At 36.0% G+C, this 72,089-nt stretch overlaps 1 protein-coding gene and 2 non-coding genes across 3 annotated transcripts; 2 read left to right on the top strand and 1 right to left on the bottom strand.

Annotated features, from left to right (window-relative positions):
* Positions 1–6,042: 6,042 nt before the first annotated feature.
* LOC128294442 (small nucleolar RNA R71) lies at positions 6,043–6,148 on the bottom strand. The gene has a single exon (XR_008284752.1). It is a non-coding gene; the product is annotated as a small nucleolar RNA R71 (small nucleolar RNA).
* Positions 6,149–26,835: 20,687 nt separating this feature from the next.
* Positions 26,836–26,941, top strand: LOC128294527 (small nucleolar RNA R71). Its single transcript, XR_008284836.1, has one exon. It is a non-coding gene; the product is annotated as a small nucleolar RNA R71 (small nucleolar RNA).
* Positions 26,942–47,292: 20,351 nt separating this feature from the next.
* On the top strand, positions 47,293–51,003 carry LOC108452609 (indole-3-pyruvate monooxygenase YUCCA2-like). Its single transcript, XM_017750408.2, has 4 exons — positions 47,293–48,693; positions 49,427–49,675; positions 49,790–49,912; positions 50,594–51,003. The coding sequence occupies exons 1-4, from the start codon at positions 48,007–48,009 to the stop codon at positions 50,762–50,764; spliced, it is 1,230 nt and encodes a 409-aa protein (XP_017605897.1). The 5' UTR covers positions 47,293–48,006; the 3' UTR covers positions 50,765–51,003.
* Positions 51,004–72,089: the final 21,086 nt, after the last annotated feature.

Raw genomic sequence — 72,089 nt, 5'->3', positions numbered from 1 at the left:
ATTGGAATTCCAAGGTAGTTGGGAAAAATACTTACCGTTGGTTGAATTTGCCTACAACAACAGTTATCAGTTGGCACCTTATGAGGCATTGTATGGACGTAAATGTCGTACACTTTTATACTGGACTGAACTTAAGGAGAATAAGATTCATGGAGTTGGTTTGGTCAAGGAAACTTGATACGTGATATTCGTGACAGGTTTTAAAAATTTATATTTAGTCGTTCTTGAAACTAACTATCATCACGATGAAGGCAAGTGTACCTATCGAACAGTATTATAGCTTTAGCAAGATCGGATTGTCGAACCCAAAGGAACCAAGAGTACTAGTAATTACTTTCTTTCTATTATCTAGCCTAAAAATTAAGGGATTTTTTTATCTAAACTAATTAACTAAACTAAGAGTGCACAGAGAGAAAATTGGAAAAAAGCTTTTCGAAAAACTCAATTGATTAAGACAATACCCAAGGAAAAATCCACCTAGACTTCACTTGTTATTTGACTCTAAATTAGTCGATTTATTCATTAGACTTGATCCACAGAAATCCCTAAGTTATATTATTATCTCTCTCGAGACTAATAACGTCTAACCCTAGGTTGATTAATTGAAATCTCTTTCTAATTAACACCTAGTGTTGCATTAACTAGATCTATGGATCCCCTTACTAGGTTTCACCCTAATTCGGCAAAATCTTATCACCCTATCTCTAGGCGTGCAATCAACTCCGCTTAATTATGACAAATTTGCTCTTAGACAGGGTCTAATCCTCCTCTGAATAAGAGCATTAACTCGAATCAATATCCTAGAATATTAAAACAAGAATTAAGAACACATAATTAAGAACAAGTCAAATATTTATCATACAATTTAGATAATAATAACAAGATCCTTCTTAGGTTTCATTCCTATTAGGTATTTAGGGGGTTTAGTTCATAATTATAGAAGAAAACATCTCAAAATAATAATAAATACAAAACATCAAGAAAACCCAAAACCCCTGAATGGAAATTGAAGGGAGATCTTCAGTCTTGATGATGAATCCAGCTTTTGAGATGGACCAATCGACTTTCCTTGATTAATTCCTTACCTCCTACTCTGCGTCCCCCTTCCTATGTGCCTCCTCAGGTGTTTAAATAGGCTTTAGAATACCTAAGAGCCCTCAAAATTGGCCTTTTTCAAATAGGGTTATACTTGGGCTCGACAGGGACACGCCCGTGTACGATTACTCCAACTCGTGGTCAAGGCTGTTGAATAGGCACGGGCATGTAGTCTATCCATGTAAGTCGTGCTTTGATCCTGCCAAAGGGACACGCCCATCTGAGGAAGTCCAGGTAGTGTTGATTTCCCATGTGGGTCCATTTTCTCTATTTTCGGCCCGTTTCTCGCTCTTTTTACTCTCCTATGCTCATCTAAGTATAAAACATGAAATTAAAGAATTAGGAGCATTTAATTCACCAAATCTAAGGAGAAACCATCCATAAGTGTGCTAAGCATGGGATAAAACATGTATAAATTACAGTTTATCAAATACCCCCACACTTAAGCTTTTGCTTGTCCTCAAGCAAAATCCTCAACTCACAATCAAAATAAATTCTTCTCAATTTATAATCCCTATCAATAATATCTCAAAATAATCCATAAGTATTCATACATTGAAAATTCAACTGAAAGTACATAAAAGTTTCAAACATTCCAAGTTGAGTATTTTATCACGAAAAATAGGTGTCTCCCCTTATCTAAGTGATTACCTTTTATCAAAATATCACAAAGTTTAACATCCTCCTAAAGATTGACTCAAATCACTCAAGGTGTTTAAGGACATCAATTAAAGCACTCATTAGTCAATATGAAAAGCTATTGCCATAGGCTTGCTTGAAAATCAAATCTCCACCACTATAAATTGAGCTGATACATCAATCAAAAAGGTCTTTTAGAGGGTTGTAATGTGGCTTTGGTTAGGGGGTGTGGTCACAAGCTAAAAGAAAAGGTTAGAATCGAGATTGAATTGAAAAATTACCTAGCTAGAAAAATAACCAGTCATTAGTTGAATACAAGTGAGCTTTTTCTCAGAATATGGAATTAACACTCAAGCTCAAAAATGACGAATTACTACTAATATGTGTTGAAGTGTTTTTTTTTTTTTTAAGAACAAGTCAAATACATAGAAGAGCAAAACAAAGCTAAGCGATTAGTTCAAATTAAATCTCGACAAAAATAGGGATCAATTTAGGGGATTTCAACAATAATGGGTTATGGGTTAATATTGAGGGTAAATCAATTAATTTCTTGTTAGGCTCAAAGGGGTTCACTAAGGTTCAATTATGAAGGTAGGATTTTGTGGATTGAGTGGGTTAAACCTAAGCACCTTTATCATCTTGACATATCAAATCAAATGGTGTAGTCTTGACATGCATAATCAAGCAAGTTCTAGAATAACAAATCAATATGCACTCATAATAAAAGTGAGAATGAAAGAAATAAAATATGCTCTAAAGGGTCAAGATCTCACAAAAATTATGGTTTTTTAATGTATAAACTTGTGAATTTCAACTCACAATAATACCTAAACTTAGGGAAACAACCTAAAAGTTTATAATTCTTCAAAAATCAACTTTTCATGCTTGATTCCCTAATGTCTTAATGTTTAAACAATCAATGCATAAATGCCCATGTTTTAATTCAAGACATATCAATAAAAATCATAAATTAATTAAAATTCATTCTAATATTGTTATGAGTGATTCACGTGAGAATAAGACAAAATTCAGGGATTTCTAATGATGATATGAAAGACCCCCTACACTTAAGATGTACATTGCCCTCAATGTACAAAAATAAATATATTGAAAAATATAGATAAATAATCATAAGATAGGGAGAGAAGTGAAACTTCCTGAATAATGAATGAACTCCTTGATTTAGAGTTATGGAGAATAATCGGCCAAGGCAATGATGAGAGTGGAGGAGGATACTCCGGTGGTGGTATAGGTTCATTAGTCCATAAGTCCTACGCCAAAAGAATATTATATCTGGTAGTAGCTATGGTCATGGTCGAGTAGGACATGACAGTCGTGGAAAACATTTGCAGGTGGAGTTTTTAGTTCCTATGCGATGATGAGCTTTGGAGCTCTTTATAACTCTGATAGAATCAGAAACTTTTTAGGAAATATAAGGAAGCATAATTACTCGTAATAAAATAGCTGAAACTATAAATTATTCAATAAAAATTATAAAAACTAAAATTAAAATAATAATAAAGGAAAATGAAATAAAAAGTACTTAAATATGATAAATAAAGATAAAGGTGAAAATAAAAATGAAATAAATGTGGAGGGACATCATCAGTAATATCCTCTGGGACCTCCTCCTCGGTAGACTGCACGAGGCGATACTGAGGAGGGTAGGTGCGACGTCGTTTCTTGATCATCCTCATGTTTAGCATGCTCAAGATGCCCTGTGGGGACATCTAGCCAATGAGAGTGAGGGAGGATGACTGTGCCACTGTGTTGAGGAGCCCAAAGTGTCGTGCCAATTGAGTCCCATAAGGCCCGATAGAGATGACCCCTCTCCTATGTCGCTCCATCTAATGGCGGATGGCGAGGGCGATGAAGTAGGCAAGGTCGAAAACCTGCCCGTTCTCCAAGCTCCATAAGAAATAGGCGTCGTGAGTGTTGGTGACGCCAGTGCTCTCTCGTCATCCCGTCAGAATGTCTGCCAAGATGGCGTGTAGGCATCGCAGGGATGGGGCGAGGGCTGATGCCTTAGAGCAGCTAGGATCATAGGAGCCGAGGCAGGGACGAGGTCCTTCCAACACTTTGAGGGAGAGTCGTGGATGTGGCAGTAGAGGGTGTCGAGTTCATTGTCGTCCATGAACACATCCGTGTACAGCCCTAGTGCAATCCCGAACTCGAGTACGCTTAACTGGCACACTAGACCACCAAGGCAGAATTAGACCGTTCCAGGATCGTCGAAGTTTGTAATGACGACTTGGAGATGGAAGGTCGAGCATAGTTGATAAACCGTAATTTATACATATTTCTACCCCATGTTTAACGCATTTTATGGATGATTTTCCATTAAAATAGGTGAATTTGATGCTCCTAATGCTTTAATTTCATGTTTTGCACGTAGGAGAGCATAAGAGAGCGAAAGGAATGAGAAACGGGCCAAAAACAGAGAAAATGGGCCAAAGTACAAAATCAACACATCCTGGACCTCCTTACACGGGCAGACCACACGGCCGTGTCAATCTGGCATGCTCGATCACGGCCTTAAGTAATCGCACACGGGCGTGTCCCTACCGAGCCCAAGTTGAGTCCAATTCGAAAAAGGCTAATTTTGAGGGCTTTTAGGCATTCCAAAGCCTATAAATACACCCTAGAGAAGGAAGAAAGGGGAGGACAGAGTAGGGGGTAAGGAATTACTCCAAGACAGCCGATTGGTTCATCTCAGAAGCCAGATTCATCATCAAGCCTGAAGATCTCTCCTTAATTCCTCTTTAGGAGTTTTGGGTTTTCTTTATGTTTTGTATTCTTTATTATTCTGAGATGTTTTCTTATTTAGTGATGAACTAAATCCCCTAAATACCTAAGGGGAATGAAACCTAAGACGAATCTTGTTATTATTTCCTAAGTTTTATCATAAATATTTGACTTGTTCTTAATTATGTGTTCATAATTCTTGTTTTGATATCCCAGGATACCGATTCAAGATAAGCTCTTATTCAGAGGAGGAATAGACCCTGTTTAAGAGTACATTTGTCATAATTAAGCGGAGTTGATTGTGCGCCTAGACATAGGGTGACAAGATTTTGCCTGATTAGGGTGAAACCTAATAAGGGGATCCATAGATCGAGTTAATGCAACCCTAGAGTGTCAATTAGATAAAAGTCTCGATTATTCAATCTAGGGATTAGACGTTATTAGTCTTGAATAGGGATAATAACATAACATAGGGATTTCTACGGAGCAGGTTAAATGAATAAATCGTGTGATTCCGAGCCAGAATAACAAGTACAGTCTAGGTGGATTTTTCCTTAGGGATTGTCTTCATTCAATCAATTTTTCCAAAAGAAATTCCCCAATTCCATTCTCTGTGCGTTCTTAGTTTAGATAATTAGTTAGTTAAAACAAAAACCTATTTATTCTTAGGCTAGATAATAAAAAGACAGGCATTACTAGTACTTTTAGTTCCTTTGGGTTCGACAATCCGGTCTTGCTAAAACTATACTACTGTTCGATAGGTACACTTGCCTACATCGCGATAATAGTTAGTTCAAGAACTAGTAATTATAAATATTGAAAACCTATCACGAAATCACGCGATCAATTTTTTGGCGCCATTGCCGGGGAACTGAAATATTAGGAACACTCAATTTTTATTACTTTAGCCATTTATTTTATTATGCACTTTAATTTATGATTATTATTTATTAATTTACATTTTTCTTCTCTTGGTAGGTTTTTATAGTTTATGACTAGAAGAAATCCGTCAGGACCATTACTTTTTGACGAAGAAATCGGTCGTACAATTCACAGAAATCAAAGAGAAATAAGGTGAAGCTTAAGATACACAGAGAACGAGCAAGAAGACGATACTCAACCCCCAACTGAAGATATGGCTGAAAACCAAGGCAATCAGCTACCTCCTGTAACTGCGGTTAATCAAAATCCTGCTCCACGCACTATGTATAATTATGCTAAACCTTTTCTAACAGGAACTGAATCAAGCATAGTTAGACCTACTGTAGCTACAAATACTTTTGAATTAAAACCTAACACTATTCAAATGATACAGCAATTGTTCAGTTTGATGGTTTGCAGGATGAGGATACCAACACTCATTTAGACAACTTCTTAGAATTATGCGATACATTTAAAATTAATGGTGTCTTTGATGATGCAATTCGTCTTCGGTTATTCCCTTTTTCATTGAGGAACAAAGCTAAATAGTGGTTGAACTCATTACCATGAGGGTCAATTACTACTTGGGAACAAATGACCGAAAAATTTTTACTAAAATTTTTTCCGTCGGTTAAAACGGCTAAATTATGTAATGATATCTCTTCTTTTGTGTAGATGGATTTAGAAACACTCTATGATGCATGGAGAGATACAAGGACCTTTTGAGAATGTGCCCTCATCATGGGTTACCGCTTTGGCTATAGGTTCAAACGTTCCATAATGGCCTGGATCTTTCGACTCGACAAATGGTTGACGCAGCTGCTGGCGGAACCATCAATAATAAAACACCTAAAGATGCCTATGAGTTTATAGAAGAGATGTCACTGAATAACTATCGGTGGCAAGTCATGAGGACAAAGCCAACGAAAACAACCGGCATTTATAGCGTCGATTCGGTCACCATGCTCTCTAATTAGGTAGAACTCTTAAATAAAAAGATTGATGGTTTTCTTAGTACTTCACAGGTTCACCTAATAATGCAGTGCGAAGCAAGTGGAGGTGGAACAAACCATTCGAAATACCAACCTTATGGCCACAGCATGGATAACGAGCAATTAAACTACATGGGTAATAATCCTCAACCTCAAAAAAATCCATATAGTAACACTTAGAATGCAGGTTGGAGGAACCAGCCCAATTTCTCGTGGAGCGGTCAAGGAAATCAAAGACCACAACCACCTCTAGGCTACCAACAACCACCCTACCAACAGGAAAAGAAATCGAACCTTGAAGAGATGCTCTCAAAGTTTATTTCAATGTCAGTAACTCGTTTCCAGAACACCGAGACAGCACTTAAAAATCAACAAGCGTCGATCCAAGGGCTTGAAACTAAGATAGGTCAGCTTTCCAAACTAATTTCTGAACGACCACAAGGTAGCTTGCCAAGTAATACTGAACCCAACCCAGGGGAACAGCTCAATGCAATTAATATTCAAGTTGAAGAAAGAGTTGTTGAGCCTAAACTAGAATCGAGGCAAGAAACTGTGGTAAGCAAAGGTCAAGGTGATGTAGATAACAATAAAAACAAAACGGTGAATGTAAAATATAAACCTCGCGTGCCATACCCCAACGCGACAAGGAAAGACCTCTCAGATGAACAATTTGGTAAATTCTTTAAACTCTTAAAAAAATTACATATTAATTTACCGTTTATTGAAGCCCTATCACAGATGCCAAACGCAATGAAATTTTTAAAGGAACTTTTAGCAAATAAGCGGAAGTTGGACGAGGCGTCGCACATGGAGCTAAACGCAGTTTGCTCAGCTATTCTCCAAAATAGACTACCGAACAAACTAAAAATCTAGGGAGTTTTACAATTCCTTGCTTAATTGGTAGTTTAGATGTTAACAATGCATTAGCTGATTTAGGGGCTAGTATTAACGTCATACCCTACAAAATGTTTAAGCAATTAGGTCTCAAGAAACCCAAACAAACTAGGATGAGCATTCAATCAACAAATAAAACTATAAGGTTCCCTAGGGGTATTATTGAAGATGTACTAGTTAAAATCGATAAATTTATATTTCCCATTGACTTTATTGTTCTAGATATAGAAGATGGTAGCAACACTCCTTTAATTCTGGGACGGTCCTTTTTAGCAACTGCTAAAACAATTATTAATGTTGGAATAGGTGAACTCACACTCCGTGTAGGAGACGAAACAATCACCCTTCAAGCTTGTATTTCTGGCAACACATCGGGAATTGAAGGTGACCATTTAACCCATTCTCCTAGAACTGACAATATGGTACAACCTACTTTATAGGAAATGATTTTGAAAGAAGCACACGAGTCATTCTCAAGCAATAGTAGAGGACCTATTCATGAAGATCGAAGATTACAAATCAAGGAACTCGATGAATGGCGGAGGAATAAACTAAGAACACCTGACAAACCGAATCTATGACAGAACAAGCTCAATACCTTTCCAAATCAACTTAAGATTGGAGATAGAGTCTTATTAGATGCTGCAGATCCCCACATTGTCGCTACCACCCGAATGAAGAAATCCCTCTTACGGGTCGAGGTAAGGCACCCTAATTTCGGTACTTTTAAAGTAAACAACACCCGTTTAAAACCTTATTTTGATGAGATTGATGACAGGAATGAGGAATATAAACTCCTCAAACCACCATGATTATTCAACGGAGACGTAATCAAGCTTAGACTATAAATAAGCGCGTCTTGGGAGACAACCACAGCACTAACTGTATTAACTTCTTTAAAAATTTAGTCTTCAACATCTAACTTACTAACGGAGCTCTCGAATACAGGTTTTTCACAGAGACACGACCAAGCACACGGGCGTGCTTATGGCCGTGTGAATACAAAGCAAGGATGTCCCCAAACATGGGCTACGATAAAATGCCATGGCCGTGCGACATGGCCGTGGTCGAGCCTGCCAAAACAGCACGGGTGTGCGACACGCCCGTGTGGAAGACCCATGGTTGAAACTGAGAAACTAGTACGAGAATGTGACACGCCCGTGTCTAACACCTGTGGTTGAACCTATTAGATTGACACGGGCGTGGGGATTTCTCACACAGGCGTAGGAGAAGCGAACAACGTCAGACATAGCCGTGTGCACCCACACGCCCAAGGAACACGGGCGTGTACTAAATGTCAGACGAGCCCAAATTCGAAATTCGCGAATCACACGGGCTGAAGTTGGGGAACACGGGCGTGTGCCCTGGCCGTGTGGCCCAAAATCTATAAATACCCTACACTATTCACTTTCTTCCTTATTCAAAGCCCCTAACCCTAGCCACTGCAACTCCACACGGCCTCTCTGCCACGCCCGTGCGCCACTTCCCACTTCATTTTTGACACTCAATCTCTTTCCCCTAGCGTTTGTTTACTCCTTTCACTTCTATTTTACTTATTTCTAATGCTTATTATCAACATAATCTTCATATCTTTTGAACTATTTTTCAATTTTCTATCATTTAATTTGCATTCTTAGGTTAGTTATCTTACATTTCGTGTTAAATCAAGTTATTAGGAACACCTCATACCCATGACATTACTATGCTTATTCTCATGCTATTACCATGCCAATGTCTATTATTTAATTTGCATTCCTAGGTTAGTTATCATACATTTTGTGTTAAATTGAGATTAGGAAAACCTCATACCCATTACATTTCTATTCTCATTCTCATTGTTATTGTGGTTGAAGTTTGCTTCATATTAATAGTCTTGGCTGAAATAGTTAGTTCAAATCCATGCCTTTTACTTCTTCGAATTCGTATACCTATTATTATTATTCTTTATATTACAGGATTTTAATGTCGTCTTCATGAGCAAAGAAAACCGTCGTACCTGCCTCGAAGAAGAGGAAGGGAGTGTCATTTTTCGCGGGTCCAACTACAGAAATTCATCACCCTCTTCTACAGTTCCCCCGAGGGCCTCAAGAAGAGCTTTTCCAAATACTTCAGGCCCGACCCTTAATTGTGGGCCGCTGTATCGACTTGGCTGTCGTTGAACAAATTCAAATGGCTGATGCGATTCAGGCCCTCCTAACCACTGACCCTTGGGAGCTATTCTTTGGGATCATCGAACCAACATACCTCGAGCTCACGATGGAACTATGCTCAACGTTCCATCTTCAGACCGTAATGGCAAATTACGATGATTCCGACACGGTCTAGTTTTGCCTATGTGGGTTAGTTCGCCAACTAAGCATCCCAGAATTCGGTGCTGCACTAGGCTTATATACGGAGGAGTTCAAGGAGGAAAATGAACTACATGCTCTCACTCGCCACATACATTTTTTTCCTTCGAAGTGCTGGCACACTTTGGACCCTGGCATAGCCTCCTACAATCCTAGCTGCTCTAAGGCATCAGTTCTCCCACCATCCCTGAGGTACCTACATGCCATTTTAGCTCACACGATTACAGGGAGGCGAGAGAGCACTGGCGTCGTCAACACTCACGATGCCTACTTCTTATGGTGTATGTCGCACAGGCACGTCATCGACCTTGCCTATTTGATCGCCCTCATGATTCAGCACCAGACGGAGCGGCATAGGAAGGGGATCATCTCCATTGGCGCATATGTGACTCGACTAGCTCGAAACTTCGAGCTCCTCAACACTGCAGCCCAAGAATCATCCCTCACCCTCATCGGCCAGATGTCTTCACAAGGCATCTCGGTCAGATGTCTTCACCCAATATCGTCTCGCCCAATATACCGATGAGGAGGCCTACGAGGACATTCCTGATGATGTTCCCTCACAGCACGAGGACCCACCGACTCAGCCACCACCACCCTCTTGTCCAGTTCATGTAGTGGCTTCATATGCTGACATCTCTGAGCGCCTCACTCAATTCGAGCAGTAGTGTTTTCAATGATTTGACAACATTGATGCTACTCTATAGCAGATTTTTCAGCACCTCCACATCTCATCGCCAGTCCCACCTCGCGAACCATCCAGTGATGAAGATGTTTAAAAACATTTATTTATTATTTTATGTTTTTAATTTTTATTAAAACTACTTTTTATTTTTATTAGATTTTAGAAATTTCATTTTTAATTATTAATTTCGGTTATTTCTTTTTGAGTAATTATTCTTCCTAATATCCCCTAAAAAGTTCCTGATTTTATCACAGTTATATAGAGCTCTTAAGCTCATCATCACATAGGAACTAAAACTCCACTGGGAAAGGTTCTACACGACTGCAATATCCTACTCACACACGACCATAGCTACCACTAGAGATAATATTCTTTTGGCACAGGACTTATGGCCTAATGAACCTCTACGATCACCAGAGTATCCTTCTCCACTCTCGAACCGATTACTCTCCAGAACTCCAGTTCGAGGAATTCATCATACAAGAAGTTTCACTTCTCTCCCTATCTTATTTTTATATTCTAATATCTATCTTTGTACATTTAGGGCAATGTACATCTTAAGTGTGGGGGGTATTTATTTCATTATCAGAAAAATCCCTGAATGACTACCTTGTTTTCTTGAAAAGCTCTCATATCATATTTAGGATAAATTTTTATTGATTTATGATTTTGATTGATATATCTTAAATTAAAACATAGGCGTTTATAGATTGATTGTTTAAACTTTAAGACATTAGAGAATCAAGCATGATAAGTTGATTTTTAAGAATTTAAAATTTTAGGTTGTTTCCCAAAAATTTAGGTATTACTTTGAGTTGGGATTCACAAGTTTTAAACATCAAAAGCCATAATTTTTGTGAGATTTTTGAGCCTTTTGAGGATCTATTAATTCTTTCATGCTCACTTTTATTATTGCGTTGAGTGCGTTAGTAGTGAACTGTTATTCTAGAACTTGCTTGATTATTCATGTTGAGACCGTACCATTTGATTTGATATGTCAAAATGATTAAGGCACTTAGGATTAACCCACTCATGCCATGAAAAGCCTACCACTACAATTAACCCCTAGTGAACCCACTTGAGCCTAACAAGCCATTTCTTATATTACCCTTAATATTAACCTTTAACCCATTATTGTTGAAATCCCCTAAATTAATTTAAGCCCCATTTTTGTCGAGATTTGAATTGAAATAGTTGCTTAGCTATGTTGTATTCTACTCTGTAATTTAATGTGTTCTTAAAAAAAAAACATGTATACATATTAGTAGTGATCTTCTATTTGTAAGCTTCAAAAGTTAAATTCCTTAGTCTGAGAAGAAGCTCTGTTGTATGCAAGTGATGATTAACTCTTTTTCTAGTTAGGTAATTTTTCAATTCAATCTCGATTCTAACCCTTTCTTTCAGCTTGTGACCACACCCCCTAACCAAACCTCATTACAACCCTCTAAAGACCTTTTTGATTGATGTATCATCTTAAATTATAGTGGTGGAGATTTGATTTTCATGCAAGCCTATGGTAATGACTTTTCATTATTGACTATTGAGTGCTTCATTTATTGTCCTTAAACACCTCGAGTGATTTGAGTGAATCTGTAGTGAGGATGTGAAACTCTGTGATGTTCTGAATCAAAGGTAATTACTTAAATGAGGACAGACACCTATGTTTGCATGATTAAATACTCAACTTGGAATGTTTGAAACTTTTTTGTTCTTTTAGTTGAATTCTCAATGTATGATTACCTATGGATTATTCTGAGATATTATCAATAGAATTATAAGTTGAGAAGAATTTATTTTGATTATGAGTTGAGAATTTTGCTTTAGGACAAGCAAATGCTTAAGTGTGTGCGTATTTGATAAACCGTAATTTATACATATTTTTACCCCATGTTTAACGCATTTTATGGATGATATTCCATTAGAATTGGTGAATTCGATGCTCCTAATGCTTTAATTTCATGTTTTACACTTAGGAGAGCATAGGAGAGCGAAAGGAACGAGAAAAGGGCCAAAAACAGAGAAAATGGGCCAAAGTACGAAATCAACACGGCCTGGACCTCCTCATACGGGCAGACCACACAGCCGTGTCAATTTGACAGGCTCAATCACGGCCTTAAGTAATCACACACGGGCATGTCCCTGCCAAGCCGAAGTTGAGTCCAATTCGAAAAAGGCTAATTTTGAGGGCATTTAGGCATTCCAAAGCCTATAAATACACCCTAGAGAAGGAAGAAAGGGGAGGACAGAGTAGGGGATAAGGAATTACTCCCAGAAAGTCGATTGATTCATCTCAAAAGTCGAATTCATCATCAAGACTGAAGATCTCTCCTCAATTCCCTTTCAGGAGTTTTGGGTTTTCTTTATGTTTTGTATTCTTTATTATTTTGAGATGTTTTCTTATTTAGTTATGAACTAAGTCCCCTAAGTACCTAAGGGGAATGAAACCTAAGATGAATCTTGTTATTATTTTCTGAGTTTTATGATAAATATTTAACTTGTTCTTAATTATGTGTTCTTAATTCTTATTTTGATATCCCAGGATACCAATTCAAGATAAGTTCTTATTCAAAGGAGGAGTAGACCCTATTTATGAGTACATTTTTCATAATTAAGCGGATTTGATTACGCGCCTAGACATAGGGTGACAAGATTTTTTCGGATTAGGGTGAAACCTAATAAGGGGATCCATGGATCGAGTTAATGCAGGCCTAGAGTGTTAATTAGAGAAAAGTCTCATTTATTCAAACTAGGTATTAGACATTATTAGTCTTGAATAGGGATAATAACATAACTTAGGGATCTCTACAAAACAAGTTAAATGAATAAATCGTCCGATTCAGAACGAGAATAACAAGTATAGTCTAGGTGGATTTTTCCTTAGGTATTGTGTTCATTCAATCGATTTTTCCAAAAGCAATTCCCCAATTCCATTCTCTGTGCGTTCTTAGTTTAGATAATTAGTTAGTTAAAATAGAAACCTCTTTATTCTTAGGCTAGATAATAAAAAGACATTCATTACTAGTACTTTTAGTTCCTTTGGGTTCGACAATCCAGTCTTGCTAAAACTATACTACTGTTCGATAGGTACACTTGCCTACATCGCGATAATAGTTAGTTCAAGAATGAGTAATTATAAATATTTAAAACCTATCACGAAATCACGCGATCAATAGTTCCATCATGAGCTCGAGGTATGTCACCTCGATGATCTCAAAGAAGAGCCCCCACGGTCCAGTCATCAGGAGGGCTCGGACCGCGTCAGCCATCTGAATTTTTTCAAGTGTGGCCTAGTCAATGCAGCAGCCCACACCTAGGGTTCGGGCCCATAATATCTGAAATAGCTCCTCTTGGGGTCCCAAGGGGAACTCGAGGAAAGGGTGCCTAATCTCCGCGGTAAGACCTGAGGATGGCGTTGCTCCTTTTCTTTTCTTTGAGACGGGGACAACGGTTTTCTTAGTACGTAAGGATGACATTGTATACTTGCATTGAAAAGCCGAAGTTCAACCAATACACCCCAAAAATAGCATGGAAACACAAAACTAAATAGGAATATTTTATGAGACTCGCGTACAAGATCAAGTTAACAAAACTAAAACAACTAAAGCAAATATATTAAGTTATTAAAATAGGACAATGAGAATAATACGACTGGAATATCTAATGTATGAATGCATGTGGGTAAGCATAAAATCCATGGAAACGAGAAAAATAGATGAATGTAGTATGAAAAATGGCAATATTCTTTAATGACAAGCATGAGTATTATTATTCTACTATGAATATTCACTTGAAATAGTCAAATGGATCAAAGAAATCATGAAATAAGAAAAATATTTAAAGAAAATAGAGAGAAAAGAGTAAACAAACGCAAAAAGAAGAAGCTTGGGTCGTCGGAAACAGTGTTATAGGCGGTGCACGGGCGTGGCAGGTAGGGCACGTGGAGTTGCAACGACTAGGGTTAGGGATTTTTGGGGAGGGGGATGATGAATAGTGAGGGGTTTATATAGATTTTAGGGCACACGGGCGTGCCCCTGTGTTTCACGATTTTTTAAATTTAGGCGTGTCTAACATTCGCCCCACGCCCATGTTTCCTTGGGTGTGTGGGTGCACATGGCTGTGTCGCACGGCCGTGTCTTGCTTCATTCGCTTCTCCCACGCCCGTGTATGATATCCCATGCCTGTGTTAGTTTGATAGTGTCGACCACGGGGGCTGGGCACAGGCGTGTCGAACGCCCGTGCTAAATTGACAGGTTCGCCCAAGGTTTCAAAACACGGGCATGTAACACGCCCGTGTTGGTTTGGCAGTTTCACCCACGGCCTTATCACACGGCCGTGGCGACTTATTGCATCCCGTGTTGGGGAAAATTTTTTTCCCAGTTTTCACACAGCAATATTGCACGGCCTAAGGCACGCCCGTGTGCCTGGCTGTGTGGATGGGAAAATCCTATGTTTTCAAGACTTGGTTAGTAGGTTAGATGTGAAAAACTAGAATTTAAATAAATCATTACTATTAGTGCTCTGGTTGCCTCTCGAGAAGTGCTTATTTATAGTCTAAGCTTGACTTACCTCTCTGGTGTTTGATTATAGTGGCTCGAGGAGTTTACACTCCTCATCCCTGCTATCAACATTATCAATATAAGGTTTACGATGAGTATTTCTTACTTTAAAAGTTCCAAATTCGGGGTGAATTACCTCGACTATACCATATGGGAAAATACTGAGTACCGTGAGAGGAATTTCTTCATTAGGTTCAAAAGTGGTAATGCGAGGATCTGTTGCATCTAGTAGTACTTTGTCTCCAACCTTAAGTTGATTTGGTGATGTATTGAGATCGTCTTGGCTCGGTTTTGGTTTATCGGGTGTTCTCAGTTTCTGTATCCGCCATTCATCTAGTTCCTCGATTTGTAGCCTTCGTTCTTCATAGATAGGTCCTTTGTTGTTGCTTGAACATGGCTCGTGTAGGTTCTCCGAACTTATTTCCTGCAAAGTAGGTTGCCCCACATGGTCAGTTTTAGTAGAATGATTTATACAACCACCTTTAATTTTTAATGTGTTACTCGAATTACAAGCTTGAGTAGAATAATTATTTTGTCTCCCACACGAAGTGTGAGTTCACCTGTACCAACATCAATTATTGTTCTAGCAGATGCTAAAAAGGGCCTCCTTAAAATTAAAGGAACGTTACTATCCTCTTCTATGTCTAAAACAACGAAATTAATTGGGAATATAAATTTGTCAATTTTAACGAGTACATCTTCAATAATACCCCTAGGAAATCTGATTATTTTATCGGCTAATTGAATACTCATCCTAGTTTGTTTGGGTTTCCCAAGACCTAGTTGCTTAAACATTTTGTAAGGCATGACATTTATACTAGCCCCTAAATCAGCCAAAGCATTATTTACATCTAGGCTACCAATTAAACAGGGAATCGTAAAACTCCCTGGATCTTTTAATTTGTTGGCCAACTTATTCTGTAGTATGGCTGAGCAAACTGCATTTAGTTCCACATGCGACTCCTCATCCAACTTCAGCTGATTTGTTAAAAGCTCCTTTAAGAATTTGACTGCATTTTGTATCTGCGAATGAGCTTTAATAAACGGTAAGTTAATGTGTAACTTCTTTAATAATTTAAGGAATTTACCAAATTGTTCTTCTGTGCGGTCTTTCCTTGTTGTGTTTGGGTATGGCATACGAGGTTTGTATTCTTTACTTACTGGTTTTAGGTCATTGTGGTCCACCTCACCCTTACCTTTACTTACCAATGTTTCTTGCCTCGGTTCTGGTTCAGGTGCAACTAACCCTTCCCCATCTTGAATTGTAATTGCATTGATTTGCTCCCTTGGATTAGATTCAGTGTTACTCGGTAGGCTACCTTGTGGTTATTCAGATATCAATTTAGCGAGTTAACCTATCTGAGTTTCGAGCCCTTAGATCGATTGTAACACCCCATACCCGAGACCGTTGCCGGAGTCGAATACGAGGTATTTACAGATTTATTTCATTGATTCTCACAGTCCATTTTTTAAAAAAATTTCCAGACAAACTGGCTAACTGCGTCACTGTTACCATAAAAATCATATCTTGAGTTCCAAAACTAGAAAACCAGTTTTGTAAATTTTACCTAAAACTAGACTCATATATACATCTACAAATTTTTTCTAGAATTTTTGGTCGAGCCAATTAGTACAGTTTATTAGTTAAAGTCTCCCCTATTTTAGGGTTTGACTGCTCTGACCTTCATGCGTTACGTCTTATATATCTTCCAGTACAGGGCTTTATTGCTTATGTCGTTTGTTTCTAACGAAACTAGACTCAAAAAGGAATCTATACATATATGGCATGACCTCTAATTATCTTTGGTTAATTTATAGTGAATTTCCAAAGTCGATCGGGGATCCAAATCGCTCTGCCCTGCTCCACGAAAACTTAAATATCTCTTAAAATACGACTCATATGTTCGTTTCGTTTCTTCCATATGAAAGTAGATTCATCAAGGTTCAATTACGTAATTTATTCACTATTTTTAGTGATTTTTCAAATCCACACCACTGCTGCTGTCAGCATCCGTTTTTTTTTTAGGTAAACTTTACCTATTTCATGGTTTTCCATGAATCCACTAGAATTTGTCATACAAAGCACCAAAATGATCATGATTAACCATTCCAATGGCTAATCGTTACTAAACATTTCCATATCTCTCAATGAACAACATACAAAACGATTATAATGCTATGCTCAAAGAGTATATAAGCCATTTTAGCATGGCTATCCAAATTTATACAAAACCAAGGGTATGTGACCAACAACAAAAAGGGTAGTCCTATACATGCCATTTTCAGAGTTCAACTGAAAGTGTACCAAAAGGGCTTTGATAGTGTGGACGACTTCGACTTCGACAATCTCGAGCCCAATAGCTGACGAACCAAAATCTACTTCACATTTCCAACCCTTATATTCATACATAAGGAATCAACTTTGACTAAAAGCCGGAAGCTTGTTAATCGATTGAGCAAATACTATTTAGAAGGAATCAATTATCTCAATGCACATATGAAACATACCTCATTGTTGGGATTTTACGAGCGTATTAATTGAAATTATTACAGCAAGATCGCTCATTCCCAAACCCAAGTATCTTCGGGATTTAGCCAGATATAACCACTCGCACAAGGCCGTCGGGTCTTAGCCTGGATATGGTCACTAGCACAAATGCCTTCGGGACTTAGCCCGGATATAGTAACTCGCACAAATGCCTTCGGGACTTAGCCCGGAATTAGTAACTCGCACAAATGCCTTCGGGACTTAGCCCGGAATTAGTAACTCGCACAAATGCCTTCGGGACTTAGCCCGGAATTAATCACTGGCACAAATGTCTTCGGGACTTAACCCCGTTAGCATCCGAATATTCATGCACATATCAGTAAATCATTGTAACACCCCGAACCCGAGACCGTCGCCGGGGTCGAACACGAGGTGTTAACAGACTTCAAACCACTTATTAGAAATTTCCCAGCAAGCTGCCAATCTGCGTACGAGTCGCATTAAAAATCATATCTTGAGTTCTGAAACTCGAAATCCAGTTCTGTAAATTTTCCCCAGAACTAAACTCATATATCTATATGGTAGAATTTTTGTAGAATTTTTGGCCAGGCCAATTGGTACAGTTTACTAGTTGAAGTCGTCCCTATTCCTGGGTTCGACTACTCTGACCCTTGTGCATTACGACTTAGATATCTCCCTTTACAGAGCTCCAATACTTATGCTGTTGGTTTCTAATGAAACTAGACTCAAAAGGGAATCTATATATATAAAGCATGACTTCTAATTGTCTCTGATTAATTTAGAGTGAATTTCTAAAGTCGGGACAGGGGATCCAGAAATCGCTCTGGCCCTGTTTCACAAGAGTTTAATTATCTCCTAACATACAGCTCATATGATCGTTTCGTTTCTTCTATATGAAAATAGACTCATCAAGCTTCAATTACATAATTTATTCATTATTTAATTCCATTCCTACTATTTTTAGTGATTTTTCAATCTCACGTCACTGCTGCTGCCAGCATCTGTTACTAAAGCAACTATGCCTATTTCGTGATTTCTCCTTGATCTAACTAGTAATTCATCATACTTATCACAAATTATGATCATGACTAGCCATGCCAAAGGCTAATCATTGTCAAACATCTCCCTACTACACTATTGCCATATCATGAATTTTAACACCAAAAATAATCAACCATGACATATGGCATAAAAATCGAATTACCAAGACTTGCGACCTAACATTATAGAACCAAATCCAACCGAACATTTATGCCATTTTCGCATGGCTAAAAGTTTACATACCAAATTTCAACAAAACATATTAGCCTATACATGCCGAAATGTTCTCCTAGACTGACTAAAAAGAAGATACCAAAAGTTGCTAGCCGGTGTGATGACTTCGATGACAGTCCCGAGCACGCAAAAAGACGAGTCCAAGAAACCTAAAGTAGGTGACAAGCAAATACCGAGTGAGTATATAACTCAGTAAGTCATAAGCATTACATTGCCGTTCAGTAATAATATATCATAAGAGAAAATAAATAATGTGGGATTAAAATCCTCCATCCATACCCAAACTGTGCTATAATTCCTTAGGCAGTTCGGTTCGATCTCATACCAAGCCCTACTTTGATATTTCATACATTACATCATATGACATTGGATGCATTTATCTTCAAGTATAATCACCACATAGGTTCAAGACTGCATTTATCTTCAAGTATAATCACCACATAGGTTCAAGACTTACCAAGCTCAATCCCAAATATAAATAAAATGTCTATTCCTCATGAGCTCAAGGTGTTTACTCGTACCGCTGTCCATGATTGACTCGATAAGGCTGCACACTTAGAGCATGTATATTTATTAGAGAATGTATAATAAGCCGCACACTTAGTGCTTAATAGTCGAACTCGCACACTTAGTGCTATATAATCAAACTCGCACACTTAGTGCTATACAATTTGAACCCGCACACTTAGTGCCAATCTCATGATCATGAATGTTTACACCCGCACTCTTAGTGCCGAAACCAACAACTCAATACATCTCACCTCTTTTCTTTTTCATTCAATACTTTCATCACCCCATGCATACATGTATATATATATATTTATCATTCCATTCAGCATCATTACATAGACGTTATGATCATTTAAATTAATACAAAATATATGCTTAATGACTTACCTTGTGTTGGGTAAGACGGTTCCAACTCGGTTACTCGATGATCTTTTCTTTGCCTTTGCTTGATTCTCCTCCTTTAACTCCTTGAGCTTGATCTAAAGGACCACCTTGGCCGAATCTTGCTTCCTCTTCTTCCTCTAGTTACGACAATTGCAAAAGAAAGAAAACATGAACACTCCTTCTTCCCTCCTTATTAAGCATTCAAACTCCCTCATTTTCATGCCACAACATCAAACACTCCTCCTAGATACAAGAAATGGCGAACTTCTTCAAAAATTTTCTCCCTTTCTTTTCTTGGTTTTTCGCTAGAGATGGCAAGTATGAACACCCTTTTTTTTGTTCACTTTCCTATTATTATTCCCATCATTTGTTAACTAAAAAATATATTAAATTAGAATGAGTGGAGCATCATCACTCCTTGGCACGCCACCATGTATTTTATGGGTAATTTGACATGCAAAGCCATGCTTCCTCTCCTATTATTAATTACTCCTTATAATTCATCTATCATCTTTTCTAACTTCGTCAACTAGGTCCTTTTCAATTAATTCACATTCCTAAAGCTAATATTAAGCATTTAATTTCTCATATATTCACCGTCACACAAAATTTATGTAATTAAAACACAAAAATAAATTTTTGGCTCGGTAATGTGGTCTCGAAACCACATTCCGACCAGGGTCTAATTAGGGTTGTCACAATCATGACACATCTTTATTTCATTTTCATAACTAGAATTCAAACACAAATTAATTATTAAGCATTCCCATTTTCGGCTCAATATCCATGTACGAACAGCATGATTCGGTTTGCTTCATGACATGATTTCTATGCACATACGGCTACTCATCATACGTATAGACTAATTAACTCAACACATAATTCAAGTAGAATCATTATATCACCGTATATTTGTTATGATTATACGTCATGACTTAATCAAATCGTAAACTAAGTTTCATTACTCGAAAACTTACCTCGGATGTTGCCGAACGATTTCGACGGCTATTCGATCACCTTTTCCTTTCCCTTGTCCAACTTTGGTCCTCTAAGCTCTTGAGCTAATTCAAGCAAATTTAGCTTATTAAAGTCTCATTATGCTAGCTTATGGCCGAATATGACAAGGAGTTGATAGGTCATATGGCCACCTTTTGCTCAAATACAAAGTGGTCATACGCATTTTTAATCACATTGAGCAATTTAATACAATTAATCTAACATTTCCTCATGTGCACCTTCATGACCGAATACACACATCATTAACCTAATATCAATTTACTAAGCACTTTAACAATTTCTCCGTGAGCCGATTATCTAAGTCAAGATAAAAGCATCAATATGCTTGCCCCTAACCGAATACATGCAACACTAATCTATCTCATGTGGCCGAATATGCATGTCTATGTTGAGGCCAATTATATGCTTAATACTCCTACAAATATGGTTACTTGTATTAACTACATACCATTTTGTTTCAAGTTCAAAACTCACTAATACACATATATTCACTAGTAATCAAATACTAATATTTGCACTTCACCTTACTACCATTTCTCATGCAAATAACATGAACAACAACCATATTTCCTACTATGGCCGAATTCATCAAGACACCATACCATTTCAATTTTGGTCATGGGTCAAACAAAGAACCTAATGCCTAACTAAAAAAAATGCTAAAAAAGAAAATCCAAGAGGCATCAATCCACCATCACATGTATCATTACAAAGCTTCACATTTAGCATGCACATGACATCAACACAAATCCACCTTAGCCGAAACTTAACTCATCTTCAAGCATCATCACCACAACATCAAACACCAACCAAGAAGACAACACCCATGGCCGAATATCATCTCCATCACATAGCAAAGATTTAAACCATGGGCTAGGTAGAACTCGAGCTAACAACTAAAACATGCATGCATCTCATGGAACATCATCAACATACCTTAGCCTAGTGAGCCACCATAGCCGATTTTCTCCAAGCTCTTTTTCCTCTCTTTCTTTCTTCTATTCGGCCAAGTTCACAACATGAGAACTTTTTTTTCTTTTCTTTTTTCCTTCATCATTTTCCTTTTCATTATTTTATTACCATGCTCCTTATTTTATCATTTCTCCATAAACCATTAACACAACATGTTTATGACATGTTTTACCCATCACACTTTGTCCACCCTTATTGTCATGGCCGGCCACTACTAATTAAATGGGGGAAATTGACATGCAAGTCCACCCCTTTGATTACATGCACTAGTAGATCCTTATAGATTAACCTATCACATTTCAAAAGTGTCACACATAAGTCCTATTAACTAAATTCACATGCAATTAAAAAAATCAAAGCTTAAAACTTTCACACATTCATATTCACATATTTTAGACAATAATTATCATATTCAAATAATTTGGTGACTCGGTTTAGCGGTCCCGAAACCGCTTTCCGACTAGGGTCACTTTAGGGCTGTCACATCAATGCTTGTTGATTTTTAAGTGCTGTCTCGGTATTCTAAAAATGGGTTTCTAACACTAAGATGAATTTTGTTAGCATCTCCTCAAGGTTCAGCTTTTTCTCTTGTTGGTAGGGTGGTTGTTGGAAGCCTGAAGGTGGTGGTGGTCGTTGGTTCCCTTAGCTTCCCCATGAGAAATTTGGGTGGTTCCTCCAACCTATATTGTAAGTACTACTATAAGGATTATTTTGAGATTGAGGATTATTACTGTAACACCCCAATCCCGTATCCGTCGCCGGAATAGGTAAAGGGGCATTACTAGACTTGAAACTCATATCAGAACAGTAAATTTTTTTTTTTTTTGAAATAAGGAGCATTCCTTTGGGTAAATACTAAAGACAGTCAGGGATACAATTTAAACTTCTATAAGTACACATTCAAAAGATGCCATTTTTGCATGGCTTATATACATTAACCAAAATATCCTCCCACTACTAGTCTATTCTATACATGCCATAAGATAATCCAAAACATAGCAGTACCAAATAGTGGATAGTGATAGTGTGACTAGTTGCTGACGATCCCCGAGCCTGTAGCTTCGAAATGAGATCTATAAAACAGAGGAAACAAAGTAAACGGAGTAAGCATTACAATGCTTAGTAAGTTTTAAGCAGTGTCAACAGATAACAATCAAATTATAACATAGTTGTTCGTATTTTTATTTCACTCTTCCTTCGGCCATACCATCCCTTTTTCCAAATATGCACATCTCATCATATACAATAGGCAGATAAACTTTCACATAAAAGTGAGCTCATGTGACGTAGATATATTGTATAATTTCACATAACCTCTCACACTGATCCGATGCCACATAAACATAGGAATAGTCTCATAGATTGCTCACGTATGCATCACATGACTACCTTATGATTTAGTTCAAATCAAGCTCACATATAAACTTGGAGTACATACCTGTTTAACCTTTCGCATTGAATATATTTATAAGCAATTCTTATTACGAAGTCTTATAGCTTTAACCTCTACTCGGATTATCGGCGAAACCTTTAGCTCAGATGAAATCTCCACACGATGTTATCGGGTCTTACACAGACAAAATCTCCACACGTAGTCATCGGGTCTTACCCGGACAAAATCTCCACACGAAGTTATCGGGTCTTAACCCAGACATAGTCACCACATATGGTCATCTGGTCTTTAATCCTAGGTTTACATCATAGAGTTTCATGCATATTTATTCACATGCTACAACATTCACATCGACTATCATATTTGTAATTCATTTACCTTATCAAATATCTAATAAAACACACCCTCCACCGTTTGTCATTTGTCCATAATATATATATATATATATATACACATCTCATACATATCTCACATTAGCCATTTGGCTTTACCACATATCCATCTCATACACGTTTCGCATTAGCCATTCGGCTTTACCTCATATCTATCTCATACACATTTCGCATTAGCCATTCGGCCTTACCACATATATACATGTTCACATTCATCACATTGGCCATTCGGCCTTATCTCATATATGCATGTTCACATTCATCACATTGGCCATTCGGCCTTATCACACATACGCATGTTCACATTCATCACATTGGCCATTCAGCCTTATCACACATACGCATGTTCACATTCATCACATTGGCCATTCGGCCTTATCACACATACGCATGTTCACATTCATCACATAAAATCCTAAATCAAAATATAAATTTTCATGTATTCACATCGCAATTATCCAAATATACTTCACATACCACATATACTTTCATGTATACACTTTGTCTTGGCTGAATCTACATCTATCATTTTCCGATGAGTAATTCAATTTCAAGCCATACTATCATTTCATATTTGAATACTTATAAACTTACAATTTCACAAATTTTAATATCAAAGATCCATCTAACACTCATATATCATTTTATAACATCACAATTTAGAATTCACGTATGAGTTTAATCAATAGCTTATGAGCAACTAAAACAAGTTTTATCCATGTTTACAACATGACCATAATTTCTCTACAAGCTGTTTTCTTGAGCAACAGTCGTTAAATTATTTGTAACTAGGGCTACGAAATTCCAAATTATGTGCCGTTAATTTTCCCTGAAAATAGACCCGTATATCCTCTATCCAAAAAAATTTCAGAATTTTTGGTTTGGCCAATCAATATCAGATTTTTCTTAAAATTTCCCCTATTTTATTGCTTGACTACTCTGACTACTCTTCACTAAGAATTTAATTTCTCATTGTACAGAATTTAAAATATGTTTTCATTTATTTTGTTTGAAACTAGACTCATTAAGGAGTCTAAACATAAAATTTTATCTTATAATCATTTTTGTACGATTTATAATGATTTTCAAAATACTGAACAGAGGATTTCGGAGCCATTCTGACTCTGTCTCACCCAACTTTGAAAATCTCATTATCGGCAACCCCTTTACTTACACGATTTCTTTTATACGAAACTAGACGCGTCAAGATTTAATTACATAATTTATCCAGCTTTTAACTCAACTCCCACAATTTATGGTAATTTTTCCAAAACACGCCATCATTGTTGCCCCTTAGCAGATTTATACAATTTACTCGTAAAGTTCTCATTCACATATTTAAAACATAATATCATATATGCCGTCATTTAGAAAGGTCATTGACCTTAACGTATATACATAATTCATATTCATCCCATTTTAAAACTTAAACTTACAAAGGAATCAAACTCAATTACTTAAGAACTTACCTCGGAAGTTGTCGAATGATTACAGATCGACTATTCGGTTAGGTAGCTTTCTCTCTTATCCGAATTAGACTCCCTCAGCTCTTGAGCTTGAATAAACAAATTTAATCTATTACAAACCAATTATACAAACTCATGGCCGAATACAACAAGAGGACTAACTAGATTCTACTAGCCACTCATTGCTCTATTATTAACCTTACTTAATTTTAAACACATTCGGCAACTACCTCAACCTCATTTAATACAATTAACACCGAATTTCTCATGTAAAAGTACCATTGCCGAATATCATTTAGTTCACCTTAATCCATCTCATGATCGAATGCCTTTAAGCTTAATATCATGGTATCGTAACTCAACATTTATCAATATGTCATTAACAAAATATGCTCATATCAAATTTACTCCCAATTACATCTCAAAATTCAACAAGCTTATAACTCATTAATAATTAAATTCCATTTCAAAGTATCAAAACATTATCAAATGTATACTCATCCTAAATGACCGAATGCACATTAATTAAGCACTTAACAATTTTCTTTAGCCATTGAACTCATTCAGCAATGATAAGGATAAATTTAACAAACCTTAAATTTAACTTATAATTGTACATATCTCATTTCAAAACACCCACACCAATTTATTATCCAATCAACCATATCTGAAAACCTATCATACAATTAAAACCCTTGTTCAAATTATTACTCACTATAATACCATGGCCGAATCCCTCAATTAGCTAACATAGCCTCTTGTTTTCAATCTAAACACGTATATACAACCTAATCCCTCTTTTAACACATAATTCACTATCTTGGAACTCATTTCTTAACTAATTTAACTTAGTCCAATAGCCGAATGCTATTTGAGCATTAAGCTCATGTTCTTTTCATTATTAAGCAAGTATTATAACTCAACTAACTTCATTAGCCGACTACTCAAGCTCATTTGAGCCACATATAGTAATTTAGTTTGTTTATACTCAATTAGAAACATTTCTCCTCACAAATTATCAAAACATACACAATGTAACCCATTGAGCTCATGACCGAATGCTTCATGCATCCCAAACACAAAATCACATACATGGGTCATTTTAGGAGCTTTAAAACCAATTTAAATTTCTCAAAATCCAAAGAAAAACATATGAAATCATACCTTAATTCCCAATACAAGATGGCTGAATGCCTTAGGTGTTCTTCCTTCCATTTTTCTTTTTCCTTTCCTTATGGTTTCGGCAAGATGAAAAAAGATGATGGGACTTTGTTTTTTTTTTATCACCACCACTACTATAAATTTATTATTATACATAATTCCCACCAATTAAAAATGGAGACAAGAGAACACATTGTTACATGCATGTGTTGGCCGGCCATTTACATTCAAAAATGGTCTAATTGACATGCAAAACCACTCTTTTCAATGCATGTACTATTAGACCATTGTAAGATTAACCTCTCACTTTCCAACAATGTTTCATATAAGTCCATTTTAATAAATTCACATAAAAATGATCAAATTAATGCATGAAACTTTCACACATGCATTTACTCACATCATAAACACAGAATATAACTTTTAGTTATTTATAAGACTCGGTTTCGTGGTCCCGAAACCACTTTCTGACTAGGGTCAATTTAGGGCTGTCACAATTACCCATGTAATTTAACTGCTCGCTCTCCATGTTGTGGCCATAGGGTGGGTATTCTGGATTGTTCGATCCACCTCCACTTGTTTCGCACTGCATTACTGGGTGAACCTGTGAAGAACTAAGAAAACCATCAATTTTCTTTTTCAAAAGTTCCACCTGATTAGAGAGCATAGTGACTGAATCAACGTTAAAAACACCAGATGCTTTCGTTGGCTTTGTCCTCATGACTTGCCACTAATAATTATTCAGTGACATCTCTTCTATAAATTCATAAGCATCCTCAGGTGTCTTATTATTGATAGTTCCGTCAGCGGCTGCGTCGATCTTATGCCAAGTTGAAGGATTCAGGCCATTGTGGAACGTTTGAACCTATAGCCAGAGTGGTAACCCATGGTGAAGACACCTTCTTAATAGATCCTTGTATCTCTCCCTGCATCGTAGAGTGTTTCTAGATCCATCTGCACAAAAGAAGAGATATCATTACTTAATTTGGCTATTTTAGCCGGCGGAAAATATTTTAATAAAAACTTTTCGATCATTTGTTCCCAACTAGTGATTGACCCTCGTGGTAACAAGTTCAACCATTGTTTAGCCTTATTCCTTAATGAAAAGGGAATAACCGAAGGCGAATGGCGTCATTAGAAACGCCATTAATTTTAAATGTATCACATAGTTCCAAAAAGTTTTCCAAGTGAGCGTTGGGATCTTCGTCCTACAAACCATCAAACTGAACAAGTTGTTGTATCATTTGAATTGTGTTAAGTTTCAGTTCAAAAGTATTTGCAGCAATAGTAGGTCTAACTATGCTCGATTCTGTTCCTGTTAAAGAAGGTTTAGCGTAATCATACAAAGTACGCAAAGCAGGATTCTGATTAGCAGCAATCGCAGGAGGTAGTAAATTTTCTTGGTTTTCAGCCATCTCATCGGTTGTGGTTGAAATATTGTCCTCTTGCTCTTCCTCTGTGTATCTTAAGCTTTGCCTTATTTCTCTTCGGTTTCTGCAAACTGTGCGATCAGTCTCACTATCAAACAGTAATGGTCCTGACGGGTTTCTTCTAGTCATAAACTAGAAAAACCTGTCAGAAGAAAATAAATGAAGAATTAGAAAATAAAATAAAAATTTCAATTGCAATAAAAATGAAATGGCTAAAGTAATAAAAATCGAGTGCTCCTAATATCCTAGTTCCCCGGCAACGGCACCAAAAACTTGATACGTGATATTTGTACAGGTTTGAAAATTTTATAATTAATCGTTCTTGAAACTAACTATTATCATGATGAAGGCAAGTGTACCTATCGAATAGTAGTATAGCTTTAGCAAGATCGGATTGTCGAACCCAAAAGAACCAAGAGTACTATTAATTACTTTCTTTTTATTATCTAGCCTAAAAATTAAGGGATTTGTTTATTTAAACTAATTAACTAAACTAAGAGTGCACAGAGAGAAAATTGGAAAAAAGCTTTTGGGAAAACTTGTTTGATTAAGACAATACCCAAGGAAAAATCCACCTAGACTTCACCTGTTATTTGACTCTGAATCAGACGGTTTATTCATTTGACTTGATCCATAAAAATCCATAATTTATATTATTATCTCTCTCGAGACTAATAACGTCTAACCCTAGGTTGATTAATTGAAATCTCTTTCTAATTAACACCTAGTGTTGTATTAACTCGATCTATAGATCTCCTTATTAGGTTTCACCCTAATCTGACAAAATCTTATCACCCTATCTCTAAGCGTGCAATCAAATCTGCTTAATTATGACAAATTTAATCTTAAACAGGGTATATTCCTCCTCTAAATAAGAGCATTAACTCAAATCAATATCCTGGAATATTAAAACAAGAATTAAGAACACATAATTAAGAACAAGTAAAATATTTATGATACAATTCAGATGATAATAACAAGATCTGTCTCAGGTTTCATTCCTCTTAGGTATTTATGGGGTTTAGTTCATAATTATAGAAGAAAACATCTCAGAAGAATAATAAATACAAAACATAAAGAAAACCCAAAACCCCTGAATGGAAATTGAAGGGAGATCTTTAGTCTTGATGATGAATCCAGCTTCTGAGATGGACCCATTGGCTTTCCTTGAGTAATTCCTTGCATCATACTCTACGTCCCCCTTTCTAAGTGTCTTCTCAAGTGTTTAAATATGCTTTAGAATGCCTAAGAGCCCTCAAAATTGGCCTTTTTCGAATAGGGTTATACTTAGGCTCGGTAGGGACACGCCCATGTGTGATTACTCTAGCCCGTGGTCAAGGCTGTTGAATAGGCACGGGCGTGTAGTCTACCAGTGTAAGTCATGCTTCGATCTTTCCAAAGGGACACGACCGTGTGACACGCCTGTATGAGGAAGTCCAGGCTGTGTTGACTTCCCTTATGGGTCTATTTTCTCCATTTTCAGCCCTTTTCTCGCTCTTTTTAGTCTCCTATGCTCACCTAAGTATAAAACATGAAATTAAGGAGCATCGAATTCACCAAATCTACGGAGAAACCATTCATAAATGTGCTAAGCATGGGATAAACACATGTATAAATTACGATTTATCAAAACTGAAGAAAAGGTGAAGGTAATTCATGATTGTTTGAAAGTGGCATCGGATAGACAAACGTCGTATGCGGATTTGAAAAGAGAGGAAATTGAGTACCAAGTCAGAGATAAGGTAATCTTGAAAGTGTCTCCATGGAAAAAAGTTTTGAGATTCAATAGAAAAGGCAAGTTGAGTCCTCGTTTTATAGGACTGTGTAAGATTACCAAAAGGATAGGTCCGGTATCATATTGATTGGCTTTGCCGTTTGAGTTAGAAAAGATTCACGATGTATTTCATGTGTCCATGTTACGCTGATATAGATTTGATCCCTCACATGTGATTGCTCCGACAGAGGTTGAAATTCGACCGGATATGACTAATGGTGAGGTACGGTTAAGATCTTAGCTCGAGAAGTCAAACAATTGAGAAACAAAAGTATTGCTCTTGTGAAGGTCTTATAGCAAAGACATGGGGTTGAAGAAGCTACATGGGAGCCAGAGGAGGCAATAAGGAAACAATACCCAAACTTTTTTACCAGTAAGATTTTCGAAGACGAAAATCCCTAAAAGAAGGAGAGTTGTAACATTCTGAAATAGGGCTTAGGTAGAATAGTAGTTTTGAGACCATAAATCCAAGATAGAAATGATTATTTTATGACTTTTATGTAGTCTATGATGTGTATGCATGCTTATGTCAAAGTTTCATGAAGAAATTCTATGCATAAAATGTCTAATTCAACTTTAGGGACCAAATTGAATAAGATGCAAATCTTGTGTTCTATAAGATTTTAGCATGAATTTGGTTTAGATTATAAATTAGAAGGTCCTAATTAGCAATTTTACCAATTTCTATAAGTTTGGACAAAAATGGACATGTGTAGGAAAAATTTGAAAGAAAGGCCTTAAGGGCATTTTGGTCATTTGGTAAACAAAAGAATAAAAAGTTAAAAAGAAAGCAAAAATTTGTACATCTTCTCTGAGAGCTAGCTAAAATTTCAAGAGTCACCATAGCTAGGGTTTGTTCATCTTTTCAAGCTCAATAATAAGTGTTCTCTAGCTCATTTTTAATGTTCTTTACATTTTTGAAGTCCTCATAGCTTGATTTACCTATTTCAACCCTTATTTTGAAGTAGGGTTTATGTATGAAAATTTAGCAATGTGTGACATGCATGTATTTTGATGATTTGTGGAAGAATATGAGAGTTTAGTGTGTGATAAACATCTTTCACAAGATGATTTTTCATGAAAATCACTGAAAAGGACTAAATTGAAAAAAGGTGTAAAATAAGTGATAAAATTCTGATTTTTATGAAAATGTAGGCTATTATGAGTACAAGGAAGATTCGTTTAGGCTTAGGTAACAAAGAAAATGCATGCATTTCATTTTACGAGCCTAGGGACTAAATTGTAAATAAGTGAAAAGTTAGGGGTAAAAAGGTAATTTCATCAAAGTATGAATTATGGACTGATTCGGACAATGTGATTATTAAACAAGTTAAATTTGGCATTATAGATCAAGAAAAATGTGATACGAGTCTTGATCGAGTTAAGAATAAAGTTTTTGACAAATAGGCTCGTTTATCATCATTTTGTACCAAGGTAAGTTAATGTGTAAATAATGTGATGTATTACAAATTTTAATGCTTTAATGTTATATGAATTTAAATGTTTATTTGTTATCATGAATTATATGCCTTGAAATTTCATGAGTACATGGTTGGTATTATGGATATTGTAAACGACATTACAAGCAAGTTCGACAGTGATGCGACAAGCATGGAAACCCCGTTTGAACCTTAGAAATAGTCTAGGATACAAGTGACATGTCACTAGGAATTAAGAAATTTGAACTCATTGAGCAGTCTGGGTTCGTGATATATATGTGACATCTGAGCTCATTGAGTGGTCTGAGTTCATGATGTATGAGATACATGTAATTTGGTTCCCGATACTAGTCTTGTGTGTCCTACCGATGGCTAGGTAGTCCTAAGTGGTACCCGTGTATTTACACCCTGACCGATATCTTATGTAAACCGGCCCCTAAGTAGCTCCATTTCAAGCGTTACATGTTATGAGGTAGCTTTAGCTACGTACGTATATGTGGCACTTATGTGTAAGTTTTCCGTGTATCCAATAGTATTCCGAGTGTTCAACGGGCAATGAAATGGATGATGTAATGAAAGTTCCAAGGAGGGCATGTTAAAAAAGGTATGATCATATGATAAACTACAAGTAAGTACAGGTATGTACAGTAAACTCTTGAGAAATGCCTCGGTAAAGGATGAATTGTGATGAGAAAGTACACTTGATAAATGAGTCAAAATTCTTGAATGATGAATAATCTCTATGGTTATGTTACTATGTCTTTGCATGATAATTGCTTACTATCATTGCATTTTATTTGTATGTGGACTTACTAAGCTTTAATGCTTACCTCCTTTCTTTTCCATCCTTTGTAGTTCCCCCAAGCTAGCTCGGGGATCAGAAGCTCTCGGAATATTCGATCACACTATCAAAAGAATATTGGGTATAATGAATTTGATAACCTGAGTATGGCATGTATAGGGATGTGATATGTGTCATGCAAATTTGGCCAAGTTGTAAAGGCCTCTAATATTGATGATTCATTTTATAAATGGCCATGTGACATGGCTTATATTTGATTATTGGGTTGTAATCTAATTACCCATGCATGCATATACTAATGCCTTGATGATGTGATATGTTATTGCTTGGTGAATGAATGATGAGGTGTGGAATAGAGGCTAGGAGATAAGAAATGACTTAATGGCTTAAGATGATCATGGTCATAAATATGTATTATGGAAATTGGATAACAAATTTGGATATGCATGAGATTGGTGTGGAATGCCTCTAAATGGTGTGACTAATTGAATGTGCTTTAGGATGATATTTTGAAGGCATGAAAATGCCATGGAATTGGATATTGAGTGTTTAAATATGCTATGTTGCATGCTATGAAACATGTTTGAAAATGTGGATGTGTGAGGGTGGCAATTGGCTTAGAAAATAGCCCCTAAATTGTCCACATGGGTAGACACACGAGCATGTGTCTAGGCTGAGTGTGACACACGGTCTGCCCCCATGGGTGTGTTGCATAGCCGTGTGTCCCCTGCACCCTAGTTTTACAAGTCAGTATGCCCAGTAGTAAACACACGGGCTAAGACACGATTGTGTTTCTTGACCGTGTGAGAGACACGGCCTATCCATACGGGCGTGTGCTCTGGCTGTGTGAAGTCTACACCATTTTATGAAAAATTCATTTATTTTTAATGTACCACACGGTCTGGACACACGGGCGTGTGATATGGCCGTGTAACCTTATTTTGATGATGACGTCATAGTTAGAGAGCACGAGTTGAGGACACGAACGTGTCCCAAGCCATACTGGCGTGTGTGACCACACGGCCTTCGCTCATGATCGTGTGACTCTCCAAAACAAGAAAATTGTTAAGTTGCCCAAAGTTTTTCGAAAGTTCTCGGTTTAGTCCTGAACCACCCCCGATGTATGTTTTGGGCCTCGTAGACCCATATAAGGGACGAATTGCATATGTATGAATGAAATTGATTTGAAGAAAAATTTTATAGTCCAATTTTGCATGAATGTCTGAGTACAAGTCTGGTAATGCCTCGTTCCCTAGTCCGGTGTCGGATACAGGTAAGGGTGTTACAGTAATAGGGCTCAGTGGTACATTTATAAATCAAAATGCATATAACATAAACTTAACAATATGTATGAAGACAAGTCGTGTATATACATATTCCATATCTAACAAATTCATGTTCCAAAGTGTCAACCATTTTTCCATCATCAACCTATATATGCAAGTATACTAAAACCTTATAAATCAGTCAATTCCTCAATACACATATATAGCCCATTTCAACTTATTCCCAATTACCAATCATTTAATTCATATTAAGAATTCATATTAAGAATCCAGCATACATTTTTGCACATTTACCTTATGCATTCATGCACTATGGCAAATCATTATTTTTACATTGAATTCATATCAATCAACTCATTTTTGGAGTCTATCGACTCATTTGTATTTGTTTTGGCCCCCAGGCTTCGTTTTCATTTGATTTGCATACTCACATGTATGGTTTCAGCATTTCATTTGTATTTAAACACAATTCGTTCCAATGGCATCAAATTGTAACATATTCATATCATTCACCATTTTTATATTTTGCAACCCCTATTAACTTGACATTGACTCAGATGGAAACTCGGATCGCCTAACCAACACACCAAACTGGCACCGAAGTGCATCATCAGATAATCTGAAATAGGATAACTGGCACGTAATGTGCATACTAACGCACTAAGCGCATATTGGCACACGAGGTACATCTTGGCCCATAAGCACATAACTTGTACACAAATCAATCCTATGACATGCTAACTATATCTGACTCAGCTTGACTAGTTAATAGGGTATCAACATTCAATTCCATTTACAATTTAGTACACATAACATTTCTTAATTGTAACCATTAACATAATCCAATTTTCTAATATATAAATATATCATATACATTTCATATCATCCTTACATTTTAACACAATTCCATTACACATATCATTTTCAAAACAATTCATGCTATTTTATATTTTATTCAGCTTAATCCTCTATTTCAAAAATTCACATTCAATCTCAATCCAATAACTTATATCATTTCTTTTTACTCACCTTGACACTTTTATATGCAGATAACATGCAAATGTAATAAATTAATACGACCTTAAATTATAAATGTACAAACCAAAATTTTTGACGTCGACATTAGCTATGAATAGCCATAAAACATAAAATATTATCACATTCCATCCAATTCATAACCAAATATCAATTTTCACATATTTTACAAATATTTCAATATCAAGCTTTGAATTAAAATTCGATTTCACATTTATTCATTAGGAACTTTATACTTTCTATTCCTAACAACATTTCATAACAATTTTAAATTTTATTCAATTTAGTCCCTAATGTATGAAACTCACATTAAGCTTTATAATTTAGTCTTTTTCTTAAATTAAGCTTAATTTCTATCAATTTAACACCTAAATCATTCAATTCTCAACACTGACATCTTATCAAAACTTCACCAATTGATCAAATTGGTCATTAGGCTAGCATAATTAAGCTCCCATGATAAAAAAATCTATAAAAATCAAAGAAAAATTACTAGGGACTTACTTGAGTTTTTTATCCAAAGTTTAAGTTTCTTCAATTGTGGCCAGTGAAGCCTTTGGAAAGATGATGATTTTTGTCATCTTTTCCCACTAAGTTTTTTATGTATTAATATTAACTTTTTAAATATTAATTAATTAGTTTAATCACACTTATTTATACCTTAATTACCCAATTAACTAACCATAATGTCATTTAACATCAAATCATACTAACATCCATTTATAATAGGTTTATTTTTATTTTATTCCTTTAGATAATTGTTATCTAAGTCTCCAAGCAATGTTCAAATAAAAAATATAAAGTGATTAAACTTTTAGAATTTAGTCGCTAACCTTAATCAATCATAATTTTGGTTAAATTACTTTGCCAAATTTTAATTTATCTATATACTAACTCTGTAAATATTCCTATTTAATATTTACAGACTCGATTTATGAAAATAAGGTACCGAAATTGAACTTTCCAACACCAATGTAAGTTTGATCGTTCTAGGCCCTTGTAATAGAAGTCGAATTGCATTTTCCCCCCTCTGCTAAAAAATGGGTAAATTAGTCCGTCTACATTAGATCAAAGAGAAAATTGATCATTCTATTAAAAATTACTCATTTCTATTGTTAAAAACTGGTCCCTATATGTCACCATAAGGTACACGTGACACGCCATATGTCACACTCAGGTTATTCCATCAACTACTCTAGTTTTTAATAGTAAAATGGATGAAAATTTTAACATGAAATACCAATTTGCTTTTTGATCTAACACTTAGGGACTAATCTGCTCATTTTTTGAGTAGAGATGGCAAAATGCAATCTAACTTCTAATATAGGGACCTCTAGAGTACTTTTACCTATGCATTTCAAAATGGTCACATAACCATCAATTCTTGGTTTATGAAGTTTACAAGTTTTTAGCCAACAGGTAGATGGGATTCGAAAAATATGATCTATTTTTTTATATGGAGTTACCAAGGATCACAACGTGCGAAGTGGTTTTATGGCTCTTTGTAAAAGAGGGGTTATTGTTTAATTACAAGAAACACCAAAGGTGACTAACTTGGGATGCTTCTTGCTACAGTATTATAACACCCCGAACCCGAGACCGTCGCCGGAGTCGAACACGAGGTGTTAACAGACTTCAAACCACTTATTGAGAATTTTCCAGACAAGCTGCCAATCTGTGTACTAGTTGCTTCAAAAATCATAACTTGAGTTTTACAACTCAAAAATCAGTTTCGTAATTTTTCCCTGAAACTAGACTTATATGTTCATCTACAGATTTTTTTCTAGAATTTTTGGTCAAGCCAATTAGTACAGTTTATTAGTTAAAGTCTCCCATGTTACAGGGGTTGACTACACTGACCTTCGTGCGTTACAACTGGAATAACTCCCTGTGTAGGGATTCAATACTGATACCGTTTGTTTCTATAGAAACTAGACTCAAAGATGAATTTATAAATATATGGTATGACTCCTAATTATCTCTGGTTAACTTATAATGAATTTTCAAAGTCGGAACAGGGAATCCAGAAACCGTTCTGGCCCTGTCTCACAAAATCTTGGATATCTCTTAAAATACAGCTCATATGGTCGTTTCATTTCATCCATATGAAAATAGACCCATCAAGCTTCGAGTACGTAATTTTTTTAGCTATTAATTCCACTTCTACTATTTTTAGTGATTTTTCGATCTCATATCACTGCTGCCGTCCGCAACAGTTACTGCAGTAGACTATGCCAATTTCATGAATCCTTCCTTAGCCTTACTAATCATCCATCATACGTGACACAAATTATGGCCACCTTATCAAAATTAAGGTTTCTAAGACTCGTGGCTATAGATTCTAGCATCCCACTCAAACGACCACATAGGCCATTTTCACATGGCTTAAAGTTTACAACCCAAAATTTAACAAAACAAAATAGCCCATACATGCCAAATGTTCTCCTAAGTTGACTAAGAAGACAATACCAAAATTGCTCGCGGTGTGATGACTTCGTTGATTGTTCTTAACACCCAAAAGGAGACGAGTCCAAGAAACCTAAAATGGGTGACAAGAAAACACCGAGTGAGTTTATAACTCAAGAAGTCATAAGCATTCCTCAACCATCCATTAATACAATTATCATAAAATGAAATAATGAAACAAGGCCAAGTGTTCCGCCATACCGAACTATACCATAGTTCCTTAGATCTTCGGATCAATCTCATACCAAGTCATACATTTACATTTCATATACTGTTCAATAGGATATTTGAAGCAATTTCCATACATCATTTCATTTCCGCAACAATCATGCAATCAAATGAACTTTCATCTATTCCACGATACCTTATTTACGGAATGCAATTGAAATCATCACATAGATTTAAATCTTACCAACTCCACCCGAGCATGAACATAGCATCTATTATCCATGAACTCAAGGTACTTACTCTTCCCGCTGTCCATACTCATCTTGATGAAGTCACGCCTCCATATAAATGTTCAATCGGAGATATGTGTAGAGTTCGCACACATAGTGCTTAATACTCAATCACGCACACTTAGTGCCATGTGATTCAAGCCCGCACACATAGTGCCATATAGTCCAAACTCGCACACTTAGTGCCATACATTACAAGCTCGCACACTCAAGTGCCAATCTCGTCCCCTGCACACATCTATTTCTTGCACACTTAGTGCCAAGCAAACTTCCTACACATTTCACTATCTCTTTTACGCTCAACAATATCATCTTTTCATACACATACATTTGTATATATTTCATCTCATTAAACACAATTGCATAGATATTACAATCATTTAAGCAATATCAAATATATGCTTAATGACTTACCTTGTGTTGGGTAAAATAGTCCAAGTCGGCTACTCGATGACCTTCGTCTTTCCCTTGCTTGATTCTCCTTCTTTAACTCTTTGAGCTTAATCAATAAATCAACTAGTTTAACCCTCTTGCTAAACATTCATAATTCAATTACACATGCATATGTATGTTTGTATATTCGCAACCATCCTCACTTATTACCCATTTGGTCAACAATCTAAGCCAAGATAAGGCTTCAATATGGTTGCCTCTAACCGAATACATGCACACCAATCTACTTCCTTTGGCCGAATATGCATGTCTATGTTGAGGCCAATTTTACACTTAATACTACACAAAAAACAGCATACATTTTCCTAATTAACGATTACATATTGTAGCTCTATACACATCTCTCATTTATTTCATAACCGAAACAACATCACAAGCAAATATACACCTTGAGATAGTATATATGTCATACCAATACATCATGTGCAACATATATGCATGTAGGTGCAAGGGCGAATCTCAAATTGATTATAACTATCCCATATATTTTCATCATGGCGAATGTTCCTTCCACACCATTTACCATCACAAAGCATGGATTTCATCATCCAACTTACAAGCTTACAATGTCATGAAGTTTAATCTCATAGTATCTATCAAACTCTCACTCAAAAGTGTTAAAAGAATATTCAAAATCATCAATCCACCATCACATGCACCATTACAAAGTTTCACTTTTAGCATGCAAATGATGTCAACACAATCTCACCTTAGCCGAATATCATCTCCATGACATAGTGAGGATTTGAACCATGGCTAGTTAGAACTCAAGCTAACTACTAAAATATACATGAATCTCATGGCAAAACATCAAACTTACCTTAATCTCAACACAAGTATGGCCAAACCTCCTCCTAATCCCCCTCCAAACCAAGCATGAAGCAAGACCCTTCCTTCTTCCTTAGAATTTCAGCTCAAAGAAAGTGAAAAAAGATGAACAAAAATTTTTCTTCTCTTTTCCTCTACTCACGGCAATGGGGGAGAAGCCTTCACACACATTTTTTTTCTTTCTTTATCACCCATACTTATTTGTTTATTGTTTCTCCCTAATGCACCAACAAAACATGTTTCATGACATGTTTAGCCCATACACCCTTGTCATGGCCGGCCATTAGCTAATAAATGGGGAAGTTGACATGCAAACCCCTCATTTTTGCATGCATGATCAACTAGTCATTACACATTTCCCCCTCATACTTTTAAAGTTTACTACTAGGTCCTTTCTAGTGAAATTCACATTTATAACTCTAAATTAAAGCATCAAAAATGTCACACATGTGTTAACACATATTATAGGCATCAAATTAAATATCAAATTATTTTTATGCCTCGGTTTTGTGGTCCCGAAACCACATTCCGACTAGGGTCGTTTTAAGGCTGTCACAAGTATGGTGTGGTACCTAAGACTGTAACACCCCTATCCCTAACCGTTGCCGGAATAGGTAAGGAGCATCATCGGATGGACAGAACATTTCAGAACAATATAGAATCACAGATATTATATAACAATGATACTTAGGTATTCATTAACAATTCATCCAATAAGAAGGTCTACGAAACCTAAAACATACATTTAAGAAAGGTCTGGACTAAACCGAATACATTCAGAATTTTCAGAACTTCACCAAATCTTTTAAAACTGTTAAAGTCACATGCCCGTGTGACTAAGCCGTGTGACACACACGGCACCAGACCCGCCCATGTGATCCAACCGTCCCAAAAAGATGTCCTATACTAACTTTTTCACACGGCCATGTGCCATGGTCATGTGGTACTTAGCTAGATATTGACTTAAGCCCACGACCATATGACATGCCCGTGTCCCCTGACCGTGTGGCACAATGGAGGCTTGGTTTAAGCCAATTTTTCCACCCCTTTTGGGTTCAATCCTACAAGCAATAATATACAACAATCATACCAAAATTTTCAACCAATTCTATACTCAAAATGGCCAAATCACATTAGAACATAGAACATTACAAACATACACCAAAACTACACATAAACTTATCATTTGTTAGCCAACTCTTATTGCCTAACATATATACAATTCAAAACTTACATACTTAGACATTCTAGCCTATTCATGCCATACTTTAAAATTTACACTTTCAAAAGTACCAAAATGAGATCGATAGTGTGGTGACGACCCTCGATTATCCCCGAGCCTTTAGTAGCTATGATAACTGTAAAATAGACAGAAATCACATAGAGTAAGCTACAAAGAGCTTAGTAAGCCAAAAACAATTGGTCTAACTACTAAAGCATATAAATACAATTTAACAGTAAAGATTCATAGCCGTTTCATAAATAATTTATAAGCTTAACCATGCTCCTTTGTTTGCATATATGTCATGCTTCATTTACAAATTCCATGCATATTTCACAGAGACAGAGTATTTCATATTCAGAAATTTAGTATGATACAAACGTACCTGTATAGGTTATACATTTCATATACTCATTCTCATATTTCATACTCTATCATCAGACGATTCAGAAACGATACAAATACTCATACACAAGTACAATGCCGACGTCCCGGACATGGTCTTACATTTAATTCAATATCGATGCCTCTGTCCTAGACAGGGTCTTACACGAAATCAAATATGATGCCAATGTCCTAAACATGGTCTTATACATAAATATCAATCGAGGCTTGTGTCCTAGACACGGTCTTACATGATATCTCAGATAGATATCAATGTTCCTTTAGAAGCATACAGAGCTTTTCGGATACTAACATATTATTAGACTTTACTCAAAAGTTATTCATCAGGCTCTCAAGGCCATCAAAAACAAATTATAGTTTATATATGTAGAAATTAGTCAATTTAACACATAATTGTAATTTGACTTACCTTGGACGAATTACGGATGAAACGAGTCGACTATTCAATTATTTTGGGCTTCCTTCGATCTAAGTTTGATTTTCTTTGTTCTTGATCTAATACAATTCAAATTCATCTTTTAATCATTCATTTCATTCAAAATAATCCATGAACACATATTTAAGGCATTTTGCATTTTAGCCCTTACATTTTCACACTTTGACAATTTAGTCTATTTTTCACAAAATCACAAATATGCAAATTTGACCAAGACTATAATTTGGCCGAATATACATGGCTTCCATACCAGCCCAAATAACATATTTAATTCACAATTTAGTCCTTCAAAACCTCATTTTCACAAATTAGCCCAAATAGTTCTATTTCATCAAAATTCAAAGACAAAACTTATAAATCATCTACCAAGCCTTTATAATTCATCCAAAAACATCATAAAACTCATGATATCAACAATGGCATTTCATGAATACTTTAATAGAAACTAAAATTTAGACATGGGTTTTGAAGAACATGAAGCATCGATCACAGAAACGTAGAAATTATCAAAAATGGACCAAAGTACATACCTTAATCAACCAAAACAAGTGTCGAACTTAAAGCTCTATTCTTTCTTCTTTTTCTTTAATTTTTGGCAAGAACTATATGATATTGGCCATTTTTTTATGATATGTTTTATTATATTAAACATTACATGACATTACCAACTTTACCCTTATTAATAGATGTGAAATTTTACCTACTAATGTCCATAATTGTCTACCATTTAAACAAATGGTTCATTTGACATGCAAGGACCTTTATTTTAAAAGCCAAGTCAAATAAGTGCTTTAACATCTAGCACATAACTTTTGCACTTTAAACAATTAAATCATTTTCATAATTAAGCACAGAAACAGACAAATTAAATCACAGAAATTTCACAGATATAAATTCACATATCACAAACACAGAAAATAATATTAAAATATTTTTCAGACTCGAATTTGTGGTCCCGAAACCACTATTCCAACTAGGGTCAAAACTGGACTATTACAATTCTCCCTCTTAGGATTCAGAGACATTTCATCAAACACTCTTATCGTATTCTTTAACCAGAATTTGGCTCTTTCAGCATCATCATTCGTTGTAGCTCGGAACTCTTCAGCTCCATACTTTCTAATCTTATCAACTGGTGGTCTACTTAACTGTACCGGACTCACTCGTGGCATATCAGGAGTTTGAAGAGGAGTAATCAGGGGTGGACGTTATTGTACAGTCGGATTGGTTCTAATGTATTAGGTGAACCATTCATTCATCATCTGATAGAAGGCTTGCTTAGCCTCACCATCACGGCTACTCGTAGCCGGTCTAGAATCAACTTGCACCGTCTCTTGCACAGGAGCAGGCGCATTACTTTCTACATCGTCAGCTACAGCTCTATCGGGATCCATTTGCTATATAAAAACACATTTCAATGTCAGGGGTCAACACGCTATCACAGATTTAGATATATGACATGTATAGCTAGACTCACATAGGCTATGGTAGTCCTAGAACCGACTTAACCATAGCTCTGATACTAATAAAATGTAACACCCCTATCCCTAATCGTTGCCGGAATAGGTAAGGAGCATCACCGGATGGACAGAACATTTCAGAATGATATTGAATCACAGATATTATATAACAATGATACTTAGGTATTCATCAACAATTCATCCAATAAGAAGGTCTACAAAACCTAAAACATACATTTAAGAAAAGTCTGGACTAAACCAAATACATTCAGAATTTTCAGAACTTAACCAAATCTTTCAAAACTGTTAAAGTCACACGCCCGTGTGACACACACGGGCACTAGACCCGCTAATGTGATCCAACTGTACCAAAAAGATGTCTTATACTGACTTTTTCACACGGCTAACAGACACGGCCATGTGCCATGGCTATGTGGTACTTCGCTAGATACTGACTTAAGCCCACGGCCATATGACACGCCCGTGTCCCCTAACCGTGTGGCACAATGCAGGCTTGGTTTAAGCCAATTTTGCCAACCCCTTTTGGGTTCAATCCTACAAGCAATAATATACAACAATCATACCAAAATTTTCAACCAATTCTATGCTCAAAATGGCCAAATCACATTAGAACAAAAGCACATTACAAACATACACCAAAACTATGCACGAACTTATCATTTGTTAGCCAACTCTCATTGCCTAACATATATATAATTCAAAACTTACATACTTAGACATTCTAGCCTATACATGCCATACTTTAAAATTTACACTTTCAAAATTACCAAAATGAGATCGATAGTTTGGTAACGACCCTCGATTATCCCCGAGCCTTCAGTAGCTACGATAACTGTAAAACAGACAAAAATCACATAGAGTAAGCTACAAAGAGCTTAGTAAGCCAAATACAATTGGTCTAACTACTAAAGCATATAAGTACAATTTAACAGTAAAGATTCATTTTAACAGTAAAGATTCATAGCCATTTCATAAATAATTCATAAGCTTAACCATGCCTCTTTGTTTGCATATATTTTATCCTTCATTTACAAATTCCACACATATTTCACAGAGACAGAGTCTTTCATATTCAGAAATTTAGTCCGATACAAATGTACCTGTATAGGTTATACATTTCATATACCCATTCTCATATTTCGTACTCTAACATCAGGCGATTCAGAAACGATACAAATACTCATACACAAGTACAATGCCGACGTCCCGAACATGGTCTTACATTTAATTCAATATCGATGCCTCTGTCCCAGACAGGGTCTTACACGAAATCAAATACGATGCCAATGTCCCAGACATGGTCTTATACATAAATCTCAATCGAGGCCTGTGTCCCAGACACGGTCTTACACGATATCTCAGATAGATGTCAATGTTCCTTTAGAAGCATACAGAGCTTTTTGGATACTAACATATTATCAGACTGTACTCAGAAGTTATTCATCAGGCTCTCAAGGCCATCTAATACAAATTACAGTTTATATATCTGGAAATTAGTCAATTTAACACATAATTGTAATTCGACTTACCTTGGACAGATTTCGGATAAAACAAGTCGACTATTCAATTATTTTGGACTTCTCGATCTAAGTCTGATTTTCTTTGTTCTTTATCTAATACAATTCAAATTCAACCTTTCAATCATTCATGTCATTCATTTCATTCAAAATAATCCATGAACACATATTTAAGGCACTTTGCATTTTAGCCCTTATATTTTCACACTTTGACAATTTAGTCCATTTTTCACAAAATCACAAATATGCAAATTTGACCAAGACTATAATTTGGCCGAATATACATGGCTTCCATACCAGCCCAAATAACATATTTAATTCACAATTTAGTCCTTCAAAACCTCATTTTCACAAATTAGCCCAAATACTCTATTTCATCAAAATTCAAAGACAACTTATAAATCATCTACCAAGCCTTTATAATTCATCCAAAAACATCATAAAACTCATGATATCAACAATGGCATTTCATGAAATCTTTAACAGAAACAGAAATTCAGACATGGGTTTTGAAGAACACGAAGTAACGATCACAAAAACGTAGAAATTATCAAAAACAGACCAAAGTACATACCTTAATCAACCAAAACAAGTGCCGAACTTAAAGCTCTATTCTTTCTTCTTTTTCTTTAATTTTCGGCAAGAACCATATGATAATAGCCATTTTTTTTTATGATATGTTTTATTATATTAAACATTACATGTCATTACCAACTTTGCCCTTATTAATATATGTGAAATTTCACCTACTAATGTCCATAATTTCCCACCATTTAAACAAATGGTTCATTTGACATGCAAGGACCTTTATTTTAAAAGCCAAGCCAAATAGGTGCTTTAACATCTAGCACATAACTTTTGCACTTTAAACAATTAAATCCTTTTTCATAATTAAGCACAGGAACAGACAAATTAAATCACAGAAATTTCGCCGATATAAATTCACATATCACAAACACAGAAAATAATATTAAAATATATTTCAGACTCGAATTTTTAGTCCTAAAACTACTATTCCGACTAGGGTCAAAACTGGACTGTTACAGAGACCATACTACATGTGGTCTGTGATTGCCCAACAACTAATCATTAAAAGAACCTTGCTATAACAATGATCAATCCACACCAACCTACATTCAAGTAAGCAAGAAAAGAGGACCATTGAAGATGTCTCCTGTCATCGTAGGTATGTATGGGTTGAGTTGGGAGAGAAAAAACTTTATCCTAAGTTGTTTCGATTAAGTTTGAATTATTATTTATTTAATTAAAATTAAATTAAATATATATAAATATTAATAATTCTTAATTTTAATATTAAATGATTAATTAATTTGAAAAGACAAATTAGATCAAATGAAAAAAAGTGTTTAGATTAAAAAAAAAATCATTACAACTATGATTCTGTTCAACCCATGAACAAGTGTCAGGTGATTGGCTAGAACAGATCATCATCAATCCATCTTGAATTAGCCAAATCAACTCCAACCATTTAGGATCGGCCATTGATAGACTAATCATTTCCTAACTATCAATTCTCCTTCTCTATCTCTCGATTCTTTATACTCTTTATTTTTGAAGAATTTTTCATATCTTGAAATTTTAAGAAGAAATTGAAGTACATTTAAAAAAATCATTTATTTTTTATTTTTAAAAATTTTAAATACATAATTTCATATTTAAATATTAATTTTTTGAATTATTCATTTTATTTATTGTGTTCTTTTAAAATTTTGTTTTCCATGCTTAATTGCAGTGTGATGGATCTTGACGTGAGGAGAACCAAGTGAAAGTTGGAGTATTTTTGTTCCAATCATGACGGACTAAGATCTTAGCGTCAAAGAGTTGATGAGATAAAATTCTGGATATTCTTTTTTACCAAATAATAAATGGATAATTTAAAATCCTAATTACCTAACCAATAACAGTGAGATAAAATAAACTAGATAATAGCACAAATATCCGCTTATACTAAACAAATAAATATGGCTTAAGGTATAAAACGCCCTTCTAAATATTCTAAAAAAAATGAAGTAAGCTTTTTTAATTTCTTTAACTAATTAACCCCCTAACCTTATAAAATTAATTAACTTTATAAAATTGACTAAATTAGTCTTTTAATTAAGGTTGAAGATAAATTTTTAATGGATTTATTGATGTGCTTGTGTTGATGTGGAGATTCAACCGTCACTAGAGCTGATCATGGTCGGGCGGCCTGCCTGCTCAAGGTCCGCCCAAAAAATGGGAGGGTTTGGGTAAAAATATAGGCTCGAAAAATGGGCTTGGGCAAAAAAACGAGGCCCGTTTAGAAAACGGGCCGGGCCTCGGGTAAGAGTTTTTGGCCCTGCCCTACCCTACCGAATTATATATTAATATATATTTTTATTTTATTTTTAATTATTTTAAAATTTTAATATAACCATTTTTATTATATTATTAATTTGTGTATTGTTTTAAGAATTGTTTTAGTATTATTTTTATTTGTTTTAATATTTGTTTTATGTTTTAAATATATTTGATTTATTATATTTTTAAATTTTTTATTTAATGAAATAAAAAAATTAATATGGGCGGGCCAAGCCTGGCTCGGGCTTGTAATTTTATTTTGGGCGGGCTTGGGCAAAATTTTAGGCCCACATTTCGGCCGGGCCGGGCCCGGCCTAGTAAATGGGCCTAAAATTTGTATGGGCCCGCCCGAACCCGCCCGACCCGCCCATGATCACCTCTAACCGGCAGCAATTGTTGATATGATAGTGCCACGTCATCATAATTAAAATTTTAAAATAAAAATTATTTTAAAAATTCAAGTATAAAACGAAAAATAATTATAAAATGCATTTAAATATAAACATTTATTTGTTCAAAATCATTCTATAATTATAAAAAATTATAAAAATTATAAAAATCATTCTCATTGATTTAAGAGCAGCTTGTGTCAAAAAACACTGCGCTTTAGTAGCAGATGAACGAAAATTTGAATATAAATTTTAAATTATTTATTTGTTAACAGGATCATATCTTTTATGATTCACTTACGATCTACCAGATTTATCTATCAAATACAAATCTATAAAATCATTTGAGTTATTTATAAAAATATATTAATTAAGACGGTTTATATATAAAATAAATTTGTCTATCTTTTCAAAATAAATTTAGATTTTAATGTATTCAAATGTTAACAGACTAACCGTAAAAGAAAACAAAAAATTTAGCATGTTACATAAATAATTATATAGGTGATCTAATTTTACAAAAGAACAGTTATTTTAATATTTTATTTATTTATTCACATTTTTATAAAAGTTTCAATCCATTATCATTTAAGAAGTAAAAATGAAAAATTAAATGAAAGATTAAATTTTTTTTTGTAAAGTTGATAATTGGAATAAATATACAACGTTAGTTTTAAGTAAGAATTCTTGAAATAAAGGAATCTATTCTATGTTGCTAAATGTTGTATTAACTTTTCCTATAAGAATAAGGATTATGAATGGATTCTTGGAATTATGAGTTTAGAAATTTAAATACAAATCTTTAATCTGTTGGGTTGAAATTAAACTAGGAGAATTGAATATTTATTAAATAGAAAATATTTGTTATCAAATTTGCGGCTCAAATTTCTTTTATTGGAGGTTCTTCTATTTATCTTGTTCTATCTTGATGTTTTATCAGTTGAAAAATGAGGCTTTCTTTTTTTTTTTTTTGGACCATTTGGGCAGTTTGGCGCAGTCAGTTTGATAATATTGCTGCATGCTAAAATCTTTTTGTAATAAGGATAAACATGAAACGATCAAAATCATCAAGTTGAAGAAGGAAAGCTGAAATTAATATCTTTAATGGCTATAACTAAAAATACAAAATGAAGAAAAATAAATAATAATAAGAATCCCATCTCAGTTTTGACATTAATTAAATTCAAAACCCTGCTGATCAGGTTGATTGCTTTTCAACATCCATCACTAACCATAAATTAGTACAATTATAGATGAATCAGAGAGATCAGAGTCTGACAAAAAAGATCGAATGATTTGGAAGTTCTTTCAGTTGCGTTTCCCTTCTTTCTGTTATGTTTTAGGCTCTCTACAGATTCTCATCAAAAGGAACCAAAGGTTGTAGCTTGTAGGACCATCTTAGAGCAATCTTCAAATTAAAGCACTCCTCAACACATTGTCTTTCCCCGAAAGTACTCGAAAATATCAGGCATTCTAGACACTGGTTGACCTTCCTACATTGAGTAGTTCCATCAATACGGATTTTCCTATTCTATTAGCTAATGTTTATATCTGGTTTTTTTTTTCTTCTTTCTATGCTGGGACTTGGGAGTGGGTGAGTAAGCTTCTTTGTTGTTTGATGTCAGTTTTTATTATAATATCGAAAACTTTCATTTCTTTATTTACATTTCGTATCTCACTCACCAACTCATATGTATATACAAGGATTGAGCCCTGTTTTAATTCCATCGTCAACTGGATTTTTGTAGCTGGCTAGCTATATATATATATATATGTATGCATGCATGTATGTATGTATGTATCATATATATACCCTTTGGCTGGCAGTGGCAATGGCAGTACCATATTTAAGGTTATAGTTGTTGGGTTTTGCCTATATTTCTAATCTCCCCCTCGATCTCACCAGAATTCTACCGAGAGAAGCCTTAATTCCATAACGTGGATAAGACCCTTTCAATTCATACCTTCGAAAATCCAGGATCGGAGAATTCGCTGAATATTTTCTCTCTCTAATATATCTCGTTGTAGATAAGATAAAACCATGTCATCTTTTCTCTCATCAGCCTAATCCTTAGTCCTAGATTCAATCTGGGAAGGGGAGAGACGAAGCCTATGTGGAAGTATGTGAAGTTATAAGTACTGGTATTAAGAGCCGATAATCACTCATCTCTTATCCTTAGTTTTTCCTTTAAATTCGAAATTTAGAGCATTAATCGAATATCCCATCCCAAACAGAAAATAGCCTTTGATTCTTTCAAACTGTTGCTTTATCGTTCCTTCTGCTGTTCATGGACTACTGCAAGGAAGTTGAAGGGAAGGGAGTCCATGACCCTTTTAACAAGAATATGACTACGTTATCGAGGTGTGTATGGGTGCCATATCCTGTTATAATTGGTGCTGGCCCTTCGGGCCTAGCCACAGCTGCTTGTCTCAAACAAAGAGGCATCTCTAGCTTGATCCTCGAAAGGGAAAACTGTATAGCTTCGTTGTGGAAGCTTAAAACCTATGATCGTCTTCGCCTTCATCTTCCAAAGCATTTCTGTCAGCTACCCTTCATGCCATTTCCGGAAAGTTTCCCAACTTATCCAACGAAAAAACAGTTTTTATCGTATTTAGAGTCCTACAAAAAACATTTTGGTTTAGACCCAGTTTTCAACAAAACCGTTGTGAGTGCAGAATTCGATCATCGATGTGGGTTTTGGCGAATTAAGACATTGGGGCTGAAACATGAAGAAACCGAGTATGTGTCTCGATGGCTGATTGTTGCTACCGGGGAAAATGCTGAGGAAGTGGTGCCCAAAATTGAAGGAATGGATGATTTTGGTGGCCCTATACTTCACACAAGCTCATACAAAAGTGGCCGGTTGTTCCGAGGGAAAGATGTTTTGGTGGTTGGATGTGGCAATTCAGGCATGGAGGTCTGTTTGGATCTCTGCAACTGTGAAGCTCGTCCATCCCTGGTCGTTAGAGCTTCGGTGAGCATGCTTCTATCCTTTTTGTAATTCCTACATCGTATTATAACCTGGAAATCAATCTTTCAATTTCTTCATTAAAAAAATAGAGCCTATATTCTGGTCTCTTCTTAGGTTTCATTTTTAGTAATCGACGATTCACTTTACTGCTACGTCCTATAATTAGCAGATCCATCGACTTCGATCATTTCCTTGAGAAAACGTTTCCAAGCCAGGAAAAAAAAGAAAAAAAAATAAAGGAAATACTGCTATATATATATATATTCATGATCACCATGTTTAACATGCAGAAATATTATTATTTGTCTTCAGATTTAGGAAGTATGCGACCTTGTTTGTTTGATACTACTCTTAACAGCGGGTATTAAACCATACTAGATCAGTTACAAGAGTGAGTTTTTCTCTTTTATTCTCCTCACTTTCTTGGAAATTGTTTGCATGCGCAACATTAGTCGGTAGCCAAAAATTTTATGTCGTACAGTTCTTTTACTTTCTTTCTTTCTTTCGTCCTGTATGAACTCTTGTGTGAAAGCATAATTAAAAGACCACCCAGATTCCAAAAGGAATATATAGGTTACATATATGGGATAAGTGACATGAGAGAAATGCCCTTAGAAGAGGCGAATTCAAATGTGAGAGCGTGGGGGCTAATTTTATCGTCTCATCTTTACTTCTTTAGCACCACTTTTTATTTTTTATTTTTTGAAAAGGCCTTTTAAGCAACCTTTCGCTGCAGGTGCACGTTTTGCCTCAAGAGATGCTAGGCAGATCAACTTTTGGATTGTCCATGTGGTTGCTCAAGTGGTTTCCGGTGCGCATCGTGGATCGCTTATTACTTCTGCTGTCGCGTTTTACGATTGGAGACACTGGAAAATTCGGCCTCCATCGGCCCCAGCTCGGTCCTCTTGAGCTCAAGAGCAGATCTGGCAAGACACCTGTTTTGGATGTTGGGACATTAGACAAGATCAAGAGTGGAAACATTAAGGTTTAATGCATCAATTTTCCCTTCAACACAAGCTACACAATCGTGCATTTTAATCATATTAGATTCATTGTCCAGAATTATAATTAAAGCTAAACTTCTTTTTGCAATGTATAGGTCTACCCAGGAATAAAGCGAATAACATACAATGCCGCGGAATTTGTAGATGGGACAAAGGAGAATTTTGATGCCGTTATCCTCGCCACTGGTTACAAAAGCAATGTACCACAGTGGTTAAAAGTATATTAAACTTATTTCCCTTTAAAGATTTTGTGTCTGTGTGTGTGGGTTATTGAAGATGTGTTAACTTTGACTAGGGTGATCATGGGCCAGGCCGGGCTGGGTTTAGGCTGGGCCCAAATAAAATTTTAGGCCCGTTTACTAGGTCCGGGCCCCGCCCGGCCCGAAATATGGGCCTAAAATTTTGCCCAAACCCGGCCCGAAATAAAATTACTAAGCCCGAGCCCGGCCCGGCCCGGCCTCGCCCATATTAATTTTTTTTCTTATTTCATTAAATAAAAAAATTTAAAAATATAATAAATCAAATATATTTAAAAACATAAAAATAAATATTAAAACAAATAAAAATAATACTAAAACAATTCTTAAAATAATACACAAATTAACAATATAATAAAAACTAGTTATATTAAAATTTAAAATAATTAAAAATAAAATAAAAAATATATATTAATATATAATTCGGGGCGGGCCGGGCTGGGCCCGGGTCAAAAAACTCTTACCCGAGGCCCGGCCCGTTTTTTAAACGGGCCTCGTTTTTTTACCCAAGCCCATTTTTCGGGCCTATATTTTTACCTAAACCCTCCTATTTTTCGGACGGGTCTTCGGGCCGGGCCAGGCCGCCCAGCCCATGATCAGCTCTAACTTTGACTCTCTTTTTTTTTTTTTTCCACTGGATAGGATAGAGATTTGTTTTCAGAGAAAGATGGTTTGCCTCGGGAGCCTTTCCCTAACGGTTGGAAAGGTGAATGTGGACTGTATGCCGTAGGGTTTACAAAGCGTGGCTTGCTTGGTTCTTCACTCGATGCAACAAGGATTGCTGAAGATATTGCCCTTCAGTGGAAAGCTTAGTTGATGACGCCAGAAATTTTCATGATATTCGGGGACTGATTCTCTGATCTTAGTTTGATATATAATCAAAGACTAATGAACTACTTAGCTAGCTAGGCTTTTGCTTTTGTTTTCGCTTTCGCTTTCGCTTTTGCTTTTCCAAGGTCTTCTTTTAGAAGGAAAAATGTTAATTCTCAACTTTGTGAATATCTTGTAAATGTCCATTTTTCCATAGCCAAGTAAATTCCTAGTTCTTTATATTTTTATTTTTTGTGAGTAGGGGTTGTTGGTGGTCTATCATTGTTTTATATGTTTGCAAAGTTATATTTTCAGTAATATATATTTTTATGTATTATGAAACAATAACGTGTTATCTAATTTCTTGAATATGAACTTTGTTGTGTAAGAATTTTCCTTCAATAAAAAGTTCTATGCGTCGAGAGAAAAATTGTAATCTGATCATAATTTTGGGTACCACATAAATGATTTCTACTAAATGAATAACGAATAGTTATCCTTCAATGATTATTGGAACTTTCATCTCAAAAGGGACCACGATATATTTATATAATATAATTTTGCTGCAAAGGTTAAAATTTAAAGTGATTCAGAATAACCATAGGGAAAAGTGATGAGCAAATAGAATACTACCTTTTAAGATGATAAAAAGTTCCAATGTTGTATTTGAATCTGATTATAAACCCTCTTTCATTAGTTTTACAACTAATTATTTAAATTGAATTATAATATAATTTCATAATGAACAGCTTATATATATATATATATATATATATATATATATATATATAAAAGCTGGACCAATACCTTTATCTATGCACAGTCCATGCAATCTTCACCGCTGTTTGTTCCATGTCAACGCTGAGCCTGGGGTCTTTGCTGTATTTATAACAATGATTTGTCAAGAAAAAAAGGGGATGGAGGAAAGTTCACTTGCATGAACTTTTTAGTTATGATAGTTGTTTTATATGATTTTTATCGATAGAAATTCATGTGATCTGTAATTATAAATGTTTATTATTTATGCGGATTAGGTAATATATTTGTTGATATAAAGAAGCGAATTTGACGTTGAAAATTCATTTGATGAGCCAAGAGCCGTTAGGTTATTTTGAGACGGGTGAAAGATATTGAATTAAGGTTCTCATGTTTTCTAAATAGGATTGATGGTGGAATCAGTTAGATTATCAGTTTGTCGGTTTGATTGTAGCACTCTATACTCAATCTGATTGTTGGGTCTAAGCTACAGTATGTCACATTCGTTGCTGGAGCAACTACGATCAAAATAAATACATTCTCATACCATTAGATATACAAATATGCTTATCATCAGCATATAATGTGGTAAATAATCATTTCCATGTCTTATACGAGCCTACAAAAGCTCTAAAGATAACCCAAGATAGAAATATGGTCAAATTGTAAATAATTCAAAATACAGAGTCGACGTCGAAACATGAGAGAGCTCTTCGTCGGGACGTGACTGTAACACCTCAAAATAGGACTTATGAGTTTTAGGGGTATTTTAAGAATTTTAGCCTTAAAGTTTTGAGATTTTCGTGACATGGTATATCGGTAATGTTTTCGACTATGGTTTTTAGAAAAATCAAGTCAATTTTTAAAAAATGTGTTTAAGAGATTATCAATTTTGAAATGAGGACTGTTTTGGAAAAGAGTTCAAATTAGGAGTAGTTATAAAGGAATAATACCAAAGTTTTAATATTAACCTATTTTCCCCCTTCATTTTTATAAATTCCACATTAGATTTCTCCCATCCTTTGTAGTTGCCGTCCCTTGTTTCCTCTTGCTCTTGCAATCGATTTTTTATTTCTACATTATGATATATTGGTTTCCATCAACACTCAAGCCTTAAACCTACATTAAATACCAAGAAAAACTCCCAAAAATATCATTGATTCCTTTATTGTCAAGCTTGTGAGTTTTTTGGGTTTTCGATCAAACTCTTGGTTTTTCATCGTCTAATGTAACGATTCAACTCCTAAATAGTTTTAAATGTCATTTAGTCTTTAAAACAAAGTTTTTAGCCATTAAATCACATGTTTTGAATAAAAGCCAAAAATTGGCTCATTAATGGTGAATTTTGGGATTTTGAGTAAAAACGTGATTTCAAAGTGTTTTTCAATTAGTTTTAAAATGATTAGAAGGTTTCTAAACTTACTTTGAAGGATTGTTTAAAATTTCTTGAGTTTGAATGAATTTTCGGAAAATAGCCAAAAACATGTTGAAAAAGTCGATACCATGAATTGAGTAGTTTTATGTAGTTTAAAGGTTGTGAATTAGTCGTAGGTGAATTTTAAGATGAACGAAATTGAGTTTAGGTGAAAAGACTGAGTATAGACCGAGATATTCGAATTTAAATTTTGCTATGTTAAAGGTTTCGATCAAAAGAGAACCTAGCTTATGCTTGTGTTTTTGGATTGTTTGATATGAGTTTTTAGCTGAATGTTGATTGTGTTGTTGTGTGATTTAATTTGTTGAAGCGTTGGAATTGATAGGACCTTCTACGAGTAGAGATAAAGGTAAGGAAAAGCTAGTTTAAGCTTTCGACTTTTCGATGAAAGTGCAATCGGTGAGTGTTTGGAATCGCTGCTAGTAGACAGGATTCATAGTGTTAATTGGGAGCTCACTATCCTAAGTTCCAAGTGTAAGCTTTTTATTTCCCTTATTTTATTTTTGGTAAATTATGTGATTATGATAATATTTATAGATTGATTATTATGATGTGATATTGTGATATGAGACATGTGTGATGACTATTGTGAATTGTATTGTGTTGTAGGCATATTAAATATGCCGAACAATAGTGATGATATTGTGTTAGCAATATAAATGTGAAGTGAAAGTGTGCAAAAACTGGTAAGTACGTCTGTGTTGAATTATGGAATGTAATGCTAATGTAACAGGTTATGTATGTGATAAACTAATTTTAATGCACTCATATATGGTTGGATACATGATGGCTCAATGAGCATTATTGTGGCACTTTAAATGCAATTAAATATGAATTTGATAAGCATGCATTGTGCACAAGTTTGTGATGTGAATTCATGAATATGAATAGAGATGATATGCATTAAATCAGTAATTAAAATTGTGTAATAGTGGATATTTTGGCCTTGTGACCTTATGAGACCATTGGATATAGTTGACATGCCATAAGATTGTGAGTACTCACCTATATGTGTTTTGTGACTTAAGCGTTGAGGCCCTGGGACATGTTGGAGAGATAAGGGAATGTAAGCTAAGCTTCATTCAACGGGACATGTTTGGTGCGTTCGAGAGTGTTAGCTTTATGCTTCACTTTTGGGATATGTTCGACTCTATGAGTCATTTGGTGTGTTGGAGATCCGTATATACGATGTATGGTGATAGAGGCCACTTTTATGTTTCATAGCCTCAAGTGCCAAATTATCTTCAAATATATATATGTGTAATGTGACATATTCCTAAATGAGTATGTGGTTGCTATGAAAACTATCATTTAAATTTGATCTTATTTTTTGTGGTAATACGACGTGAGATAGAGGCTTAAACATGTAAATAATGCTAAATGAGTTTATTTAAGTTTTATGAAAATGTTAGTATGTTCTCATAGTAAATTGCATATGTAATTGTGGTTTGGATCGTTTTCATTTAACTTATGAAAGCATGTGAATATATCAGCTAGACTTGTCGGTTATTGAAACATGTATACGTCATTTAGTCTTGATGAATTATTGTTAAATGGATTATATATAAGTGAGTTGAGTGTAATTGAATGTAGGAGTATATGTTAGTTTTATTTCTTAATGAAACATGAATATGTTATTTTGACTTGATTAGAATATGGTTGTGAACGTGTTGTATTATGTTATTGTTTAACCTTTGATATTGTGTGTACATTTTGGTTATTCTGATCATTCACTGAGCTTTTTAAGCTCACCTACTCCTTTCTTAAAACCCTTGTAGATTAGTTGTGTGCCGGTGTGAGCGGTGTAGTTCCAAGGGGTGATCCAAGCAAGTTCTTTTCTGTTATTTCATAGGTGTTATTGTTAATTGTTTACGTTTTGGGAATAAGGCAATGTGGTAGACTTTTACTAATATTTGCCATGATGTTTTGGATGCTTCCGTAGACTACATGCTCCCAAGTTTATGATATTCATTTTGTATTATGTTTATTATAGGTCGGACTTACTTTTGATTGTTGAGACTAGTAGTACGGCCGTTTTAATGTTTATTTGATGACGATATGTTACCATGATGGATTGCAACATGTTGGAATGATAATGCTCAAGTATGTTGTATTTTTTAGTCTGGAGCTGAGGTATTGATATTTGTACTGTAAAAACAATACCTCTGTGATTTTGAAATGTGCAGGGAGACAGTAATGTAATCTGGTATCGATACTCTATCATGAGTAACAATACTTGGGGTAGAAATATTGATACTTTGGCAGAGGTACTGGAAACACAAAAATATACTCACTTTTTCATGCCCTTTTTAACTCAAATTCATACAGTTTCGGTAAAATTATTGTCGAAAAATATATAAATATTATAAAATAATTATTTTGTACCTAAATTATTAACATAATGAAATTTAATTAATTTTATAATTAATTTTGATTAATTTTGACAAATTTGCACAAATGGCGAAAATTGGCTCGGTAAACACTACTAGAAGTTTAAAACCGAGAAGCAATTTGAAGTACCAAGGCGAATTAATTTTCAGCCTAAGTCGGTCCAATTATGTGTATTAATTCATGATATAATTAATTTTAATTCATATCCAATTTAATTTGGATTAAATAAATTATTATTAATTAATTATGAAAAAGTGGTCCAGTTGAGCTGAACCGAGTGAACTGAACCGACCAAGAAGTGGACAGCCCAAAACCATCCATATGCTGACCCAAATTAGCTTATTGGCTGATTATTTAGCTTGCAAAGAGGCCCTTGAAGACTTGTTCAAGTTGCAAACAAACCCCTCCACAATTGGTGGCTTTATAGATTTGCCTCAAGCCTAAATTAGTAAAGTTGAAACTATCAACCTTGCAACATGTGTGGCCGGCCAAGGGAAGGCTCTTTGGCTGATAATTTTGGCTATTTATAGCATTCCTCTTCAGCTATAAAAACCCCCTTAGGTCAAGCATTCATATCTTTTCTCTCTTCTCTCCACTTTCTCTCTTCTTTTCCATTTTAAATTCTCTTGCTCTCTTGCCGATTTCTCCTCTTGGAAAAGGGGCATTCATCAGCCATTTGGAGCAAAAATTAAGTGTTCATAGCAGCCTTGGTCTACGAGGAAAACGGAGAAAGAAGAATGGCGCAAACTAGTCAAGCCACAGAAAAATACCGGATATGATTCTTGTTCCCTATCTCTTTAATTTTTGTTGCTATTATGATAAACATATCTATGAATATTTATGTTGTTGGAATGGTTAATTTAATCAATTTAGCTTGAATTTAATTCGTGTTAGGTTGATTGCATTTCATTTTCTAGAATTGTTAAAATTGTGTTTATGTTGTTATAGGCCTCAATAAGATGCTTGATTAAGTAAAATCATGACTAAGTTATTCTTGCATTACAATTGTAAGGTAGCTAATGAATTAATTATTTAAACCGATTGAAATTGTAATTAATGGACACAGTACTTAATCAGTACATGTTTAATCATCTAAGGTAGATGAGGGTTAAATTAGCAACGGTATCTGACGATACAATTGTCTTGCATAACTTGCAAGATTATTGTGATTAAACTGTTTCAAGGTAGGGATACTTTGTTACGTCACGTAGTCTTTTTTGTGCTTATTAGATTTAATTAATCGTTCGAATTGACATAGGGATACGTATAAGAGATTATTTCAATTTAATAAGTATGTATGTGTAATAACATATTTGCCTATTAAAGATTTGTTTAATCGGTTGAATTGACATAGGGATATAGTCAAAATATGAATGGATTTTGGTAAGTGGGTATGTTCATAAGCTAGCAAATTACCGAGTTACCGTGAATTTATTCGTAACAATATAAACATGAGTTTTAATAATTCTAAGTTAAGAAATGTAATTAATCTAACACAATTATGTCATCTTGATTAAAATCGTATTTTGAAATCGTGCATTTGAGATTTATTTATTTAGTTTACTTAGTTTAAAATCTTAGTTTTTAATCACCCTCTTAAAACAAAATATTTTTCTTCACCAAAGTGTTTTAAATAGCATTCATAAATAATTCTTTTCATAGTCCCTGTGGGTACGATAACTCGACATTTACTTGTCACTTTATTACTTGTTGTGATTGCGTACACTTGCTCATTTTCGTCGTTCTAGTACTAATAATTTTCGACAGTATGGTTTTTGTGCTAGAAAGAGAATGCAAGTTTGATATCAATTTCCTAGTTGGTATCAATACTTTAGCGTCACTATCGATACCTACGTGATTGTCTTGAAAATTTTGTTAAGTGCTCCTTTAACACCCCTAACCCGTATCCGTCGTCGAAATAGGATTACGGAGCATTACTAGATTATTTCTTAAATAATTATACATTTCATATACATTTATCAAATCCAAACAGAAGTCATTCAAATACAATTATATAGTCCGTAACACGAGCCCTCGAGGCCCGAAACAGCATTAGAAGTGGTTCGGGAGTAATTTGAATACATAATAAATTTTTAGAAAACATAGAAAATTTTCAAAGTGCAAGGGACATGCCCGTGTGGACAGGTCGTGTGTCTTACACGGCCAAGAGACATGCTCGTGTCACAGGCTGTGTGGACATTTGAAATGGGATCACATGGTCGTGTTCCAGCCTGTGTCTGACCCCATGTAACTCTCTGAATTGGGTCACACGGCCAACCACATGCCTATGTACCCTTCGAAATGGCCTCACACGCCCGTATGCCAGACTGTGTCTAGGCCGTGCCAAAATTGTAAGGCATACTGACTTATGCCACATGACCAAGTCACACGCTCGTATGCTGGGCCGTGTAGAGCATACTGACTTGGTTTCTAATAAACATCGGGAACACACGGCCATGTCACCTAACTGTGTGTCACACAAGGCTAAGACGCACGCCCGTGTCTTTACCCGTGTGGACAAAAATAGGCCATTTTCCATGCCATCTTTCTTACCCAAACTATGCAACAACCTAAACACATCAAATGGCATATAACCTTATCTTCAATAGGTATTCAAAACATCCACAACCAAGTCCGATTCATGCATTATCAATACCAACAACCACAAGGATTATAAGTATCGCAATTAACCATTCACTTTCATACCAATTTTACATCTAAAAATCACCTAAATGGTAACTTTCAACTATGCATTATTTAGCCTAAAACCACATGCATACCATATCTCAAAATTCAACCATTTGGTGCTCAAAATACCAATTCACAACAAGCATTCACATAGCAATTTATACGCTAGATAACAAAAGGCTATTTGCTCATATATATACATCACCAAGTATACCAAAATAAGCCAAATCACATGGCTATACACATAACCAAAACATACTTCATTTATAATCCAAATCAATTGGCTAAATACATTACCAATATATAGACCATATTAACCAAAACACCTATACATGCCATATAACCAAATAAACAAGTTCAAAAGTACCAAAATGGCAACTTGATAGTGTGATGAGATCTCCAACTCCCAATCCGAGCAAGCTTTGAAATCACTATAAAACACGGAAAAGTAACAAAGTAAGCTATAAAGCTTAGTAAGCTCGTATGATTAATAAATATAACTTACCAATCTTTAACAAATTAAGTTATCTATCATAATACACTACAATTCAATTTAACCATAAGGCTAACATATGTTCATCCACATAGTAAATCATATAACTCACAAATTTCATAGATTTGATGCTTATACGATTTATGTACATACCTGTACTAATACGTATCAATCTCTTACCCTTTCATATCTTCAATATACCCATTGAACCATTTGGAATAATATCAGATATTTGGGAATCTCACACCCAAAGTGCCAATACATGGTCAAAACCATCTCAATCTCATATCTCATATGATACTCACTCTCGAGCTATCATAGGGTCTACTTACACAAGCTGAAGGTCAAGACGTAACTACACGGTGCTGCTCACACAAGTTGACTAGAATCCGCAACAAATGCTGGAAAACTTAGCCACCAGTAGAATGTACGGACCAGCGCCCAAACACAATAACCCTTAATGACATGTCATTTGTATCCTAAACTATTCCTAAGGTTCAACCGGGATTTCACACGTAGCAATTTCTTCGTTAAGAATTTCCGTAAGGTTGTATTCATCAATAATACAATTATAAAGCATTTAAAACACAATTATATTAATGCTTATTAATATACGAACTTACCTCGACCACAAAAACGTCGGAACATAATCGACTAGTCCAATACTTTATTTTTCCTCCAATCTAGATCTGTACGTTTCTTTTATTGATCTATATAATCAAATTTAACTCATTTAATTATCATTCTATTCAATTTAATCCAAATTTCATATTATGGCAATTTTACACTTTTGCTTCTAATATTTCAACTTCTTTACGATTTAGTCCCTAACTCATAAAAATGCAAATTCATGCAATTTAGTCCACACCCATGCTAGGTGAATTTCACCTATACTCATAATAGCCCATATTTTTCATTATTTCACACATTTACCATACAATTTATCACATTTCACAATTTAATCCCTAACTGACAATTTTATCAAAAATCACTTAACAAATGTTATTTATCTAACAACAACCATCCATTTTCTATCATCAAACACCAAAACACATACATATTCATCAATTTTAAAACCCTAAACCTTTAAAATTTTTTCAAATTAGTCCCTAGTCTAGTTAGATTAAGCTACAATAACTCCAAAAACATAGAAATCTTTAAAAATGGGACGAAAAATACTCACATGCAAGCAAGGATAGATGGCCGAATGCTTTAAGCTATTCCCATGGTGTTTTAGGTTGAATTTTTGGTAGTGAATGCACTTAGGAAGATGACCATTTGTTTTTCTATATTTTTACTTAGTTTAATTTACTAAATTACAATTTTAACCTTAATTAATAACCTTTCGAATACTTAATAATATGTCCATATATGTCCACTCACATTATGGATGGTTGAATTACAACATAAGGACCTCCAATTAAAGTTTCATAGCTATTAAACACCTTTAACTTATAGAACTCAAGATTTACACTTTACGCGATTTAGTCCTTTTTATCGAATTGAGCACCCAAACGATAAAATTTCTTAATGAAAGTTTTACACAATCATACTATCATGCTGTAGACATAAATTTAATAATAAAATAAATATTTTGACCTCAGATTTGTGATTTCAAAATCACTATTCTGATTTGACTAGAAACGAGCTGTTACAGGTCTAAATGCTTGAATTCTTAACACGGTAAGTTACACTGATGTATTTCCAGCATGATTTGATGATGATTAATGTATGTATGTCTTAAAACTTGTGCAAATGTGAAGAATAACGTGTGTTGACTTTAATAATAAAATGAATATTGTAATGTACAAGTAGTGAAATGGTCGTGTGAGATATTTATATTCAGGCTCAGTAACCAGGCCGTGTATAGGGTGTTAAGTGACATACTATTTGGCCTCATCGAGATGACAGAGTTCCTTGTAACGCTGTGACCTGGAATTCATATCTCGTCGCGATGACATACATTTGAGTCACAGCGTGACAATCTGTTATGCAATTTTCTAATGGCTGTCAACCTGCAATTTTCCAACCATGGTTCTAGACACATTCAAACATTAACTAGCCAATATTTGTAACTATATAGCATAAATTCTTGCAACTCAATACCTTATACAATACTAGGCCAATACCTTAACACCTACGAGTCATTTACCTAACGCAAGCCATTTAAATCATTTATACACTTACCTATTCCACAAGTTAATATATATTTTCAACATTTCCAACCACTTCAAAGCTACCTTTAACTTCATTACAAGCAATATACATATAAACAAATTCTAACATTAACCATTAAACCATAAGTGTATAACTTTATATACCAAATCTAACTCAACCTAGGTAAATTCCATATAACTAACAAAAGAGATTTATAAAAACATTGTCGAGTCTAGGATATTGATTGGATGCTAAAATCAATGCTCGGGATCTCGTTTGGAACCTAACTTATGCTGGAAAAAATAAACCGTACGTTAAGAGATAAAACTCAATGGTATTTCTAAAATTCAAATAAATATAACACAAATAATCAATTCATGCCTATTGTTTAACTAATTCGTATACCAAATTATAATATAAACTTAGTGATCAAATCATTTGGTTATTTCAAATCTTACTTTCTAGCAACTATCTAACCATTTCCCATATATTTCACTTCATCCATATTTGATCATTTCGTATCACCATTTATAAACATATACTCATAAATATACTGTTAGAGTTGGGTGACCTGAATTCCTGTTAAAAATAAAATACAAGTGGCAAGATAGGGGGATCTACGAGGGTGAAGGCTGAGGGCTAAATAGAAGTTTACTTCCTCTATCTGATGTTGTGTAATGCCCCGAATTTTGGGCTTAGAAGTTTTAAGTCTTGAGTGGGTGCAACTAGGAGACTACACATAGATATTTAGTTGTGCAAGAAAGTGACACAATTGTGTGTCTGCTTTAGTGGTTGAGTGGGAAGTGTCTGAGAAGTCTTGGGTTCAAGGCTTAGCTTTAACAAAATTTTGTTTTAAATGGAAAAAACCCTGTCTCTAATCAGTAGGCTTCTTAAAAAAATGTGGCTAATTCTTGTCATAAAAAGCCTGCTAGTCTAGTGGTAAGTGTTGTGTAGAGGGTGCAAGGGGTCTGAGGTTCGAATCCTTGCTTGTGCAAATGGAGCTTATTTTTGCTGGTGGTCATGGGAGGAGGTTGTGTTTGACCAAAACACCAAAAGTATGGGGGATTTTGATTATTTGAATTGGTGGATAGGAAGGAATTAAGGAGAAAATCGAGCAAGTTCGAATTTGAAGAAGAGTTGTGCCAGGTTTGAACTCTGGCACTCAGTGTGTTAGTTGTGTAGGAATGTTGGGGAGGTGTTTAGTGTGTAGAAGGTCGATCGAATTGGATGAGTTCATTTGGTCAAAAATTTGGCTGTGGTAATTGGTGCCAAAAATGGTTCTACTTTGGGTGTCATTTTGTGGATTAGCTAACTGAGTGTCGACTTTGTTCTCAATACCTCGGGTTGGCAGCTTCCTTTCTTTTGTTTTGTTTGCTTTAGCCGAATACGACTTTTCACATCTCCTTCATTCTTCTCTTTTCTCCATTAAGCCGAACGCCATGATCAAGTGGCCAACCCCTTTTCTTTTTCTTTCGGCTCTTATCAGTTTTTTCTCTCTTAGGCTGAGTCCTGTGTTGGCCGAATACCCATACTCTCCCTCTCTCAAAATCCTATTGTTCTTCTTGCTTTGCTGAATCTCCTTGTTTGATTGTTACCAAAATTTATTTGATTTATTGGTAAGTGTGTGTTACAATCGCCTTATTATTTCTTTTCCTAGCCGAATATCCTTTTCTCTTTTCTCTTGATTCTTTCGGCTTTTATCGAGTTTTCCCTTACATCGATTAAAGCCGAATATTTTCTTCTCTTTCCCTCTTCTGATTTCAGTTTCTCTTAAAAGGGGAGGGGAATTGGCTTTGGTGTTATTCTGTTTCATTGGCTGAATATTTGGTGTTCCCATTCTTTCTCTCTCTCGTCGATTTTCTTCTTCTAAGCAATGGGTTCTATCTAGCACAGGTTGCTGTCGGTTGATAAGTATTTTGGGTAAGGGCAAAAATTTTTCTCAAGCGTTGTAAGTATGTTTTTTAATATGTTAAGGTGCTAATCCTTTGTATGTCAAATGTTATTGTGGCAGTGCCAAATCATGTTGGACTTGGTTTACTTGTGGAGTTATAAGACTTAATTGGTTGAGGCAGTGGAAGTAAGTGTCTATAACGAGTTCGTTTGGTGACTGTTGTGGTATTAAGCATGACTAACGCTGGTCATGAATTTGTCAATTGTTGTAGGTGCAATTCATCTCAAGAGGGGTTGCGTACCTAGAATTCTAACAGGTGTGCAATCACACTGTTATAAGTGTAGATCGGCAAAAGCCGAAAAAGTATGACTGTTGACTCTACACGAGCTTACGCCCGCTCGTGTGGTAATTTGAACGCATAAAATGTAGGTGTTCAATCGTAGAGGCCACCATGAGCGATTTCATGGGCTTAGGCCCCACTGATATTGTAACACCCCGAACCCGAGACCGTTGCCGGTGTCGGACACGAGGGGTTAACAAGCCAAAACCACTTATGGCACCGACCAATTTGACATTCCCAGGCAAGCTGGAAAACTGCGTCGCTTTCGCCTTAAAAAGAATATCTCGAGTTTCACAACTCAGAAACTGATTCCGTAAATTTTTCCTGAATTTAGACTCATATATCTATCCATGGATTTATTTATAGAATTTTTGGTTGGGCCAATTGGTACAGTTTATTAGTTAAAGTCGCCCATGTTACAGGGGTCGACTACACTGACCTTCGCGCGTTACAACTTGAATATCTCTCTTTACAGGGTTTTAATACTGATACCGTTTGTTTCCAATGAAACTAGACTCAAAAAGGAATCTGCACATATAAGGCATGACTTCTAATTAATTCTGGATAATTTATGGAAAATTTTCAAAGTCACGACAGGGGACCCAGAAACCGTTCTGGCCCTGTCTCACGAGAACTTTAATATCTCTCGGTATACTGATCATATGATCGTTTCGTTACTTTCATATGAAAATAGACTCGTCAAGGTTCGATCACATAATTTATTCACTATTTAACACCATTCCTAAAAATTTTGGTGATTTTTCACATCCACGTCACTGCAGCTGGCAGCCTCTGTTTTTAAGGTAGGCTTTACCTATATTGTAGTTCCCATGGACCAACTATAGTCTAGTCATACTTAGGTCCACATATGATCATATTTAACCATTCCAATGGCTGATCATGTGACCAACTCTCTCATTCCAAACTATAATCACATCATGAAACCAAATATAATTACAAACCACATATGGTCAAATTCCATACTCCACTATTACGAACCATTTTCGCATGGCCGTACACATATACATCACAAGTACTTAAAATAACCGAGGGTAGCCCTATACATGCCATATCCAAAACTCAACTAAAGGAGTACCAAAAGGGCTTTGATAGTGTGGTTGACTTCAACTTCTATGATCCCGAATCCGATCGCTAACGAGCAAAATCTATAAACAGAGAAACAAAGAAACGGAGTAAGCAATTTATGCTTAGTAAGTTTCGAGCCATAATATACACACAACCAAAGCATAGCATTCAAGTAGCTAAACAATAATTCATATGCACAATTTCTCAAAGACATGCTTACTTCACAATCCCAACTCTTATATTCATACGCAAATAACGGCCTAGTTAATGCCGATAGCTCATTTATCATTAGAGCGAATATTCAGCGATTTACTCATAGTGTGCAAAGTACACACAAAACATACCTTGTTGTTGGGAATTTCACATGTGCAATAACTGAAAATTTTCCAGCAGCTTATAAATTTCAATTCACATACCTTCGAGTTTATCCGGATATAGCTACTGCTTCAAAACACCTTCGGACATAGCCCGTTATGGTAACCCGCACAAATGCCTTCGGACTTAACCCGGATATCACAACTCGCACAATTGCCTTGGGCTTAGCCCGGTATCATAGCTCGCACAATTGCCTTCGGCTTAGCCCGGATATCATAGCTCGCACAATTGCCTTGGGCTTAGCCGGATATCACTCGAACATTCATACACATCTTTGTTTCATTTTCACAACAAAACTTTTATGCACAATTCACTTAACAAAATATCATTTCGCTCAATGGCCATATACAAGGGCGAATTTCGATTGCTTATTACTTCATTCAATCAAATCAAAATCTAAGTTTCGATACTCGAAAACTTACCTCGGATGTTGTCGAATGATTCCGATGGCTATTCGACTACTTTTTCCTTCCCTTTATCGGATTTGGTCCCTCTTTGCTCTTGAGCTTAATTTAGCAAATAAATTGATTCAATCATTTGAGTATCAAAAAGAGGAACTCAAGGCACTTAGCCCACATATATTCACTAGACATTAAAGTCACATAAGTACGAATTCATGAATCGACTCAACACACAAAGCCTTCAACATGCTTACTCATGGCGAACAACACAACCTCTTAGGTACTCATTCATGGGCCGATTATGCATGTTGATGTTGAGGCCAATTACATGTTTAATACCACACATGCATGGCACACATTTTACTAGCTAATGCTTTACATATTGTAGCTCAATACACATCTATCATTTGCTTCATAATCAAAACACAATCACATGAAAATACATACTTTGAGGTAGTATATATGTCATTCCAACACATCATGTGCAAACATATATATATATATAGGTGCATGGCAATCTCAAGGGGTTCATACCCATCCAAACACAAATTTTACCAATCAAGTAACAAGCATAAATCATGCTCATGAATGCACCATGGCGAATACATCACAACCATACCGTTTTAACTTTGGTCATGGTTAAACAAAGAATTCAATGTCCTACTCAAGAATACTAAAAGAAATTTCAAGAGTAGTCAATCCATCATTACATGCATCATCAACAAGCTTCACATTTAGCATGCAATGGCTTTAACACAATATCAACCTTGGCCAAATACCATTTTCATGGCATAACAAGGATTTGAACCATGGCTAACATGCACATCAAGTTAGCAACCAAAACAAGCATGAACCTCATGACACAACCTCAAACATACCTTAATCTTGATGCAATTATAGCCGAATCTCCTTCTAGTTCTCTTCTAAACCAAGCATGAAGCAAAAATCCTTCCTTTTCCTTAGTATTTTCGGCCAAAGAAGAGAAAATGGATGAACAAAATTTTTTCTTTTCTTCTCTTTCACTCACGGCAAAGGGGGGAAAGGATGAGCAAATTTTCCTACATGCTTAATTTTTTATCATTTATCACATCATGCATTAACAAAACATGTCATAACATGTTTTCCTTGCCCATATTCCTTGTCATGGCCGGCCACTATACCATCTTTGGGGAAATTTGACATGCAAATCCCTTATTTTTGCATGCATGATCAACTAGTCATCACACATTTCCCCATCATACTTTCAAAGTTTACTACTAGGTCCTTTCTAGTGAAATTCACATTTATAATTCTAAATTGAAACATCAAAATGTCATACACAAATTAACACATATCATAGGCATCAAAATAAATTTTAAATTATTTTTATGCCTCGGTTTTGTGGTCCCGAAACCACATCCCGATTAGGGTCAATTTTGGCTGTCACAACTCTCCCCACTTAAGAAATTTTCGTCCCCGAAAATCTTACCAGTAATAGGTTTGGGTAACGCTCTTTCATAGAGCTCTCGGGTTCCCAAGTAGCTTCTACCATCCCGTGTTTGAGCCATAACACTTTTACTAACGGAACCCTTTTGTTTCGCAACTCCTTCATTTCACGAGCTAGGATACGAATCGGTTTTCTTCATAACTCATATCGGATTGAATTTCAACCTCGATGGACTAATTACGTGCGATGGATCAGATCTATAGCGTCAAGCATCGAAACATGAAAGACATCGTGAATCTTTTCGAGTTCAAGGGCAAAATCAAACGATATGCAATCGGACCGACTCGCTTCGGATATCTCATATGGCCCAATGAACCTCGGGCTCAACTTGCCCTTACGGCCGAATCTGAGTATCTTTTTCCAAGGCGAAACCTTGAGAAACACTTTATCTCCCACCTGATGCTCGATGTCTTTACGCTTCAGATCCGCGTACGACTTCTGACGATCGGAGGCTATCTTCAGATTTTCACGGATCACTATCACTTTCTGTTCAGCATCTTTAATCAAGTCCACCCCGAAAATTTTGCTTTCACCGAGCTCCGTCCAACACAATGGTGTACGGCATTTACGCCCGTACAAGGCCTCGTAAGGTGCCATCTTAATACTTGATTGAAAACTATTGTTGTAAGCAAATTCAATCAAAGGCAAATACCATTCCCATGAACCACTGAACTCGAGGATGCAACATCTTAACATATCCTCAAGAATCAATCATCCGCCGGATTGACCATCGGTTTGGGGGTGAAAGGCGGTCTGAAATGCAACCGTTCCAGAGCCTCTCGCAACTTCTTCCAAAATCGCGAGGTAAATCTCGGATCTCTATCCGACACGATGGAAATAGGCACCCCGTGTAATCTCACAATCCGAGAAACGTACAATTCGGCTAGTTTGTCCATTGAAAAATCCGTACGTACGGGGACAAAGTGAGCCGACTTAGTCAATCTATCTACAACGACCCAAATCGCATCTTTCTTACTCGCTGACGATGGTAGTTCGGATACAAAGTCCATTGTGACTCGATCCCATTTCCACTCGGGTATCGTGATCGGCTGAAGTAATCCTGAAGGCACTTGATGTTCCGCTTTCACTTGTTGACATATTAAACACCTCGAAACGACGTCGGAGATGTCTCGTTTCATACCATGCCACCAAAACCGACGTTTCAAATCATTGTACATTTCCGTACTCCCCGGAATTATCGAAATATGTTCCGAATTCTTTGGAACACACAGACGATTTCTCAACCTCAGACAATCGTCATCATCGATTTGAAACTCCGATTCCTTGTTTGGTACACACTCAGCCTGTTTTGCAGCCAACTCATCGTCGACTTTCTGAGCTTCACGAATTTGATGTATCAATAATGGTTTGGCTTTTAATTCAGCTACTAACACATTGTCGGATCGAACGGACAAGTGCACGTTCATCGCTCGTAAAGCTAATAATGATTTACGACTCAAGGCATCCGCAACCACATTCGCCTTTCCCGGGTGATAGTCAAAGACCAGCTCATAATCCTTTAACATCGCAGATTTAAGTCTCTTTGAGTCATCAAATATTTGAGACTTTTATGATCCGAATACACATGGCACTTCTCACCAAATAAGTAATGTCGCCATATCTTTAAGGCGAATACGATGGCAGCCAATTTGAGACCATGGGTCGGATAATTTTTCTCATGTGGCTTTAATTGCCTCGACGCATAGGCCACAACTCGACCTTCTTGCATCAATACGCAACCTAACCCAAGTAGGGAGGCGTCACTATAGATGACAAACTCTTTGCCAGATTCGGGTTGCACTAGAATTAGGGCTTCACTCAAATAAGTTTTCAGTTGATCGAAACTTTTCTGACATTTCTCCATCCATTCGAACTTAACATCCTTTTGGAGTAGCTTCGTCATTGGCGTGGCTATTGTTGAGAAACCTTGTTACAAATCGTCGGTACGCGGTAACGGATATTTGTTCTTTATTGTCGCTTTATTAAGCTGACGATAGTCGATGCACAGCCTCATGGTTCCATCCTTCTTTTCACAAACAACACTGGCGCACCCCAAGGCGAAAACTCAAGCGAGCAAAACCTCTATCCACCAATTCTTGCAACCGAGCTTTCAACTCCTTTAATTCCGTTGGTGCCATACGATACGGAGCTATCGAATTGGAATGGTACCAGTACCAATTCGATGCCAAACTCTATTTCCCGAACAGTGGTAAACCCGCAATTCTTCGTGGAAAACATCCGGTATTCACAAACCACCGCACAGATTCGGGTTTCTTTTCTAACTCCTTGTCATCTAGAACATACGCAAGGTATGCTTCACACCCTTTCTTACGTATTTCGAGCCAACATTGCGATATTACGGTGGCAATCCCTTTAAGTCCGTAGACTCAACCCGAATTATCTCGTTATTCGTGCACCTCGATCAATAGTCTTGCTTTTGCAATTTACAACCGCATCGTGCATGGTCAACCAATCCAAACCAAGAATAACGTCGAATTCGTTGAATGGAAAAAGCATCAAGTCCGCGGAAAACAAGAACCTCAAAATACTAGGGGACTTTTCTTACACACTTTGTTGACGAGCACATAATGACCCAAGGGTTTGACACCAATTACAAACTCAAGAGACTCAATGGGCAAAGTCTTCTTTGGATGCTAAGGTTTCGCATATATAAGAATGAGTAGAACCAGGGTCAATCAAAGCAATCACATTAGCATCGAAAAGAGTGAGGATACCGGTAATAACATCTGGTGAGGCAGCATCCTCGCGTGCGCGTATGGCATAAGTCCTAGCAGGAGCACGAGCCTCAGATCTGATGGTGGCATCTCTAGATCCTCTCTGACCGCCACTAGCATTGCCCGTGTTTCTAGACGGCCTACCTCGAGTTGTGGTAGCACCCGGGTTCCCACTTTGATTTATGTTTTGTTCAGATAAACTCGGGCAATCCTTAATGAAATGATCGACTGATCCGCACTTGTAACAGGAGCGGTCACGAAATCTACAACTCCTAGAATGCCACTTGCCACAATATTGGCACTCCGTTCTGTCTCGACGATCATTGCCAACACTGGCGATGGAAGTGACTCGCGTGCCCATAGGGGGGGTCGATCGCGGTCTCGTCTAGAAAAGCCCGAAATGTCTCTAGACCGGCCTAAGCCATCTCTAAATTTCTTTGATGACTATGGGAAGGGCTTCCCCGAAGACCTCTTACGAAACTCCTACTTCAGCTTTTCTTTTCTCCATACTGAGCTCCTCGGCTTTGCACGCTCGCCCGACAAGAGCCACAAACTCTCGGATTTCAAAAATGCCAACATACAGCTTATATCATCGTTCAGTCCATCTTCGAAGCGTTTACACATCACAGCTTCTGAAGAAATCCATTCGCGCGCGTACCAGCTAAGCCTCACAAATTTTCGTTCGTAGTCGGTAACCGACATGGAACCTTGCTTAAGATCAAGGAATTCCTTTCGTTTTTGGTCCATAAATCTCTGACTGATATACTTCTTTCGGAATTCAGTTTGGAAGAACTCCCAAGTTACTTGCTCTCTAGACACCACAGAAGTCAGAGTACTCCACCAATAGTAGGCGGAATCGCGTAGCAAGGAGATAGTACACTTTAAGCATTCATCGGGTGTACATGATAACTCATCGAAAATACCGGATAGTGTTGTCCAACCAAAATTCAGCTTGCTCGGCATCGCCGCTATCCGTAGCTTTAAATTCAGAGCCCCATGTTTTCAATTCGCCGATTGGGCTTACTTGACCTTACTTGGTCAGTTACCGGAGGTATTGTAGGTGCGGGGGTTGCATTAGTCGGGAATGGAGGTTGTGGAACAGCCGTGTTAGTTCGAATGTATTGGTTAAACCAATCATTCATCACACTATAAAAGGCTTGCTTAGCCTCATCATTCGGATTGCTGGCAATAGGTTGAGAGTCCGCCGGCGCTGTCCCTTGCGCGGAGCAAAGCGCCGCACTCTCTACATCATCAGCTATTGCTCGGTTGGGATCGGGATCCATTGCTATAAACAAACACAAATTGATTGTCGAAATCACCACACTATCAATTTATCACTTAATGGCATGTATAGTGGACCCCAAACATATCACGGTAGTCCTAGGATCGATTAAACCGTAGCTCGATACCAATAAAATTGTAACACCCGAACCCGAGACCGCTGCGGTGTCGCACACGAGGGTTAACAAGCCAAAACCACTTATGGCACCGACCAATTTGACATTCCCAGGCAAGCTGGAAAACTGCGTCGCTGTCACCTTAAAAAGCATATCTCGAGTTTCACAACTCAGAAACTGATTCCGTAAATTTTTCCTGAATTTAGACTCATATATCCATCCATGGATTTATTTCTAGAATTTTTGGTCAGGCCAATTGGTACAGTTTATTAGTTAAAGTCGCCCATGTTACAGGGGTCGACTACACTGACCTTCTCGCGTTACAACTTGAATATCTCTCTTTACAGGGTTTTAATACTGATACCGTTTGTTTCCAATGAAACTAGACTCAAAAAGGAATCTGCACATATAAGGCATGACTTCTAATTCATTCTGGATAATTTATGGCAAATTTTCAAAGTCGCAACAGGGGACCCAGAAACCGTTCTGGCCCTGTCTCACGAGAACTTTAATAGCTCTCGGTATACTGATCATATGATCGTTTCGTTACTTTCATATGAAAATATACTCGTCAAGGTTCGATCACATAATTTATTCACTATTTAACACCATTCCTAAAAATTTTGGTGATTTTTCACATCCACGTCACTGCAGCTGGCAGCCTCTGTTTTTAAGGTAGGCTTTACCTATATTGTAGTTCCCATGGACCAACTATAGTCTAATCATACTTAGGTCCACATATGATCATGTTTAACCATTCCAATGGCTGATCATGTGACCAACTCTCTCATTCCAAACCATAATCACATCATGAAACCAAATATAATTACAAACCACATATGGTCAAATTCCATACTCCACTATTACGAACCATTTTCGCATGGCCGTACACGTATACATCACAAGTACTTAAAAATAACCGAGGGTAGTCCTATACATGCCATATCCAAAACTCAACTAAAGGAGTACCAAGAAGGGCTTTGATAGTGTGGTTGACTTCAACTTCTATGATCCCGAATCCGATCACTAACGAGCAAAATCTATAAACAGAGAAACAAAGAAACGGAGTAAGCAATTTATGCTTAGTAAGTTTCGAGCCATAATATACACACAACCAAAGCATAGCATTCAAGTAGCTAAACAATAATTCATATGCACAATTTCTCAAAGACATGCTTACTTCACAATTCCAACTCTTATATTCATACGCAAATAACGGCCTAGTTAATGCCGATAGCTCATTTATCATTAGAGCGAATATTCAGACAAGATTTACTCATAGTGTGCAAAGTACACACAAAACATACCTTGTTGTTGGGAATTTCACATGTGCAATAACTGAAAATTTTCCAGCAGCTTATAAATTTCAATTCACATACCTTGAGTTTATCCGGATATAGCTACTGCTCAAAACACCTTTGGGACATAGCCCGTTATGGTAACCCGCACAAATGCCTTCGGACTTAACCCGGATATCACAACTCGCACATTGCCTTCGGCTTAGCTCGGTATCATAGCTCGCACAATTGCCTTGGGCTTAGCCCGGATATCATAGCTCGCACAATTGCCTTCGGCTTAGCCCGATATCACTCGAACATTCATACACATCTTTGTTTCATTTTCACAACAAAACTTTTATGCACAATTCACTTAACAAAATATCATTTCGGCTCAATGGCCATATACAAGGCGAAATT

Source organism: Gossypium arboreum, chromosome 6 (genome assembly GCF_025698485.1).
Source record: "Gossypium arboreum isolate Shixiya-1 chromosome 6, ASM2569848v2, whole genome shotgun sequence".
NCBI classification, from domain to species: domain Eukaryota; kingdom Viridiplantae; phylum Streptophyta; class Magnoliopsida; order Malvales; family Malvaceae; genus Gossypium; species Gossypium arboreum.
The sequence above is the reverse complement of the archived record's forward strand: the minus strand, read 5'-3'. Positions and strand labels throughout refer to the sequence as shown.

What these genes read in the sequence shown, in the direction of transcription:
- LOC108452609 (XM_017750408.2), top strand. Translation starts at nt 48,007, where the DNA reads ATGGACTACTGCAAGGAAGTTGAAGGGAAGGGAGTCCATGACCCTTTT. An exon ending in TCAAGAGTGGAAACATTAAG is followed by an intron (nt 49,676 to 49,789) that starts GTTTAATGCATC and finishes TGCAATGTATAG; the next exon opens with GTCTACCCAGGAATAAAGCG. An exon ending in ATGTACCACAGTGGTTAAAA is followed by an intron (nt 49,913 to 50,593) that starts GTATATTAAACT and finishes TCCACTGGATAG; the next exon opens with GATAGAGATTTGTTTTCAGA.